The sequence below is a fragment of the Vipera ursinii genome (genome assembly GCF_947247035.1).
Source record: "Vipera ursinii genome assembly, chromosome: 2".
Classification (NCBI taxonomy): Eukaryota; Metazoa; Chordata; class Lepidosauria; order Squamata; family Viperidae; genus Vipera; species Vipera ursinii.
In genome coordinates, this window is record NC_139513.1 from 294,164,458 (window position 1) to 294,235,839 (window position 71,382).

A 71,382-nucleotide genomic window follows, 5' to 3' on the forward strand; every position below is an offset into this window, starting at 1 on the left:
CTGATAAAACTTCACAGTAAAAGATGGAGAAGGTTCGCTTGTTAGCTATAAATTAAATTCTAAGGTAAATAAATCACTTAATAGAATAACCGAGTGGATGCACTAGCAGATGCATTTTCTTGTAGGCCATTTCATGCTGCAATGCTACACTCACTTATCAAGTGTTAAGACGCAATAAAACAAATAAACCTGATGCCTGAAATAATCTTTGGAGACATATCCTTTAGTATCCTTACATTCTGAAGTCTAAAAGTGGGCTGCTAAATGATAGACACATTTGGTGGCATTTGTCAGCCCTGGTGGCAGACATTTTTTTCTATCAATACCTTAAGGCTTTCAAAAAAAATTCTTCACTTTTTAAAAATCTTTGCACAATGAAATTAATTTAATCTTAATATAAGGGGAAGAGGCTGCTAGTGTCTTGTTAGATCTCTGAGATGTTCATTCAGAGCTTTGCAGTAAGGAATCATGAATATTGTGGCAAAAAGTGTAAGACCTCCTATTTTAATTCTTCTAATTTAACCTTTTTTTAGGCTGATTTTCTTTTTTTTTGCATTTTATTTGGACAGCAAGGCTTTGAATTGTGTTTTATCATATTGGTTTCAATATTTCTCTCTGCACTGTGACTGTACCCATACTTTATGGACATCCCTTCCCATCATTCAGACAGATGAGTATTCAGATTTTCTAAATGGCGTGCTTGCCCACTTGACAAAATCAGTTTGAATAGTGCTACACAATTCACAAAGAATCTACAGATATTACGTAAATTCAGAATAAATTAACATTTGCCTTTAACAGGCTCATTTTGTCTTACTGCTTTAGTTCTGCCTATTCTACAGTAGAATCTGATGGAATGTTCAGAGTTCACATCTTTTCCAGATTATTTTCATTACTTGCTGTGATTTCTCTGTTACTCCATAGATAAGAAATCTGTAGGGCAAAGATTTATATTCCTTCAAATGTAATTAACATCCCTTCAAATTTAAGTAACAGGGATTCTGTAGATCCCTGTTACTGAGCAACAGTTCACAATGGAGTTGTTCATGTGACACAATTTGCTCTAAATCTTATTTTGCAAATGCTTGGATTCTCACAGCACGCTAAGCCAGATTTTCCAAGATACACAGTATGACTGAGTGAGTTGTGTAAATGCCGCTCCGGGAAGTAACCATTTATTAGCAATAGATCAGGTTGGATAATTTAAAAATGCCAAATTTAGACTTTAGAAAGCCAAACCCAAACAAGATTTCAAGATGATTTACAGCAGCTCTTCCTTTAGGGTAGTATTTATTTCTAAAAGGTTTAAGCGCTGGAAGACCTTATTTAAGGTATCGTTATTTTAACATTTAAAGAGGGGAAAAAGCGGTGGGGAGAGCTTTTGCCTGGACAAAATAATAATAGTAATACAGTGCTGAAAGGAATAAGGAAGGCCTTCCTTCAAACTCTCCATCTCTGGGCTCAGGCAGGCGGGAAGCCAACACTAGCTCTTATTGCTCAGGACTAGTTGCCTCCTCAAAGGATGAAGACATTTCAACTTCATGTATGGCCTGGAAAGGATATCTGCCAACTTTTGGTGATAGAGCTTTTCCGCTTCCTCTGCCAGGGCATATTCACGGCGCTCCTCCTCTTTTTCCATTTCACGGGTTTCCTTGAGGTGATCCATCTGAGCACGGAGTTCTTCCTGGTATTGTTTGGACTGCTGCAAACGCCTGCAGGGAACACGCAGAGGGCAAATTCACCAGGCGGCACGGCGGATGGCAGAGGAGCAGACAGCCCAGGGCTGGTTTCCCCGATGCCTTGCAGCTTCTGGGACTTTCCCCAGTCTGGTACCGTTCAAAGTATTTGGAGCCCAGCTGCAGCCGGACACTGTACTGCTTTCCAGTTTAGATAGTCCTCGACTTACGATCGCAATTGGGGACCAGAATTTCCACTGCTAAGGGAATTGTGCCTGATTTTAAGAAGTTTTTTTGCCTTGGCTATTGAGCGAATCAGGGCAGTTAAGAGTTAAGTAAATTCAGCCTCCCCCATTGACTTGGCTTGTGGGAAGCCCTTCGGGAAGGCCCCCAAAGGCAGTCGTGTGGCCCTGGGGCCCTGCGGCCGCCCTAAAGGCACGCCGGTTGCCGACCACCTGAGTTTTGATCATGGGACCAGGGGAGGCCGCGGTGCTCGCAAGTGCAAGGACTGGTTTTAGGATACGGTACTTCTTCAATGCTGCTGTGACTTCAAACCATGGCTACACAAATCGGTTTTTAAGTCGAGGGCTACCTGCGCACGTGGGCATTCAGCAGAAACCACAATGACATCACATCCTCTCGTGACATCACTTGCCTCTCCTTCAAGGTGCCCCTGGGAAGGTCTAGGTGGTCCTCGGCTTACAACCACAATTGAGCTCAAAATTTCTGTTGCTAAGCGAGACATCTGTGAGTTTTGCCCTATTTTACGACCATTCTTACCACAATTCTTAAGTGAATCGCTGTACTTGCTTAGTAACACGGTTGTTAAGTGAATCTGGCTCTCCCCTTGACTTTGCTTGTCAGAAGGCCGCAAAGGGCGATCACGTGACCCCGGGAGACAACGCAATTGTGATAAATGTGAGCCGGCTGCCAAGCGTACGAATTCTGATCACACCTAACCATGGTCGTAAGTATGAAAAAGAGTCGTAATTCACTTTTTTCAGGGCCGTTGTAATTCTGAATGGTCGCTAAATCAACTGTTGTAAATCGAGGACCACCTGTCCCAGGAAACGCCCCCTGACCGGGGAGAGCCAGCCGCGTTGACGGGGCCACTAGCAGTTACCTCGTGTAGATCTCTTGCTCCAGCTGCTGCTGCTCCCGGATGGCGGCCTGGAGCAACTCCTTGTCTTGCAGGAGCTCTTCCTGCTCCCTGGCGTTTCTCTGCACTGGGAGGCGGAAGACGGCACAGGTCATTGGCTAATGTCGAAGGAGAACACGGCTCCCATTGGACAGCCACGCTCAGCAGCCCCACCCCCTTTCCCAATGCAGTTTTGCTCGCTACAAGATCTAGCTATACCACCCACAGACAATCCATGAACCATGCAGAGTCCTTCTTTCAAATATACAGATAATCCTCAGCTTACGACCGCAATTGAGCAAGACAGTTATTAAGTGAGTTTCCCCCCCCCACTTTGCAACCTTTCTTACCATAGTTGTTAATTGAATCACTAGTTGTTAATAATACGTTAAGTGAATCTGGCTTCCCTATTGGCTTTGCTTGTCAGGAGGTTGCAAAAGGCGGTCACCCCACCCTGGGATACTGCAACCATCACAAATAGGAGTCAGTTGCCGAGCGTCCAAGTTTTGACCATGTGACCGTGGGGATGCTGCAGTGGTCACAAGTGTGAAAAATGGTCATAGGTCACTTTTTTCAGGGCTGTTGTTAACCTCGAACGGTCACTAAGTGGAAGGTTGTAAGCCAAGTACCGCCAGTAAAGGGGGCCTGCAATTCCTGAAGGAAAAGCGGATGGCCAATTTAATAAATAACATCTGAAATTGTTGGAAGCCCTGATCAGGTCAGAAGACAGAAGGAAACTGGAAGTTGAGCCATAGCAAAGCCGGCTTCTTTTTGGCCTGGAAACATTTTGCTGCTCACGCAAGCAGCTTTTTCAGTAACCTTCAGACAACTCCGGATGACCGAGGATCTTTATCGACAGAGAAGGAAGCTGTTTCCTAACCTTAGCTGAATTTGCAGGGGGCTTCCATCATCCCTCGACTCTGCCCGGCAACTAACTGGAACAGAACGCCCCACGTACAGCGTACAAATGCAGCTAATTTGAAAATCTGCACTGGTTTCTCAGAGAAACCTCTTCTCTTTGGACAGAACATCCACCTTGTTTCCAAAAGCCAGAGTTCTACTACCCAGCAATTCCAAATGATGGCAAGCGGGGGGGGGGGGACTGGACTTGCAGAAAATCAGTCCTCCCCAACAGCTGCTTACATTTCTCCTCAATCTGGAGCTTCCTTGCGTCCATGACCTCCTTGAGTAACCGATCTCTGGCTAGTCTCAGGGCCTGCTCTTTCTCCGCTCTCTTGGCCCACACCCTGGCAGCATCCTCGGCCCGCAGCCGGTCCATCTCCTTCTCCTGCCGTTTCTCCTCCTCCCTCTGCTGAGCCAGGTAGGCCTGGTACATCTGCTGCTCTTTGAAGAGTTCCCTCTGAAAAGTGCAAAGTGTGTGTGGGGGGGGGGAGGTTTTAAAGGGGAGGAAAGAGGGAGGGGGAGGAAAGAAGGGAGGGGGAGGAGGAGGAGGAGGAAGAAAATATTATTATTATTATTATTATTATTATTATTATTATTATTATTATTATTATTATTATTATTAATCATGGCAGAACCTCCAGTTCTATCGATTACATCCCTGCTGAAAAGCTGCAAGTTCTGGAATTCGGACAATTTTTCCATCCCTTCTTTCCTTTTTTCCTCTTGGTCCTCCTCCCTGTCTCATAACTAGCAAACTGAAACGCATCTCCCCACAGCTGCACAACTTCAGGAGCTGAGGAGAACCTTTCACGCTGCCATCTACCCGTTCGGCCCACCTGCCGGTTGACAGGAAAGGCCGCCTGAGGCCAAGGGAAACCCCGGGGACGGCCTCAGGCAAGCACACGGCTCCCAGGAGGCCTGTTTGTATGCCACTGCCCGGCCTCACCAAACCCAAGCCACGCTGCTTCCCCGGGGGCAGCACTGCCACCCTTGCCCAAAAGGAGGCCTGGGCAAAGGGAAGGTGAAAAAACTACACAGTTAAAAAAAGCAACATCCCATTTGGAAGAAGGGATTGTGTATGGGTACAACATACCTTCCACCATTTTCCCCCCAGTATATGCATTTGTGTAAAGCAACAATCTTCAAAGCTTCAAGTACGAACATATCTCCCAACTTAGTGGCACTGTAGCTTCAACAGCACAAATCACTCTTCCAATTGTGGCCTCAGGGTCACGTGGGAATAGGATGGATGGCTAGTAAGTAGATGACAGACAGACAGACAGACAGACAGAAAGAAAGAAAGATAAAGTAGATAATGATTGATAGTAAGTGGATAGAGATTGATTGATGATCACTAGATAGGTAAGTAGATAGAAAAATAGTGTCAAGGATGAAACTTCAGATTCTCGAACTGGATGTTGATAGAATAGAGATAGATGATAAATGATAAATGATTGATAGTAGATATTCATAGATGATCACTAGATAGATAAGTAGATAGAGATAAATAGATAGCAGATAGCGAGACATGATAGAAATGAAGGTAGATGACAGATGACAGATAATAGACAATATAGATGATAGTTAAGAGATAGAATGATAGAATATAGATGATAAATGATTGATAGTAGATACTGATGATCACTAGATAAGTAGAGATATAGTCACTAGATAGCGAGACAGATGATAGAAATGAAGATAGATGACAGAAGATAGATGGGTGGGTGGGTGGATGGATGGATGGATGATAATCTTGCAGAATATACCGTTAAGTTCACAACCAGGTTCCCTCGTGGCTTTACCTTCCTTTGTTTCTGGCTCTCGGTGTCCTCCAGGGATTCTTGCAGGACGTGATCCAGGATCTTCATTTCCAAAGCCAGCTCGTCTTGCTTTTCCTCGCTGAGACGCCTGGCCTTCTTCTTCATGGCATCCAGCAACATGTCTCTGCATTCTCTCAGTTTCTGCCGCCGTGCTATCTCGGCCTGTTCCTTCTCCAGTTTGAGCAGTTGCCGTTCTTCCTCCTGCGCAAGAGTAGCAGCAGTTGGTTACTCCTCACCTTCTGCCTGACAGGTTCTGCAGGAGCAGACATTGCCCACCCATAGCAGGCTAAAAAGAGTTAACTAGGCGTCACAGATGAAGTAGGCCTGAATGGGGAAGGCTGGCTTCACCAGAGGCTCTGATGAACTTCGTAGTCCTCAAAGTTCTCTTGGAACAGAATGCCTGAGAATCAGCAGCACAATTTCCGCTGTTTTGAGAGGGAGAACAAGGAAACGTAGTTCTCACTCCACAAAGGTTTAATATACTTTAAACCAGACATGTCAAACACAAGGCCCGGGGGCCAGATCCGGCCCGAGAAGTGGTTTCATGCGGCCCGCGAAGCCATCCTGGAAACCGTGAGGGAACGGCCCCCACTGCCTTGGCCCTGGCCCAGAGACCCTCCTCCTGCCAGAGACCCCCAGATCTGTCCCACTCCTGCCCAGGCCCCCATAGGCACCCTTGATGCCAACCATGTAGAGCTGGCCACGCCCACCCAGTAGGCCACGCCCACCCTGGCCATACCCAACCCAGCCCCTTGAGGGCAACCGCACTGCTGATGCGGCCCTCCATGAAATTGAGTTTGACACCCCTGCTTTAAACGTTAAAAGTCTTCTGAGCACCCTCAAACTCCCCTCTAAAAATCTAAGGAAAAATGAAAAATCTTGACTCCAACCACCCATGACATATTCCTTTACTTTACTTTGTGTTACTACCTCTGTGTGCACAGCCCTTGTATTTCCCAAAATTATTGTGCTACCCCTGTGCGTAAGAGGCTGCCCATCCATGATCTACAGGTGAAATCCATGTAACCAGTGATATGGCCAACCACCATAAATCATCATCCGATCTAAACCTGAGTGCAAGGACTGCAGAAGGGAAATAATTATGTACAGCAAATTATGGCAAGCCCCAATAACTCAGGTTTAATTATAGGCCGCTGTCAAATTGATGGGCTACCGATTTTTCTGTTGAAGAAAGAAGGGGGGGGGTGGCAGCGGGTTGGACCTTGGATATGAATTGCAGACTTTGTGCTAAGCAGTGCTTGATAAGGAGGTTTTTCAAGGCAGAGAGAAAGGAATAGAAGCACCGTAAGTCAGAGAAGTGCGAATCGGCTAATTTCTCCTTTCTCCTTCCTATCAGCACCGTGTCAAGTATCCAAGTATGGTATTGCAGGGCACAATAAAGATAGCAAGCGCAGATAGTCCTCCTCGCTTAACAACTGGTTGTATTATGACCATTCAGCAATTGGTTGTTTTATGAGCCACAGAATGGGTGTTTTATGGCCCATAAAGCCATTCCAGCTGTCCTAAAGGTTCAACCCCAACATTTATCTTCTTAAGCAAGACATTCTTTAAGCGAGTTTTGCCCCTTTTTACGACCTTTCTTGCCACGGTTAAGTGATTCACTGCAGTTGTTAAGTTAGTAAGGCGGGTGTTGAGTGAATCTGGCTTCTCCATTGACTTTGCTTGTCAAAAGGTCGCAAAAGGGGATCATGGGACCCTAGGACCCTGGGACCGTCATAAATATGAGTCAGTTGCCAAGCATCCAAATCTTGATCACGTGACCATGGGGATGCTGCAATGGTTGTAAGTCACTTTTTACGGTACTGTTACAACTTCGAATGGTCACTAAACAAATGGTTATAAGTCGAGGACTATCTGTATAAGACTGAGTCACTTGAGGGTCTACCTTCTCCCAAAAAAACCTGCCCAGGCTTCACGCTCCCAGCAGGAGGCCTCGCTCCAGATCCCTTCTTTTAAATCTTCTCATCTAATGAGACCAGGAAAGTGTGTCTTTTCTGTGATTGTCACCAATCTACGACAGGCCCCCAACTCTTCCCCTGTTTAGGAAACCCGTCCAAGCCTGCTTTTCCCTGGCTGAGTGGGGGTCTCCTTTGAGGCTGCTTTGCTACCTGCTTGGTCAGCATTTTACATTTATTGTTATTACTTTTTTTCTTTTTTTGATTCATTTTTACTGCTTTTATGCACGAAACCACCCAGGGCTGGACAGCCTTACGGATCCTAAAAATAAACAAATAAATAAACAGCCCCAAAGGTACTGAAGTAGATAAGGTTGCTTCAAGCGTTGACAGCTGCTCCTAGAGCCGCCCTCGGTTATTAAAACCTTCCACGAGAGAGAAATCCCAGACCTCTGGGGCTACAAAGGCACCACAAGACAGGAAGAATTTGTCTTGTAGGGCCTTTGTAACAGGCTGCACACCCACCACCTCCATCCCAGAATTGTCCCCACAAAGGGGGAGAAACACAAAATCCTGGAGCGATGGACAGAGGATGCCAAGGACGCAAAAGGATCCTGACCAGAAGAACGAGAACAGGGAGGTCAGACGCCTGGGGGGGGGGAAACGCTGGCACTACAGAAGCGCCCTGGGAGTAGCTACTCCTCTCTGCAGGCTGCCAAGCAACGCAGAGTAAGATTGTTGTGGTGAGGGTCCTAAGGGAGGTCTGTAGCCAAGCCTGGCATTTCCATCGGAAGAAAGAGCAGCGAGGCAAAAGGACGGGACGCGCTGCCTAGCGGGAGCCTGGGAGAACGGCTGCCAATCGGATCCGCCCGCCCTGGGCTTCACCGCCAGTCCTTGGGGAGGTATCGGAGGCAAGACGAGAGGCTCTTGGGGTCGACTTATAACCATCTGTAACAACAGCACTGAGAAAAGTGACTTGTGACCAGTCTTCGTGCTTACAACCACTGCAGGATCTCATTTAACGAATGTCTCGCTTAGCAACATAAACTTTGGGTCTGTTGTGGTCATAAGTCAAAGACTACCTGTATCATGGAAGGCTTTAACCAAAACCCTGAACCCTACCTGAGGCCTTTTGGAAACCAGCTTGTGGGCCTTAATGAGCTCGCTAGTAAAGAAGGACTGGATGTTCCCGAGACGGATCTGGACCGTCCTCCAGTTCGGGCATTAAAACTTCTTATTCAGCAGCTCCCAACCTTTTCTGCACTCCGCACCCCTAGAACGCTCCTGATATGTTCTCGCACCCCTTACGAAAGTTTTAAATAACGGCAACGGATTATGCATAAATAGTATAATTTTGAAACTTCTAAACCTGAGTTTTGACCCCTGGCCCCGGAATATCGTCTCGCATCCCCGGTTGGGGGCCCCGGTTCTTATGGATGTCTGTGTGGTACAAGGAGTCCCTGGCTTGAGAGTCGTAACCCGAGGCACCTATATAACATGTGACCACAATTTGTGACAATTTTTGCCCCCCCCAATTGGCATTTACTTCGAGTTTCTTGCAAAAAGCACCCATTGCACACAGTGGATTCACTTCACCACCACCACAAAACATGTTACAAAATGAGGCACGGTCACATGGTGACCCACTTAGTGACCATCACGACGTACGGCCACGATTCCAGGCTCAAGTACAGTCAAGTCGAGGACTCCCTATAATCGGCAAGTGAGAAGCTCCCTCACCATCAGCTTGGCCTCCTCTTCCTTCAGCCGCCTGGCCTCTTCCCGCTGCGCGTCCGCTATGGCCTTCTGGGCGTTGAGCGTGTTAATCATGTCCTCCCTCCAGCCGAACCGTTTCTCGGCCTCCTCGGCGGCTCGTCTCTCCTTGGCCAGCCTGTCCTCCTCCCAGAGGGCGGCGTAGGCGGCCTCCTCCCTCTGCCTCTGCCCGTTCAGCTCCTCCCGGAGGGCCAACTGGGCCGCTCGGTCTCTGCACACCTCCTTCATGTGCTGCTGGTTTAACAGCAGCCGCACCTCCTCACACGTCTCTCTGAAACGAAAGTCAGGAGAAGAGAACGGTTTTAATTTTCAGTTGCCAGATCCAATCTGGATCAGTCACCGGGACCAGAGGTTTTTTCTTCCGAGCTTTTGGACGCGTGCCGGAGCCCCCATCCTCGGGGAACGTCTCCCTACTACCGGCATGGGCACTTTGGGCCGTTCTGCGCTTCCTATTTATGGGGTGCCTTCCTACCGGATGACTGGTGGGTTGATGGCCGGCAATTAGTTTTTAGTGCGTATGAAGAGAGAAGGCTTTATGTCCAATTGGGCAAATAAAGATGCTACCGTAGGATAGGTGAGGATGGATGGACATTAGCCCCAAATGTATTTATTCACTGTACCGTAAGCTACCCACGGTAGGTCCGAAAGGTGCCTTTTTCCAAAGGCATCTGGACTTTCTTTGTCGTTCCTTGAAGACGTTTCCCTCCTCATCCAAGAAAGCCCTTCAGTTCATCCACTGTGAGAATCAACGCTCTCCCTGGCAGCGCTTGAGGCCGCTGGGGGGCTCGCCTGGGCCCCCGGGGCCACCTGAGACAGGTGCCATGGGTTGCGGAATCTTATTGGACGGAGAACTATCCAAGGTACGTCCCATATCAAGTCCTCTCTGAGACAACGATGACCCGGAGGACGGAGCATCTCCAAGGGCGTTCCTGGAGGGAAGTTCCTAGATTTGGCCCACTTACCGGAACTGCTGCTCCCGTTTCTCCGCCACTAGTTTCCGCCGAGCCTCTTCCCTCTTCTCCCTCAGCTCCTTGGCTCTCACCCTCATGCTGTTCTGGCGGCCTTCCAGGGTTTCTTCCTGCGACTCCATTTCAGCGAGGAAGCCCTTCTCTTCAGCTTCCAGGAGATCCCGAAGTCTGGAAAGAGAGCGAGGCAATGGGGTTTTCTCCCAGCCAGGCCGCAAACCTTTGGCAAGTGTTTAGGTTTAAGGCGGCTGGACTTCAACTCCCAGAATTCCCCAGCTTTCCCAATTTTCAAATAAAGGACCTTTGTACATCTCAACCCCCTGTTGTTAAAGCAAACCACTAATGCTGTAATGTTTGTTTCTTCCCCTGGGGTTTATGAATCATAATTTATGATTCAACATTTTAGGCGAACGTGGCTTTCTTGACAGGGTCAACAGGCAGTACAGGTGGTCGTCAACTTACGGCCACAACTGAGCCCCAAATTTCTGTTGTTAAGTGAGAAATGTGTGAAGTGAGTTTTGGCCCCTTTTACAACTTTTTTTGGCCACATTTGTTAAGTGAACCATTGCGGTTGTTAAATTAGTAACACGGTTGTGAGGTGAATCTGGCTTCCCCCTTGACTTTGCTTGTCGGAAGGTTGCAAAAGGGGATCACGTGAGCCCGGGACACGGCGACCGTCATAAATAGATAAATAAGTAATTCAGGGCCCGACTCATGGGGAGGGGTCACACTCTTGACCTGGTTTTCTTATCTGGACAATGGTTGGATGATCTGGGAGGGGGCTTGCCAACTATTGTCCCCCTGTCATGGTCCGATCATTATCTCCTACGGCTGGTCTTCCGCTATGCCACCCCCCGCCGCCATCATGGTGGAAGGAGAACAACATTTTGAAGTGAAAGAAATCTTAGATTCCAGAAAACACCATGTAACGATACAATATTTAGTGGCATGGAAACACCTCCCCTCCTCAGAAAATGAGTGGGTTAACAAACTCCATGTTAAAGCACCTAAGTTGCTTAAGAGGTTTCATACAGAATATCCAAACAAACCAGGCTAACATTTATAAGTTTTCTTTCCCCACAGATGGACTCATCTTTTTTCTGAAAGGAGAGCCGAATGTCAGAATCCATTTATATCTCATTTCATAATTGTATAGGTAGAACAACGTGCTATTACTGGGGATTCTGCCATCTCTTCGAGGGGGGGGAGAGGATGGTTACTAAAGCGATTTTCAAACAACAGGGGATGTTTTAACGGGGGAAGGGAGGGGGACAGACAGGTCTGGATTGTATCTTCATTTACAACTGAAAAGGAAAGCAATAAGCATAAAACCAAAGAGAGTTCCCTTTCCCATGGAAGGGCCTGACACCTAGCAACTGACGACAGCCTGACCAAATGGATGAGGGGAGGGGCTGAAATGGGAATGGTTTATATAGGATTGGAAAGTAACCTTTGTCAGATTCCGTCTTGTATTCCCACAATCGATTCCTTCCTAGTAAACATTTTCCTTTTGGACTAAACTTGCATCCAAGAGTTCTTATTTCCTAAGATGTGGATTGAGGTGGGTCCTGACAGTTGAGAGTGTGGTGGCGCATCAGCTTCCTCTGATCCTGGAGGAACCTGATTATCTTGACCCGTAACAATTGGGCTTCAGGCCCGGGTACAGCACAGAGACAGCATTGGTCGTGCTGGTGAATGATCTCTGGCGGGCTCGGGACAGGGGTTGTTCCTCTGTCCTAGTCCTATTAGACCTCTCAGCGGCTTTTGATACCATCGACCATGGTATCCTACTGCGGCGTCTCAGGGGGTTGGGAGTGGGAGGCACCGTTTTACGGTGGTTCTCCTCCTATCTCCTGGGACGCTCGCAGTTGGTGTTGACGGGAGGGCAGAGGTCCGCCCCGAGGTCTCTCATTTGTGGAGTTCCTCAGGGGTCAGTTCTCTCTCTCCTCCTGTTCAACATCTATATGAAGCCGCTGGGCGAGCTCATTCGTGGTTTCGGGGTGGGGTATCATCAGTATGCTGATGATACCCAACTTTTTCTTTCCACCCCGAACCAACCCAGTGATGCCCTCGACGTGATGTCCCGTTGCCTGGAGGCGGTTCAGGTTTGGATGGGGAGAAACAGGCTTCGTCTCAACCCTGCCAAGACTGAGTGGCTGTGCATACCGGCATCTCGGGTTAACCAGTTTGTTCCATCATTAATGTTGGGGGGGTGAGGTATTACCCCCCCCCCCGTTGATAGGGCTCGTAACTTGGGCGTCCTCCTGGATTCACGGCTCAGCTTTGAAAATCATATAGGAGCCGTGACCAGGGGGGCTTTTGCCCAGGTTCGCCTGGTGCACCAGTTGCGGCCCTATCTGGACCGAGATGCCCTACACACAGTCACCCATGCGCTCGTGACCTCCTGTTCTGTTCCAGCCTACTACCGGCCCTGCAGAAAAGGCAGGGACAACCCCTTTACAAAAGGCTGGAAGTAAGCCTGCCAAATTTATTTACACAAAACAGATCCAAAACAGAGCAAACTGAGCAAAACAAAATATGAACCACTAAAACAGCAGCTATTCAAACGGTTGCCTTCAGCAAACCAGCCCTCCCACACATTCCCCTTTTAAACAGTTCAAGGCGTGGCTTCTCTCTGCCTCCTTCCGAGGTGCCCCTTTGCCTTCCTCTGTTTACTCCTGATTGACTGCCTCCTGTGTTGGGCGTCCTTGAACAGGGCCAGCTGTGGGTCATCTTCATCCATGCTGTCAGGCTCACACAGCTGGGTCTGCGTAGTAACCAGATGGGAGGGGCCTGGCTGAGAGCTCTGCGAAGCCTCAGAACTGTCCTCTGCAGGCTCTCCAAACCCCTCCTCCTCCTCCTCTGAATCGTCCAACCCAACTGCCGAACCCACAGGCTTACCCTGAATCACAACACCTCCCGGCCAGACTACTGCAATGCTCTCTACATGGGGCTGCCCTTGAGGACCACTTGGAAGCTTCAACTGGTGCAGAATGCAGCCACGCAAGTTGTGATGGGAGTTTCCCGATACTCCCGTGTAACGCCTCTTCTCCGCGAGCTGCATTGGCTTCCGGTTGCCCTCCGGGTGAGATTCAAGGTGGTGGTGATGACCTATAAAGCCCTAAATGGCTTGGGTCCGGATTATCTGAGGGAACACCTGCTGCCGGCATCAACTTCCCATCGTCCTGTGCGCTCCCACAGGGAGGGCCTTCTTAGGGTACCGCCGGTGAAGGATTGCTGGCGGGTGACTCCCAGAGAGAGGGCCTTCTCTGTGGGTGCGCCTGCCCTTTGGAACCAACTTCCGATGGAACTTAGGGCTGCCTCCGACCTCCGGTCATTCCGCCGGGACCTGAAAACTTGGCTCTTTGAGCTGTCGGGCCTAGACTGAGGGGTTTTAATTGGGTTTTAATGTTTTAACTTTTTAAATTTTGGGCTTTAAATTTAATTAATTGTTTTTTTAAAAAAATTTTTAACTTTTGTATGGTATGATTTTAATTGCCCTGTAAACCGCCCTGAGTCCTACGGGAATAGGGCGGTATATAAGTCAAAATAATAATAAATAAATAAATAAATAAATAAATAAATAAATAAATAAATGTGAGTCAGCTGTCAAGCATCCGAATGCAAATCACATGACCATGGGGATGCTACAACAAACGTAAATGTGCAAAATGGTCATAAGTCACTTTTATCAGTGTGGCTGTAACTTTGAACTGTCATTAAACAAGCTGTTGTCGAGGTCTACCTGCACTGCGCAGATCTCCTGCCGGTTTTTCTCTCCTCAGTCAGCCAAAATGAAAACCCACCCACCCCCTTCGTTAGGAAAGGCCGGGTGCTTCTTCTCTACCTGTCCTTCCTCTCTTCCTCGCCAGCCAGGTAAGCCTGCATTTCCACCCCAATCCTCTTCTGGACCTCCTGGTGCACTCGTTTCCGCTCACTGATATCCTCCATTTTACCCTTAATGATCCCGAGGTGGTGGGATCTGGCGTAGCGGGCAAATTCATGGCGCTTTGCTTCCTGATCCCTCCAGTACAGGAGCTGCTTCTGGCTATCCTCCGCTGTATTGGGCAGCTTGGCTCTCTGCAGGAAGAAATGCGATTTAATCGAAGCCTCTGGTCACCTCCGCAGAAGAGAAGGAAGGGGGCTGCCCCCTTGGCACAAGCTTTTGCCAGCAGTTGCCCGTTCACCAGATTAATTTGCCAGGTTAACCCCACTTTACAAGGCCTTGGTAAGGCCACCCTTGGCATGCTGCATCCAGCTTTGGTCACCACAGTGTAAGAAAGATGTTGAGACTCTAGAACAGGGTTGTCAAACTGCCGGTCCGCAGGCCGGATGCATCGTAGCGAAACCGTGCCCACCCCATTGCCAGCAATGGGAAAAAAGTCGTGATATGTCGCAACATGTCACATGACATTGCGAGCTTGACACCCCTGCTCTAGAAAGAGTGCAGAGAAGAGCAACAAAGATGATCAGAGGACTGGAGGGTAAAACGTATGAAGAACAGTTGATGATATTGGGTATGTCCAGTTTAGTGAAAAGAAGGACGAGGGGGGACAGGATAGCAGTCTTCCAATATCTCAGGGGCTGGCACAAAGAAGAGGGAGTCAAGCTGTTCTCCAAAGCACCTGAAGGCAGGAGAAGAAGCAACGGATGGAAACTAGTCAAGGAGAGAAGCAACCTGGAATTAAGGAGAAATTTCCTGACAGTTAGAACAATTAATCAGTGGAACAGCTGGCCTCCAGAAGCTGTGAATGCTCCAACACTGGAAGTTTTTAAGATGTCTGAAATGGTGTAGGGTTTCCAGCCTGAGCAGGCGGTCGGACTAGAAGACCTCCAAGGTCCCTTCCAACTCTGTTATTTTGCAATCAAGGGGTGGCTGAAATGCCTAGGACTGGTTGAACATCCAGTTTTTCTGCATCAGTGTTTTGCAAAAGTGTCACCTCTAAGAAGTGTGGAATTCCCAGAATTCTCCAGCCAGCTGAGTTTGAAAAACATTGGTCTAATCCTCAGTAGTCCCTCCGTCTTTTATTTTTAAGGAGGTAATGCCACACCAAGCCCTGGGCCGGAGCCCCTGCCCTTATCTTATGCTGATCCTCCATGGTCAGAAGCAATCCGTCCCTTAATCCCAGACTCACTACTATACAGCACCATAAGCGGCAAGCAGCTTCGTTCCTTTGCGTGCCATTTATTGAAGTCGTTATACCAAATTAGGTTCTGACGATTTGCAAAACCCGGAAAATATTGCAAGCCGCCCAGTGTTACCCCGCGGTAAGATGGGCAGCCAATACATTTAATAAATCAATAAATTATTATTGCCGTTATTGTTATTGTTATTGTTTTCTGTGGCGGCTCCACATCCCGCCGGGACCTGCTGCTCTTTGGGCTTCTTAGAGGAAAACGCGTGTCCGGGGCTGCTAGCTCGGTAGGCGGCTTCCCCCAACGCGAGAGCAAGCGGGACGAAGCCTTGTGCCCGGGGAAAGCCGCGCGCGGCGGAACGGCCTTGAGGACTAGCCGCTTCGCTCGCCCCCCCTTCCCCGTCGGCGACTCACCAGGGCCACGACGTAGGGCTTGGGGCCCGGCACCTCCCGGTACACGCGGCCCCGGTCGTCCATCATCCTGCCGGCCGCCTCCCGGACTGGCCGCGGGCTCCGACGCGCCGCAGTTGCCGCGGCAACCAACGCCGGGGACGGTGACGTCACCAGAAAGCGGCGACCCCCGCCGGGGCCTCGCCTGGGCATCCCCCTGCCGGGGGGGGGGGGCAGGGGCGAGGGACGCTTGCAGCCCCCCCCCCCACTTATCCTAAGAGTTTCCTTGTTAAAAACTGCAGTGCAGAAAAAGGTAATTTCAGCCAGTTCACGAATGAGGGAGGGAGATTTGAGCCTCTTTTTTCTGGCTTTGCTTGACCGGAACAGGGGTGACCCTCTCTTTTGCCTCTTGTGGAAAACCCTCGAGAAAGGTTTCATCCGCTTAAGCTTTTAGAACTACCAATCTCAGGTATCAGCCACGGGCTGGATGAAAAGGGAAAGGACGTTGCCTTAGAGAAGGATTTTGCAAAGAATTATGCAGATTCGTTCACACAACCCAGGCTAATAAAACGTCCAGAATTCATACAGTATATTATGCCCAAAGAAGCCACATTAGAATATTATTAGACATGTGGAGATTATATTAGAGAATATTTACACATGCATAGAGAATATTAGATAAATAGAGATAAACTATTCACCTTTCAGAAGAGATTGTAAACAAGCTAAGAAGGAAATGAGAAGACCAGAACACCTCCTGTCTAGCAGTCCCACACCCAGAGAATCAGGGATTAACACCAGACTGACCAGCAAACAGAAAACGATACCCTCGTCCAGGAACTACCAGGAGAAAACAACAGCCCCCAGCCCCCTTGGAAGGACCGGCTACTGTGCGTGAACATCGAACAAACTTAACATTCCCTACCATGTTACTTAGTCAGGCAATGAAACATTTGCAAATACAGTTAGTCCTCGAGTTATAGCTGTAATCGAGGCCCACAATTACAGCTTTAAATCATGACGGTCGTAAAGCAGATCACTATGTGACCCGGCCTCATTTTACAACTTTTGTGGTAGTTGGTAAGCAAAGCACGTCGGTTGTGAAACGAACAGGGAGTTTGTTAAGCGAACTCACTGTTTGCCATGGGGTAGTTTTTGCCAAAAGCCAAAAGTAAATGCCATTGTTGATCATGAGACCGAGGGGGGGGCGCAGGGGGAGGGGCGGATGTCAGAACTTTGAAGCTGGATCATAAGTTCCTTTTTCTGGATCTGTTGTAACCTTGGTCACTAAGCGACTGGTCATAAGTTGAGGATTACCTGTTCTCTGAGTTTGGTTGTTTATAGGTAATCCTCAACTTATGACCAGTCACTTAGTGACCAAGGTTACAACAGATCCAGAAAAAGGAACTTATGATCCGGCTTCAAAGTCCTCACAACGCACAGAGACAATGTCTGGATTGGCAGGGCACACCCAACGGGCCTGCATGCATCACGCATGTCTCTGCATGTATGACACTGTGCATCAGAGACAGCCATGAAGACGCACATCTTTATGATATCCCCTTTGGAGCGTTGGAACGCACTTTGTGTGTGCGCAGATGCTTCAGCTGCTGCACAATGCCACATGAATCCACATCAGGACACAGGTTGGCCGTCTGGAGCAGGGGGGGGGTTGGCTGTTCAGACCACTGTCCTGGCTACCGGTCTATTTCCAGGTCAAATGCAAAGGGCCTTGGTTATGACATAGGAGGGGCCCTCTGTGACTGGGGGCCCAGCCTTGTGACAGGCCCAAGTGGCCCTCCCCTCTTTGCCCCTCCTTGGGAAGAGGCGGCTCGGCTCACCCAGTCCTCTTTCGGGAAGCCTGGCCCTGGAGGTCCATTTGCCTGGCAAGGTGAGGAGAAATACCGGTAGATGCGCCTGGGTTGCTTCTCCCCATGACCTTCTGGTAATGTTTTAAAAGAGAAAGAAGAAAGCATTTTAGGGATACTTTAAATGGTCTTTTTCCTTATAGCATTATAAAGAATACAGTGGTAGGACGAGCAGCAAAGAGCTAATTAAATTTGACTTTTCTATTTATTAAAGGAAAGCAATAATTTCTCTTCATCTATTCTCATTCTTTTAAAAAAAGGACAATTCTGCCCCCTCGTGCCTGTTTACTTTCAGTAGCTTAGTACGCGGTAATTGCTTCTGAAGTAGCTCAAAAATGAAAGGCAGTAACATTTTTTTTTCATCTCCAGAGAAACTGGCGTGTAAACTGAGAATGGTTCAAAGGAAATCAAACAAAGCAATTTTGTCCAGTTTTGGCACTTTTAAAAGTTGTAATCTTACAGAAAATAAGTTTTCACTGAGATTCAAATTAGGATCACTCATTTCATTAAACCTCAATGTGGGTTAGAGTGTTGTACAAATCCAGCAGTGGTTTATGATTTTGCATTTTATATAAATCCAGACAGGGTGGCTTATTTAATAAACCATGGTTAAAATAAGCCATAGCTTAGTGCAAGATGAGAGCCCACAGAAACGTCTACATTCCTAAGAGGTTGGAGTTTTTTGTGTATTCTGGATATTGATAGCCTGAGTTTTGAGGTAAGGCTGTGGGCCAATTCTGGAAGACTGGACTGTGGAAAAGAGTGGATAAAATGGCCCAGAAGTGGCCATTCACAAAACTTTCTTTTACTAGAAGGTGAATTAGCCTTACAGGTGCTCTCTCCAACTTAGCAAAACCTTAGCAGAGGGACTGCTGTTTTGCCTGGGGATGCTACTTTGGGCTCCAAGGGCAGTTTTTTCCATATGGGTTTTATAAATGGCTTCTTATATATTTTATTTTCTTTATTTTGCTAGCCTCCCACAGTTTTAGTGAGCTACTTTGATGTGGTCCTACTTAGGCATGAAAGCCAGTTGGGTGACTTTGGGCCAATCACCAGGAGATGGTGAGTTCTAATCCTGCCTTAGGTCCCAAAGCCTGCCGGTTGACCTTGGGCCAGTCATTCTCAGTCTAACCCACAGGTGTCAACTTGCCACGCCACGTGACGTGTCGCAACGTATCGCGACTTTTTGCATTGCCAACAATGGGAAGGGCGCGGCTTCGGTATGATGAAACCGGCCCAAAGGGCCGGCAGTTTGACACCCCTGATCTAACCCATCTCGCAGGTTTGTTGTTGTGTGGAAAATAGGAAGGCAGAGGTGTATTATGTACGGTTGGTAAGTTGAGTTACTTGTAAAAGTAGGATAAAAATCAAACAATAGTATATACAATGGATGGCCATATAATTTCCTTAATAAATACTATAAAGGCCTTGCTGAAAATGAAAATGTTATAGGTAGTACTGAACGTATGACTACAATTGAACCCAATATGTCCATTGCTAAGCAAGACCATTGTTAAATGAGTTTTGCCCCATTTTGCGACCTTTCTTGCCCCAATTGTTAAATGAATCGTTGCAGTTGCTAAGTTAGTCCCACGTTTGTTAAGTGAATCTGACCCCCCCTTGACTTTGCTTGTCAGAAGGTCTGATAAAGGAGATCAAATGTCCAAAATTCAGGCTCTTGGTCTGGCAGGTCTTTGTGACAGCCGCTGCAGTGTCCTGGAGTCACATAACTGGCATTTCCTACCTTTTCAACAGGCTTCCAACAAGGAAATTCAACATAATTCCATTAAAAACTTCAGTGATTCTCTTAACAATTGTGGCAGAAAAGGTCATAAAATTGAGCACAACTCACTTAACAACTGCCTTGCTTAGCAACAGAAATTCTGCTCCCAACTGTGGTTATAAGTCGAGGACTACCTGAACCAAGCCATGGTTTGCAGACCATGGTGGCCTAAAACAAACAAATTGCTTAGCTGGCTTAATGTGACTCCCTCAACCTCTCTTGTTTTATGGGTGGGACTTATGGTGATGTCACATTGAACCACAAGCTAGCCAGACTTGTTTTAATCTAACGGGGTAGAATCCCAATTTGATTAGCTTATAGACCAGGATTTTGTGTGGTCCCAGAAAGTGGGGGAAAATTGTAGAAATCCTGATCAAAGATGCCGTGCGCCAGCAGCCACAGGGTCAGAACCAAGTTGGTGTCTCGTTGGTACCAACAACAGCCTGCTAGGGTGCCAAGCCTCAAGTACAGTGGCTGTTTGAGAACCAGCTAGGCATAGTGGTTAAGGACACCAGGCTAGAATCCATGGAACTGAGTTCTAGTCCTGCCTTAGACTTTGGGCCCATCCTTTTCAGTCTCAGGAAGACAAAGACAAGAGTAAACCATTTCCGAAAATGTTGCCAAGAAAATTGCAGGGATTTGTCGGTGTATTTGCCAAGAATAAAATATAAAGATTTTTACAAAAGCAAAAACAAAACAAAAGTATATAGACCCATATATTATATAGGCTGCTAGCTTATAATTCAGTCTCAATATTTGTAACTCAGGGTTGAACAGAGATCCTTGGCTGCTCTCTGAATACTGAATGAACTCAGTTGCCAGCAATGGCAATACAGGATAAATTATAAGGGTTGCTTGGTGCTCTTTGAGGTGGGCTGCTTCCTTGCAGACGTTTCATTTCCCAAATTAAGCAACATCATCAGGGCTAGTGTGATCAGGGATCGTTGACTAACTCTGATGATGTTACCTAGTAATGAAACGCCTGCAAGAAAACAACCCAGCTCAGAGAGCACCAAAAGGTAAAGGTGAAGGTTCCCCCACAGATGCGTGCTAGTCGTTTCCGACTCTAGGGGCCGGTGCCCATCTCCGTTTCAAAGCCGAAGAGCCAGTGCTTGTCCGAGGACGTCTCCGTGGTCATGTGGCCGGCCTGACTAGACGCCAAAGGCGCACGGAACGCTGTTACCTTCCCACCGCAGTGGTCCCTATTTTTCTACCTGCATTTTTACGTACTTTTGAACTGCTAGGTGGGCAGAAGCTGGGACGAGTAACAGGCGCTCACTCTGCTACGCGGCACTCGGGATTCGACCCACCAAACTGCCGACCTTCTGACCAGCAAGCTCAGCGTCCTAACCCACTGAGCCACCACGTCCCTGTCCAAGGACCCCTTATAATTCAGCCTGCATCGCGATTGCTGGCAACTGAGTGAATTCAGTAAAGTATAGTGCACTTGAAGTTAAGGTTTCTGTGTCTTGCGAACACAGCCGGTCTTGGGCCGTTGGCACCAGGCTGGCTTAGACAAGAAGATCTTGCTAGCAGAAAAGTCATTTTCCTGGAGGGCCCGCTACTAGGAATGCTTCGGTACCTAACTTTCCTTCTGCAGCTGTCTTAGCAGGTTTGCGGTAGCCTCCTTAGTCAAACTAAGGGCGGAGGGGGGCGAAGTTGCGGGAAAGTGTCGGGTTTCGCCGTCCAGGAAATAATAGCAAGTTGGGAGGATCTCCGGCGGCAAAGTGGCCGCGCTCGGTAAATTCTCCGCCCCAGCCCGAAGAGGGTTACTCTTGGTCCGGACCAAGCGGCGCTTCTGATTCCCCTTCCTCTCTTCCTTTTGGCCAAAGCCTCCCCAGGGCAGCATGGATCTCGGGGTGATGGTTTCCAAGAGCCTGCTGGTCTTTATCAGCTTCCTCTTTTGGGTAAGTCTCCGTCCCGCCGCTCCAGCCGCCCTCGGAAATTAAGACGCCGCCACGGCCGGGGCTTCTAACGACCACCGGCTTCGTTTTCTCAAGAGAGCTGAATAGGATGGCGGCTTGAAAGAAGCGAGGACTTACTCCGAGCTTTGCTCAGAGTTAGAAAGTCTTTCCGCCAAGTTTAACTCGGAGGTCAGCCTCGAAAGATGGGTACGCGCTGTCCTGGCCTGGTTCGTACGATTCCCCACCCTCTCATGTGGCTCAGGATTTTGTTTGAAAATGGCCACTAGGGCTTGCAAACCATTATGCAAACCCAGTTCCGTGGTTAAATTAGAATTATGAAGGTAGTCTTTAGATGCAGTCTGGGGTATAAACTCATTTTTGGCTTTTTTTTCTGTTGCAACTGGAATTTTATATCATTTAGGGGCAAGAGCTAGCCGTTAAGAGCTGAAAGTCCCATGTTTGTGCTACCACCCTTTAGTGAACTCTTCAGGAATAACGCCCGTTTGCTTAAGAAAGCTGCTTCCGAAAAGCCGGGTTACAGGTTCATAAAACTATTCTTCTGCACCTTAGCAGCAGAGTGCAGGTGGAGTAGATTTTTGTCTGAAATGAAGGATTGCTTCTCCATTCAGAAAAGAGGGTTTCAGGCGGAGTGAAGAAGAGAATCACTTTCTCGTTGGGAACCCAAGTTCTACTTTCCAGAATAAGGGCCCCTACGGCAGGGTTTCTCAACCTTGGCAATTTTAAGAGAAGAGGACTCCCAGAATTCCCCAGCCGGCTGCGTAGAGAAACCCGAGTCCCAATTCTTGACCATACTGTAGGTCACATGGGGTGATTCTGGACTTCTGATGCAGGGAGTGTGGCTCTCCCAAGCAAATGTACCCACCGGGACATTGTGGGGATAAAATGCAGTGATACTGTCTGTTGTGTGTGTTTCCTTGAACTCCTGGAGTGGTTGTGATGATGAATCAGTGCCTGTCACAAGGGGTAAACTATATAAGCTTGTACAGCACGATTGTGGAAGAAATGACTTTGGGAATAAGGAAGAAGAATGAGTCAATAGTTGCTCAGAAATTGGACGTCTTCGCCTCTATGATTCTAACAAAGAGCCCAAATCTCCAGATAAGGAATAGCAGATGTTACTGTTATTTATATCAGTTGATAGTATGTTAGTTTCCTTCTGCTTTCAATTCTGTAACTCCTCCGTTAGAAGAGGGTTTTCTAATGTGTGGTCCTCTGTATACACAGAAAGAAAGCTCCACTAGTGCCCTGGCAATGGTGAGTGAGGTTTGTCGGTGCCATTTAGCAGGACCAGTGTTATTCTGTATTAAGACAATGGTCAGGACCCACCCCAATCCACGACTTAGGAAAACAAAAACTCTTGGAGTCAGTTCTAGTCCAAAAGGAATTTTTACTAGGACATGCTTGGTTGTGGAAATACAAGACAGGACTTGGTATTGTTTTACAAATTGAAACTTTATAAAGAGTTCCCGGTTCAACCCCCCTTCCCTCAACCCCATTTGGTCAGCCCCCCATCATTTTACTTCGTGTCATCCCTTTCGTGGGAAAACGGGAACTTCAAATCTTTACGGTTATTGCCTTCTTCCTTTACAGATTCAAATGGAGACACAGGCCAGATGCCTCCTTCCCTAACTCTCCCTTTTGTTCCCCCAGTTCAAAAGGTTTCCCTTGGTCTTTGAAATAACCTAAGGCAGGCTGAATCCACATGCGCTCCTCCTTCCTCGGGAGACGGCAGAATCCATGGGGGGGATAATTTATGAATGTGATATAAATGGATTCTGACAACAACATTATATACAATAATTGCCTTTGGCATAAATGAATGGAAATATTCTGTCATTTCTTCAGCATGTCACCACTCTGACCACTGTGCCAGTCTTGTTTAATCTGGTTGACCCTCTCCAAGTGTCTTGAACAATTGTCCTTGAAATTCTCAGCCAGCAAGTTGAGTAAGAACGGGTTACCTACCTCTAAACGGGCTAGATAACCATCTGGGATAGGTTTCTTCTGCATTGACTGAAGACTTGCAGAAGGAACTTATGTCTCCGTTGATCTCCCTTGCCAAATTAACTTCCACAGATGAGGCAGGAAAACTGCATGAAGAAAGAAAGTTATGGGAGCGAAAAACTCAAAATTTCATTTGAAGAGGAAATCGCAGTTTGGGCACCTTTGTTGGATTGCTGATTCATTTCCCCCAAGGCTGCTCACAAGTTGTTGACTTTGGCTGGGTCCAAGAAAGGTATCCTGGATTGGACCCATTTACTCTCAGGATTGGAGTTGGAAAGTTGTAGGCTGGAAAGTTGAAATAAAAAATCTCGGAAGGCGATGGCAAAGCACTTCCTCACCAAGGAAATTCATCAGAAGTCAAGATGGCTTCACTTTTGAAAGAGAAATAGGATGCATCTTTTGCTGCTCTCACTCAGTGCCATCTTCACAGTGGCTGCCCGCAACATCTGCGTCGTCTTTGACAACCGTGGTGAAGACCACATCTGCTCTACTAGGACTGCAGGCTGTGGGGCTGCTTCTCAGAATCAGAATTCCTGAATAACCTCAGATGCTCAGCCATGGCTTGGTTTTCATTTCTGGCAGAGAAAACCAAATATAGGGTTCTCCACAGTGGGGTAAAAAATATTTGCCGAACCTTATAACCATTAAAAGTGGGCTAGGTGCCTCAGGACTGAATTCTTGTGCCAACGTCCACATCTGGGATGTTCATGGATTCCTTACAGCAGCATTTCTCAACCGTGGCAACTATAAGACATCTGGACTTCAACTACCAGAATTCTCCAGACATACTTTGCCATTCTAACTGCTCTAGATTATCATCGCAGCTTTTAAACCATTATTAGTAGGCTCTCTTTTAAATCTTTGGAACCTGACTCTTGTTTGTCAATTATATTTTTGTGCTTTTATGGTATAACTGACATATAACTGGTCCAATACATATCATTTATCTTCCACTGGTGGCTAAAATAAATCAATAATAATAATAATAATAATAATAATAATAATAATGAGGAGGAGGAGGAAGGGACCTTGGAGGTCATCTAGTCCAACCCCCTGCTCAGGCAGAAAACCTTATATCATTTCAGACAAATGGCTGTCCAGTCTCTTAAAAACCTCCAGTGTTGGAGCATTCACCACCTCTGGAGGCAGGTTGTTCCACTGGTTAGTTCTAACTGTCAGGAAGTTTCTCCTTAGTTCTAGGTTGCCTCTCTCCTTGACTACTTTCCATCCGTTGCTTCTTGTCCTGCTTTCAGGTGCTTTGGAGAATACCTTGACTCCCTCTTCTTTGGGGCAGCCCCTGAGATATTGGAACACTGCTATCATGTCACCCCTCACTCTTCTCTTTGTTAAACTACACATACCCAATTCCAGCAACCGCTCCTCTTCGTGGCAACCCCTCAGATAGTGGAACATTGCCCTAGTCACTCCTAGTCCTTCTTTTCACTAGGCTAGACATACCCAATTCCAGCAACCGTTCTTCATATATTTTAGCTTCCAGCCCCCTAATCATCTTTGTTGCTCTTCTCTGTACCCTTTCTAGAGTCTCGAAATCTTTTTTACATCGTGGTGACCAAAACTGGATGCAGTATTCCAGGTGTGGCCTTACCAAAGCATTGTAAAGTGGTATTAGTACTTCACTTGATCTTGATTCTATCCCTGTTAATGCAGCCTAGCACTGTGTTGGCTTTTTTGGCAGCTGCAGCACACTGCTGGCTCATATTGAAGTGATTGTCTACTAGGACTCCGAGATCCCTCTCACCGTTACTACTATTGAGCAAGGTACCACCTATACTATACCTGTGCATTTGATTTTTCCTGCCTAAATGTAGAACCTTACTTTTTTCACCATTGAATTTCATTTTGTTAGATAGTGCCCAGTGTTCGAGTCTGTCCAGATCCTCCTGTGTCTTAAGCCTATCTTCTGGAGTATTGGCTATTCCTGCCAGCTTGGTGTCGTCTGCAAATTTGATGAGTTCCCCATCTATCCCCTCATCCAAATCGTTGATGAAGATGTTGTAGAGCATTGGGCCCAGAACAGAGCCCTGGGGCACCCCACTACACACTTCCTTCCATGTAATGGATGGGATCTCCGTGAATTCTCTGGAACTGAGTTCGACTGCGCTGGGTTACTAAGGCATGTGTGGACTATTTTTCACATCGGAATGAAAGGAACCTCATATTTGTCATTGTCTATGGCAATGTTTCCCAAGCTTGGCGACTTTAAGATATGTGGACTGAAACTCCCAGAATTCATGCTGGATAGGGAATTTTGGGAGTTGAGGTCCACTCATTTTAAAGTTGCTAAGGTTGAGTAACAAGTGGTCTATGGTGTCAATGAAAGTTTGTGTCCATTAGCTACAGGATCTCTCTTTCAACATGTGGTTGGGGTATATGAATATTCTACCATCCCAAAATTAGGATGGAGTTTTACTCTCACTTGGTCATTTTTTGTTCATTGTGGGAATCCAAATTCAGGGAGACTGCCACCTCCCATAAGGAACTGTATTTTTCTCTTGACATTGATGGGAATTACCTTTTCTGTAACTCGACACTCCTTCAGGGTATTTAGAGCACTACCATATTCCTTCTTTTCTCAAAGCTAAATGTTCTTAGCTTTCCATTTCCAGCCTGTCTTTGTTCATCTCATTCTCTCTTCTATGAGTCTGTTCCAGTTTATCTAAGACCTCCTTAAATTATATAGCTCCAAAGAGGGCACGTGTCAGGGTCAGGGCTGATAAATGCAGAATGCAGTGGGACCACTTTTGTATTTCCATAATTAGGGACACTTTGCTTCTACTCAACTGCCTCTTTGTCGTCTTCTTCTCCTTCCTTCCTTCCTTGCTGAAAATTCCCCAGCCAGGCAGGAATTACAAAGAAGATCTTGTTTTCCAGATGCCTTTGCAGGGCAGGATGGGAGGAGGGTTGCTGAAAGGAGGGAGGTCCAGATCAACTTTTCAGGGACAATGTGCCCGATCCGAAGGCTTGGTCTTGCCACGCGTGTCCCGCCCTGCTTGAATTGGGGAAACTGAGCTAAGAAAAATTTCCCTCTTCTGATCTTCCCTGTGATTCATGAACTCCTGAAGCAAAGCTTGTTTGTGCAAGTGGGGCGCCTCTGAGCTTCTGCCTTTGATATCCCGGGCACGCAAGGCAGGTCTTTACAACCACAGCATTGTTCCTTGTGCGATGGATGGCACAGCAGCCCTTACGGTGCCAGTGCATCACGGGGCGAAGATGCCTACGTTAAAGGAACTAAACCAAGTAGTTCTGCAATTTCCACTTCTCTTTTTCAAGTTAAATCTAAATTACAGCTCCACGGTGAAATTTCCGGAAGAAAGAATCGCATCCATTCTGTTAGTTTTTACATGGGATTTAAAAGATGGAAATTTAACAAGGAAAAAACCATCTTAGCTTGGATTGGAACTGCTCCAGATTTCAAACTGAAATTGCATTTTGAATACATTCTTATCTACATCCCACAAAGGGAAGGGAAGGAGGGGGAGGGAGGGAGGGAGGGAGGGAAGGAAAGAAGAAAAGAAATTTTAGGAAATCAATTATCCTAGGGCCATGGATTAAGGTGGTTTGGCCCTGTCAGATTTTTTTCCAAGGTTTGCATATTGTTATCTGGACTTGCCTTTGCTTCTTGTTTTCTTTTATAATGCTATATTATATTTTTGATTTTATTTGAGTTCACTGTGCACCTCCCAGAGTCACTTTGGAGTCAGGTGGCACCTAAACTGAATGAATTAAATTAAAATTGGATCAAGTCCAGATTTCTTAAACTTGGAAGGTTGTAAGATGTGTTGTAGCTCTTAGAATTCTTGTTTTTCTGTAGGAGATTCATGTTCTTCCTAAAAGCCAGCAGATATTACTCAGCGTTTGAGTGGATGAGAGTTCTCCAAGTGGTACTTCCAAATAATACAAGAGGAGTGGCTAATTTATTTATTAGCTTTTTAAAGCTGTTTGTGGAAGGAGAAATATCAGATGGATGTCACTGTATAATATTGTCAAAATAGGTGAGCCATATGTTACACTCCTGAATTTATATGGCCCAACCACAGATGTTTTAGAAGAAAAGCATAATTATTTTCAATCTCTGTAAATCTACTCGGTGGATCATGTAAGAGTTCAATGTGATTAGTCAAGCATTTTTTTCATCATAACATTCCTGGACGAAATTAAATCCACGGATTCTTAGTAGTTCACATTCAACAGGTTTACATTTAATTTAGTGATTTTTAGTGTGCTATTCACTCATCTCATCTCGAATATGTTTCTACCTTCTATATCCAGAAATTGTCTTTGACTAGATTGACTAGACTTGATAGTTCAGTATTTGGTACTGCAAGTAAAAGCAGGTGACTTACATGCTGTTATTAATTCTGAAAGTGATCCCTAAATGCACCTTTGCTGAAAAACAAGAGGAGTCTTTTTTTACCTAGTGGAAGAATAAACTGGCAAAGTGTCCTTTGTACTGGATTAACAGGAATGTGATTGCACCATTGTTTTGGATTTAGGGCATTGCTAAGGCAATATTTGAAGGGGAAAATAAACACTGTTTAATATTGGAGGAAAATTTTAAATAATTGTTTAGAGTAGAATAGGGCTGAAAGGGACCTTGGGTGCGGGGGGGGGGGTCAGTGTAGGAAGAAGGCAACAACACCCATCTGGTACAGGCACTTCTCTCCTTATGAGCACAATTGGAGCCAGATTTTCTGTTGCTAAGCAAGGCAGTTGTTAAGTGAGCTGCCCTTGATTTTATAACCTTTTTGCCATGGTTGATAAGCGAATCACTACAGTTGTTAAGTGAACTGGTGCCATTGTAACTTCAAATGGCCGCTAAACGAATAGTTAATGTCGATGACTTGTGAACTCTAAAGCTTCCTCCTTCCGCTATATATTCAAGATGGACAGTGATTAATATTTGTTGTTGTTAGCTGTGACGTCGTGTCCGACCCATCGCGACCCTATGGACAACGTTCCTCCAGGCCTTCCTGTCCTCTACCATCTTCTGGAGTCCATTTAAGCTCACGCCTCCTGCTTCAGTGACTCCATCCAGCCACCTCATTCTCTGTCGTCTCCTTCTTCTCTCGCCCTCAATGTTTCCCAGCATGAAGCTCTTCTCCAGTGAGTCCTTCCTTCTCATTAGGTGGACAAAGTATTTGAGTTTTAGCTTAAGGATCTGGCCTTCCAAAGAGCAGTCAGGGTTGATCTCCTCTAGGACTGACCGGTTTCATCACCTTGCAGTCAAAGGGACTCGCAGGAGTCTTCTCCAGCACCAGAGTTCAAAGGCCTCAATTCTTTGGCGCTCGGCCTTTCTTATGGTCCAACTTTCACTGCCGTACATTGCAACTGGGAAGACCATAGCCTTGACTATATGCACTTTTGTTGACAGGGTGATGTCTCTGCTTTTTAGTGTGCTGTCTAGATTTGCCATGACTTTCCTCCGCAGGAGCAAGCGGCTTTTAATTTCTTGGCTACAGTCCCCATCTGCAGTGATCTTGGAGCCCAGGAAAATAAAATCTGTCACTACCTCCATTTCTTCCCCATCTATTTGCCAGGAATTGAGAGGGCCGGATGCCATGATCTTGGTTTTCTTAATGTTAAGTTTCAACCTAAGTTTTGCACTCTCCTTCTTCACCCGCAACAAGAGGCTCTTTAGTTCTTCTTCACTTTCTGCCATTAGAGTGGTATCATCTGCATATCTTAGGTTGTTGATATTTTTTCCGGCAATTTTAATTCCAACTTTTGATTCATCTAGCTCTGCTTTTCTCACTCTGCATATAAGTTAAATAGGCAGGGCGACAGTATACAGCCTTGCCGGACTCCTTTCCCAATTTTGAACCAATCAGTGGTTCCGTGTCCAGTTCTCACTGTTGCTTCTTGACACACATATAGGTTTCTCAAGAGAGAAATAAGATGGTCTGGTACTCCCATCTCTTTAAGAACTTGCCACAGTTTGTTATGATCCACACAATCAAAGGCTTTAGCATAGTCAATGAAGCAGAAGTAGATGTTTTTCTGGAACTCCCTAGCTTTCTCCATGATCCAGCGTATGTTGGCAATTTGATCTCTAGTTCCTCTGCCTCTTCGAAATCCTGCCTGTACTTCTGGTAGTTCTGGATCGAGAATATCCAAATAGTAGCAGATATTTTTCCTGTTCTGACAACTAATTTCAAGATGGGTGGATTTTCAGGCTTCTTCAAATCTAGACACACCATAAAAAGGTTTTATTTATTTTTTTAAAAAGCTACAGGAAAATGCAATACTGTATGATATCAACATTGATAGGAAAATTGCTTGTACTATACAATAAGGGAGACTGTTGACCCCACTGCAAGTAATCCTCCACTAGGTTGCTTGGCAACCATGAAAAGCTATGATAGACCCCAAAATGGGATGACCCAAATTCAGAGTTCCAGCTTGCAAACCACCCCACGGAGGTCACATGACCGCATTTCAGGTGGCCTGCCCTTACCTCCATTTGCAGTGCCCCAGAGTCATGTGACCACCGTTTATATTGTTTTTGCCCGAACAGATCATTACTTCCGGCTTCCTGCAAAAATCACCCTATAGTGAACAGTTTGCTTAACAACCGTGGCGTTTGCTTAAGGGTGGATTTGTTTAACGCCCAGAGCATTCACTTAAGGACTGTGTTGCTGGCTTTAGAACCGCCCTGTTCACTTAACAACCGTTGCAAAAAAGGTCATAAAATTAGGCACAGCCACGTAGTGATCTGTTTTATAACTCTTGTGACTTGTGACCAAAATTGTGGGCTCGGTTATGGTCATAAGCTGAGGATTATCTGTAATGTGAGTTGGCATTAATTATTCTGTGTCTGTAAAGCAGCCTGTGGAAGTTCCTTTCCTGTTTATTTTCTTCTTAAAGAGTATGTTGGGGAGAGGAAGCAACTTGCCACAACGTCCGGTAAAATGATACCTTGGTTAAATCATTGGAATCCTACTTAATTCTTTCTAATTTTTTAACTAGCTTATTAGGTTGTAGCAGAGCTGAGTTAAATTGCATCTTCTAATCCTATAAATAGGTGTCCCATTTCACAGCAAGAAATACTGACTGCATTTAACATAATGAGCTTTTGCAGCAGAAAGGATCACTGCACGGCAGGATTTCCCAATAAAGTTTCCATAATTATGAGAAGAGATAGGAGACGGTGTGAGGAATCGACATTAACGTAAACCACAGGAAGCTGACTCAGCTGAACAATTCTTGATTTATAGAAGGAAGAAGTTCAACGCAGGGGGTGTGACCTAAAGACAACTACACAGGACGTTGTCTTGTGACAGAAATGGGAAGTTGTGAGTGAGCTTCCTCAGACGGATTCCACCCCAACCCACTTGCCTCGTTGCAGGCAGCCAAGATAGGAGAGCCCCATTTCTGGATCCTTTTATGGGGCTGGTAAAGCATCAGCAGTCCTCGACTTACGACCGCAACTGAGCCCAGAAATTTCTGTTGCTGAGTGAGAAATTCGTTAAGTGAGTTTTGCCCCATTATACGACCTTTTTTGCCGCAGGTTTTAAGTGATTCACTGGTAAGTTAGTAAAACGGTCGTTAAGGGAATCTTGCTTCCCCCACTGACTTTCCTCGCCATAAGATTGCAAAAGGGGATCACGTGACCCCCACAGGACATTGCGACCATCATAAATATGAACCAGTTGTCAAGCATCCAAATATAAATCACATGACTATGGGGCTGCTGCAACGGTCATAAGTGTGAAAAACGGTCATAAATCACTTTTTTGGAGTGTAACTTCGCATGGTCACTAAACAAACTGTGGTAAATCGAGGACTGCCTGTATCTCTTGTATTCTAATTTTTAACTCTGCAAGGTAGCCCAGGAAAGAAAGAGAGCCAGGAATGCTAATTCTGTCCTTATTATCAATTCATATTAACAGAATTTTGCAAAACGGAAAGTATTTCTTCCCCCCACTCCTCTTGCTTTACTCTGGAAAACTGGGGGGGGGAGTCCCTTCCGAAACGTCTCCTGTGCTCTCCTTCCTTCCAGGGGTGGGTGGACCATCAGGTGATCCTCCAACATGATTCTGAGCACGACTGAGCCCCAAATTTCTGCTGCTAAGTGAGACAGTTGTTAAGTGAATTTTGCCCCATTTTGTGACCTTTCTAGACACAGCTATTAAGTGAATCACTGCAGTTGTGAAGCTAGTAACACGGTTTTTAAGTGAATCTGGCTTTTCACTTGCTTGTCAGAAGGTCCGAAAAGACAATCACATCATTCCGAGACGCGGCAACTGTCGCGAATATGAGCCAGTCGCCAAGTGTTGTGTGACTAGGGGGATGACGCAACGATGTAACTGTGGAAAAACAGTCATAAGTCACTTTTTTCTGTGCCGTTGTAGCTTCGGACAGCCGCTAAACGCACTGTTATAAGTCGGGGACTACCTATAACTTCTGCAGGCCAGTGGTCCGTCCTCTGTGACTCTCCTGTCTCCCAAGGCCGTTCCCACAGTCCGTCACACCAAGTTGTGCTTTTTAATGCACCTCTTTGGGGCTGTTTGTTAGAGAGGAAAACGGGCTTCCCTATGAACGGGATGGCCAGTGCCGCCATCTCCAGGGTCCACGTTGGCAGGAAACGATAGAAGGCGTAACCTGACGTATCTTGAGGACTGTAGTTGATTTTCTTTCTTAACAAATGCAGAGGACCCGTGGCAAACTCCAGGATGACCATCTCGGCATATTTGGTCTAGTGCAGGGCTGGGCAACCTTGGCTCTTTTATGACTGGTGGACTTCAACTCCCAGAATTCCTGAGCCGGCATGGCTCAGCTTGGAAACCTCTCCCTTCCCCTCAGCATGGCTGGCTCAGGAATGCTGGGAGTTGAAGTCCACGAGTCATAAAAGAGCCCAGGTTGCCTAGCCCTGGCCTAGTGGTTAAGGCACCATACTAGAAAGGAGGAGGCTTTTCAGTCCCAGCCCCACCTTAGCCCTAGAAAGCCATCCCAGCAGCTTTGGGCCAGTCTCCTCTCCCGGCCAAGCCCTCCTCACAGGGTTGTTGTGGGGAAAATAGGAAGAAGCTGTGTTGGATATGTCCGCCGCCTTGAGTCTCTTGTAGAAGCAATAAAGGTGGGATATAAATAAATGAATAACGTACTTCAGCCATTGGGTTTCTTCTGACCTCAACATGCGCTCCAGGATCTCCATAAAGCTGTTCCTAGGCTTCCATTCCTCTGCGAGTTACTCTTGCCTGAGAAGAGTAACTTCTGGATTTTTGCCAGACCAGTTGGCGAAGCGCTGTTAACAAAGAGCCTTTGCTAAAAAGTTAGATTAAGAGTACATCTTTCTCTTGCTTCATCTCTGGGTCCACAAGGGACCCGGATTTCAAAACTTTGGGTCATCAGATCTGCCTTGCCCTACTAAGCCCTTTTGTTCTCATCAAACCCCTTGATACGTAGACCCCGTTTTTAAGATATCAGAAATCCTGAGTGTGCTTGTAAGCAAGAACCACAAAGAAGCTACTTGAGTGCTGGAGATGCCAAGAAATGAACCAAGAATTCAGTGGATCACTTCGCCCGACTTGATGTTGTCCACAGATCTCCCTTTTGCCAGCCATGACGTTGGGAATGTCTGCAGGATCGCAACATGCGTTGGGTAAAGGTTCAGAAGAAAAATGTAGGTAGCTACAACGCAGACGCGTCCTTGAGTTTCAGCAACATACACAGGTGCTGTTTTTGTTTTGTAGCTTGCAACCACCACAAAACGAGATGAGTCATCTGCCGTTTCAGTCAAGAATGCTGGTGCTCCAGTAGCATCAGCACTTGATTTTCTCTGGAACATCCGTGCCAGTAAAGTTCACCACCCCAAAATGAACCCTAAACGTTCGTGGTTCGTGGGAGGAAGAGGATCCAGAGTCGAATGAGCCAAAGTGAGGGAGAATGTGCAAGCCTTCCAGCCCTGTGAGATTCTTCATCGGGGAAGACTTTATGAAAAGGAGGCTGTGGGGAAGAAAGGCAGAGAGTCCTCAACTTACCACCACAGTTGAGCCCCAAATTTCTGTTGTTAAGCAAGGCAGTTGTTAAGTGAGTTTTGCCCCCTTTTATGACCTTTCTTGCCATAGTTGTTAAGTGAATCACTACGGGCGAGTTAGTAACATGGTTGTTAAGTGAATCTGACTTCCCCATGGACTTTGCTCATCGGAACGTGGCAAAAGGGGGATCCACGTGATACTGTGACCGTCATAAATAGGAGCCAGTTGCCAAGCGTCTGAATTTTGATTGCATGACCAGGGGATGCTGAAATGGTCATAAGTGTGAAAAATGGTCATAAGTCACTTTTTTCAGTGCTGCTATAACCTTAAAATGGTCACTAAATGAAAGGCCGTAAGTCGAGAACTACCGGTAAGTGAGGTCAGTCATTAGATTACATCTTTTAGCTGTTGTTAAAGGGGCAGCAGGGGGTTGGACTAGAAGACCTCAAAGGTCCCTTCCACCTCTGTTATTGTTATTGTTACACAGTTACGTGCTCTCAGGTTTGGCTTGTGGTCACTCAAACGGCCCTGAACAGCCACATTCAAATCGCTCTCAACTGAACACCAAGGCACAAACGGTTCACTGGAGTACAAGGAGACCCAGTGAATTTAAAATAACAAACTTTATACTGGCCACAGTGCTCTGTCTCTCTTTTACACACACACACACACCCCTCTATCCATATCCTTGGATAGTTTGGCTGATACCAGCCATGGGACTTGGCAATAGACATGGGTTTGTCATGTGTTTATAATCATTTGGGGGTGGGGGTGGTGTCACGCGATTGCCATCGGGACTTTCCCAGCCAGCTTCCAATGAGCAGAGTCAAGGGGGGGGGAGCTGGATTCACTTAATGACCATCGCATGAATCACTTAACAACTGTAGTGGTTCTCTTAATAATGATAAGTGAGGTTGTAACATTGGGCGCAAGTCAGTTAGCCACCGCCTTCCTTAGCAACAGAAATTCTGATCCCAGCGGTGATCATAATTTAAGGACTCCCCATGATAGCTGAGACAGAAGGACCAGTAGTATAATTTGACCATTAGTAGTATGCCAGGTACACATTGTGTTGGTCTCCTTGGGTTCAGTGAAGCTAATGTGCAAAACAGAATAACCAAGTTGGAAGGGAGCTTAGAGGTCTTCTAGTCCAACCCCCTGCTAGAGTTTTGAAGATAACTAGGCAGAAGAGGAAAATTTTCGTTTTTTAAGGGAGTGACAAATTATGATTTGCATCACATGAGTTTGCCTCACATGGCATAAGGATCTCTTCAGTTTTTATTTTGGATGTGATTAATAGTCAAGGGCTTTATCTGTTGTTCATCCAGGCACCCCTTCGCTCATTAGATGAAATCACGCCTTTCCTCAAAAAAGAATCAGGCATGTGCTGACGTTCTTTTCACCCGTCTGTCTCCTCAACAACCGGCTTGTAATGGTGGTGGGCTCCAAGTCCCCTAGTAAGTTTCCGTAGCTGTGAGTGGACTTGAAAAACGGGCTCTTCCTCGTCCTTTTCCCAGTACCGCTTTTTTTAAATAATATTTTTATTTATATTCCACTTTGCCAGTTTTCAGAACTGGTACCAGGATGTATGTGGTGGACGGGGGGGGGGGGGGGCAATTATGGCCTCTTTATCACCTGTGGACACCAACTCCCAAAATTCCATGCAGGCTCAGCAGTTCTGGGAGTTGGACCCACGGGTCGTAAAGAGGCCATAGTTGCCCATCCCTTGGTACCGAGTACTGCTCTTGAGTTGGTACAAAAGGGGTTGTAGGTTTAACTTCAGTGTATGTGCAGAATTTCAAGTTAGGAGCACCAGTTTGTTATGGTTAAGATATCAGGCTAGAAACTGGGTGACGGAGTTCTAGTCCCACCTTGAGCACAAAACCAGCTGGGTGATCATGGACCAGTAACTTTCTCTTAGCCTAGGAAGAAGCAGGTAAGGGCAAACCACTCCATCACTCAACCTCCTGGCTCAAATCCCGGTTGAGTAAGCCTTTTTCTGCTGCCCCATCATTCTTCATGCACCTGACCACTTTATCAGTCAAAAGATGTGGCTCCATGTGGCTCATTGGCAGGGCTGGCTCTCTCAACAAGAGAAGTAGGGACATCTGTGGCTAATGTCTTGGAACCCAACACCTCTCCTCTCACACTCAGTTCATATCAAGGTGTGGAAATTGAATCATGGCCTCTGGGCTTCAAGAAGTCCACCTGCCATGACTCAACTTCCAGACAACTCTACCCAGATGACTGAGATTTTTTTTTACAACAAGGTAAATAAAATGAATTATGATCCCTGTGTGTGTGTAAAACATAATATTGTGTGTGTGTGTGTGTGTGTTGGGTGGAACACCTGGTCTACCAAATATAAAGCAGTCTGTTCTGCGTTTCATTCCTAGACTGGAGCAAAAGAGTCAAGAGTTAACCAAGATGACTCAATACTGTATTGAGTGGTATAAAGCTGTTATAGAATCTAGTTGTTCTGCTTTGGATACTGTGAAGCCTCCTCCCAGAAGGTAACAACAACAACAAAAAAACTGGCCATGGAGAGGATGTGTAGCGTTCGAGACAATCCTGGTCAAGCAATGCTTATATTCTATGTCCTGGATAGAAGGAAATGAACTACCAATATACTCTTTTCTGCTGTCCTCACCACTCTCGGCACAGCCTTCCTGTCCAAAACAGTAATAGCTCCAAACCACACAGTAATACAATACGAAAGTATAAAAGTATAAATATGAATTAGATTTTGCTTGCAATTTGGGTGGCCGACAGTGACGTGGAATCTAGGGTGAATCTTGTATCAGATACCGTTGGAAGGAGTCCGTTGGGCTTATAGAGGAATGCGGGGGATAGAAGATCTCCTAACTTAAGCTGATTGACTGGATTACACTTTGAAACCATCTCCTTATCTTTTAAAGGGGGCAGCAGCTGGACTTCTCTATGTCAGCGCACACGTCCTCAACGCTTACAAGGAATACGACTCTTTTCTTCAGAACCGAGATGCTCTTTTGCCCCCCATCATTATCATTGCCGTTGCTGTGGTCATGCTGGTCATTGGCATACTTGGCTGCTTTGCCACCCTTCGTGAATCCAAGATTGCCCTAGGAGTGGTAAGAATAAGGCCTGGCGCTGCTGGCCCCGTTTATAATAAAACACCATTGCATGAAGGTGATGCTGGAAGTGGGCAATGAGATTGTCCCTGTCCCAGTCCCTCCGTTCCTGGACTCTTACAGTTGCCTAGTAGGAAAGGATATTTTTTAGTAAATTAGGAGATTCAAATATTCCAGAAATCCCTGAAGTTGGTCAGCTAGGGTTAATTCCATCATGCCAAAATGTCTAAAACCCCATTTTGCCTACAACTTGAAAATGTGTGGACTTCAACTCTCAGAATTCCACACATCTTGAAAGAGGGTAGATCTTTCCACAGAACAGCCGAATCTTCCAAAGGTTGGTTTGTTGGCAACATCTGGAGAAGATCAGATGTGTCTCTGCTTCTTAAGTCTTCTTTTCTTTCTTCAGTTCTTGGTCATCATCCTGCTGATCTTCGCTGCAGAAGTGGCAGCCTTGGTGCTTGGATTTGTTTACAAAGGAAAGGTGAGTGAAAATATCCAGGTAATGAAACAAACACCTTACAACCGTTCACTTAATGATTGTTCAAAGTTATGTGGACCCTGAAAAAAGTGAACTAAGAAATACGAACAGCAAAAAAGCTAGATAAGAATTTAAGAAAGATATAAATGGACTGAAAATGGAGTCCTTGCAGATTTTATTCCCTCCGTTGTTGCCAACTGTAGGGAGCGGTGCTCATCTCCATTTCAAGGCAATGGAGCCGGTGCTATCCGAAGATATTTCTGTGGCCGTGTGGCCAGCACGACCTCACGAAGCACTGTTAGCTTCCCTCTGAAGTGGTGCCAGTTTATCTACTGGCATTTGAATGCTTTCAAACTGCTCGGTTGGCAGGAGCTGGGGGAAAGGATGGGAGCTCACCCCATCACGTGGTGCTCAGGTCCCGAACCTGCGCTGTCGGCTTTCCAGCCAGCAAGCCCAGCGTCTTAACCGCTGAGCCACCGTGCCGCCCATAAGTGGACTAACAGCCTAGAAAAATTTGGAACCTTGAAATTCAGCGTTTAAATAATCACGTGTTGCCTTTTTAAATTGGGTCACCGGTGCTTAAACCTTTTATTTGCACCTGGAGAGAAGGACAGCAAAAGCTTGTCGTTTGGCGGTGCTCTTGTTTGATATACAAATCTTGCCTTTTTATGTCTTAATGCTTTCCGTTGCATTTCAGATGGATGAAAAGATGTGAGGTAATAACAACCTGTGTGCCTTTCTTTTCTTGCCACAGATAACAGCTGAGTTCCACGACTCTCTGTCGGAAGCATTTGCAGCCTACAATGGAAAATCAGAAAACTCTCATAGTGTAGATTACCTGCAGCGGGAGGTAGGAAAACTCGATTCCTGATATGACGATATTGGTGTTGGAAATAGGAATGCATTTTTCTTCTGCCGTATGTTATTCTGATTGTAGTTTCCCTAGTTTGGTGGCGGTTTTGTTTTTAAGAACAGAAAACTAGATTTTGAATTGGAGTTGGGGTAGAAATACACATTTTAAAAAGAACTGTTGAATTGTGGTCAACCAACATAAATAGCAGAGTAGCATAGATCTGTGATCCCTCGACAAAAGAAAAGCAGCAAATCCACCGCAGAGTAAACAGACAGTAACACTGGTGGTCCCTGACTTACAGCAGTTCATTTAGCGACGGTTCAAAGTTACAGCGGCACTGAAAAAAGTGACAGGGTCGTTTTTCACATTTTCATACACTGCAGCATCCCTGCGGTCACGTGATCAAAATGAAGATGCTTGGCATCTTAATTGTGACGGTTGCAGCGTCTTAGTTTTTGAGACCTTCTGACAAGCAAAGTCAGTGGGGAAGCCAGATTCACTTAACAACAGTGTTACTAACTTAACAACCGACTCACTTAATAACCGTTGCAAGAAAGGTTGTAAAACGGGGTGAAACTCACTTAACCACTGTCTCACTCAGCAACATAAATTTTGGGCTCAATTGTGATCATGAGTTGAGGAGTACCTGCGTGCTCCTTGATCCTTTCCATGTATCGAAAGCATTGCTGATAATAGTTCTGTTGCAATTAAGTTAAAATACCAAGTTCTCTCAGGTAGAATAGAATTGGGATTCCTGACCCCGATGTTTTACTACTTTATTTGTAATCTTTTCTAAGGCGGTGATTGGAGAAGTTTTGCTCGTCCCCATCTCCAAAAAATACATAAAGACCCCGTAGTGGCTTGAACAGGATGAGAGGTCGTAGTGCACAAGGAGACCGTCTCCTTTGCCACCAGAAGCCCCCAGAGCAGCAGCATCCACGGGGGTGGGGGGGATAATAAAAAATTCAGGATGATAGCCATGTTGCCCATCAAAACCAGCCGGGCCTTTGATCTCATGGCTGTGGCTGTCATTTTGACTTTTATTGACCCCTTCTCCTGATGACCCTGGCTTAGTACAGTATAAAGGGTGTACTGTAATAGGAAAGAAAGAAAGAGAGAGAGAGAGAGAGAGAGAAAGAAAGAAAGAAAGAAAGAAAGAAAGAAAGAAAGAAAGAAAGAAAGAAAGAAAGAAAGAAAGAAAGAAAAGAAGAAAAGATAGCAAAGTGTTGATAGAAATTGAGACAGAGACAGGCAGATGTAGATAGATAGATAGATAGATAGATAGATAGATAGATAGATAGATAGATAGATAGATAGATAGAGCCACATTGTAGGGGAAATTGGTAGCATAAAAATAAATAAAAGAATAAGTAAAAAGAGACTTTATCTGAGCTCTGGAAAAACACCGTCCCTCCTGCTTGGGAGGCCAAATGCTGATGGCTTCTGGATCGTAGGTGTATTATACAACAATGGGAAAGTCTTGAATAGAGTGAGATGCTGCATTTTCTTATCAGCCCCTCAGAGTTCTCTAAAGCAGCTGGAGATTAATTAAACACAATGGCTAAGCCAGCTTTATCAATCTGTTTGTTTTCCAAGGTGTTGGATCTAGAATTCCTAGCCAAGTTGGAGGTCATCATATTGGAAGGACACCAGTTTGCTAAGACCTGGTTAATCCAAGGCTTATTGACTAAATAGTAGCCAGCTAGATTTCCACAACTCACCAAAACGTAGGCTGGGTTTATAACTTAGAAGGACCGATTCACATTGTATGCTGAACCAAAACTCTTTTGCCCAGTTCACAAATATAAGGCCATCCTTGGGTATAAACTTATCTAATTCTTTCACTTTATTTTTGCAACATTCAGCTGAAGTTAACAGTATAAAATAATGTTTTGGTTCCAATTTTTTTAATGAATATATTCCATTTTAGAATCTTTTTTTCAGCAGATAGGTTGATCATTTTAGTGTCAGGATGAATGGCTCGGTATGAAAGATCTCATCTGTTAGTACTGCAAAGGAGATGTTTTTGCTTCCAAAGTAGTGATTGCATTTAAAGAAGTATTTCCTCCCCATGTGAAAAAACATAACATTCTCACTACATTTTTGTTCCAAAAATTAGTCATACAGTGCTGATATTCTATTTATAGAGTTTATTTCAGAGACTAGTCACAGTATGTATTGAGTTTTCATCAGTGGGATTAATCTTTCACAGAACGTAGTGAAGAATGTGGTTGAATCTTTAACAAAACTGAGAAAACGTAAAAGTCTGTTGGGTCCTTAGTTAGGAGGGCCTGAAAAATAAAGGCTAGAGAAGAAGGAGGGCCTGAAAAACAGCTTTGGTATTATTGCCAAAAAACTACATAGTTGTGCCCACATAAACATCACAAGGGAAGATCAAGTTGAAGCAGGTTTTTTTTTCTTTTCATTGTGAAGCATCAGCATCAATAGTTTGATATTTTTGGAAAGTTCTCCAGCATACTGTATCTGGGCAGGAGCGTCCACAACACACAATCGCCAGTTTCCAAACTCGATTGCAGTGTTTCCCCAAGGACGAAGAGAATCAGTATATTCTTACGGCTCTTATTGAGCATTCTTTACGCGGCCCTGTCCAGATGCAAGGAATTCTGGGACTTGCCATCCTGGCCCATCTGGTGTGTGTCACTTTCTGGAGAAGCTCCAGGGATGAGCCCTCAAAGTCTCAAAGGCAAGCAGACTGAATTTTGGATGTGCCTCTTCCAACCACCATTGCTGCTCTTCCAGCTTCAGTGTTGCGGAGTCCAAAACTACACTGACTGGATTGGTACCCAGTGGTTCAACACCACAGGCAACCACACTGTTCCTCTGAGCTGCTGCAAGCAAGGCCCGGCTGTCACGAATTGCACAGGACGACTAAGTGAGAAGGAGCTTCTCAACACACAAGTAAGAGCATTCGGGGTTTGCTTGAGTAGGACCAAAGTTGTAGATCCAAGAACTTAAATTGTATGAACCAGCTCCCTATTATTATTATTATTATTATTATTATTATTATTATTATTATTATTATTATTATTATTATTATTATTATTATTATTATTGCCTATGCTGGTTGTCTTTACTTATCTTATTCTGGGATATATGTTTCCCGTTTCATGTACAAAATACCTCTAGTTCAGGGGTATCTAACTGCCGGCCCACAGGCCAGATGCGTCATGGCGAAACTGCGCCCACCCCATTGCTGGCAATGGAAAAAAAGTCACGACACGTCACGTGACGTTGCAAGTTTGACACCCCTGCTCTAGTTCAATACACGTATGTGGAGATTCTCAGTCATCCAGGTCATGGTTGTCTCAAAGGGTGTTTTTTCAAAAGGCAACTATACCACGTTTTCAAGAGCCGTGGTGGTGCAGTGGTTAAAATGCAGTATTGCAGGCTGACTCTGCCCACTGCCAGGAGTTTGATCTTGATGGGTCAACCTTCCATCCTTCCGAGGTCAGTAACGTGAGGACCCAGATTGTTGGGGGCAATAGGCTGCCTCTGTAACTGCTTAGAGAGTGCTATAAAGCATTGTGAAGCAGTATTTATTTATTTATTTTATTGGATTTATATACCGCCCTTCTCCCGAAGGACTCGGGGCGGTGTACAGGGCAGTTGAAACACAATATACAGGGTTAAAAATAAATTAAATTAAATTAGCCCCAACAAGTAAATCACATTCTAAAAATTTAAAATCCCAATCCCTCAGTCCAGGCCGGCAAGCTCAAATAACCAAGTTTTCAGGTTGCGGCGAAAGGAGCGAAGGTCGGGAGCCATCCGGAGCTCAACAGGGAGCTGATTCCAGAGGGCAGGCACGCCCACAGAGAATGCTCTCCCCCTGGGGGCCGCCAGTCGGCATTCCCTGGCCGACGGCACCCTGAGGAGGCCCTCTCTGTGAGAGCGCACAGGACGATGGGAAGTTGACGCCGGCAGAAGGTGCTCCCGTAAATATATAAGTATAAATATATAAGTATACTTATAGATTTATAGGTATATAAGTCTAAGTGCTATTGCTGTTTTTTTCTCTTGAGGAAGAAGAAGACGACATTTGCTTCTCATCCAAGAAGCTTCATTAGTTCTGGCTAGATGGCGATGGTGGTGGTAGAAATGGAAGTATTAGTTCCAACAGGATATTGGGTGTGTGTGGAAGGATTATATTTCTTTGCAATCAGATAATATATCTGACTGCAAAGAATATAATACCTCCTGTCATAACTAATCGTTCAATTCCCCCCACCATTCAGCCAGAACTGATGAAGCTTCTTAGATGAGAAGCAAAATGTCTTCCTCCTCCTCCAGGGAAAAAAACAATATGCTTAGAGTTCTTTGAGAGTCCTCTCCCTACATTTAATCTGAAGAAAACTCTTGTCTACCTGTCCTTTCATATTTATGGATTGAGCTGATGAAACCAATGCATATTATCATTAATGGGGGGAATTCACTGCCCCAAGATGGGGCTTCATCCAATTTGTTTGAGAGGAATAGAGTAATCTAAACCCAAGAATAACACCTGGTGATCTTCCAAGCTGAGTTCTTTATTGTTCTCACACTGATAGACAAAATCTTGAAAGACTTAGGACTCTGTTATCTGCATCTACAATATACTCTGGGGATTATTAGGGAGGAGCCATCTTCATCCTCTTTCTATCAAACATACTGGTAATATCTGGGCTGAGTTGCTTCTTATTCCTCTGGAATCCACCCCCTCCCTCCTGAGGATCCACCCCCTCACTAAAGTCCATCATCAAGTCTCTGATTGGCGGCTGTGGGACATAAGAGAATGGACTAGATTGGGATTTATTTATTTATTTATTTATTTATTTATTTATTTATTTATTTATTACTTTTATTACATTTATATCCCGCCCTTCTCCGAAGACTCAGGGCGGCTTTACAAACTTAGCAGTAGCCTTCATTCTATGTATATGCCTGCTTGTTAGGGCTTTCACACACACCCAAGCGGCATTATTACAAAGTCAGCTTAATTGCCCCCAACAATCTGGGTCCTCATTTTACCTCCCTCGGAAGGATGGAAGGCTGAGCCAACCTTGAGCCTGGTGGGATGCGAACCTGCACTAATTGCAGGCAGCTGGGGTTACTTAAGGAGGCATTAGCCCACTGCTCCACCAAGGCTCAACCTTGGCGACTTTAAAATGAGAGTCTGTGGAGATTCTCAGTCATCATGCAGGTCACGGTTGTCCCAAGGGTGCTTTTTCACGAGGCAACTGGACTTTCTTGCTTTCCTTTGAAGACCTTTTGCTTTTCATCCAAGAAGCTTCTCCAGCTCTGGTTTCTTGGATGAGAAGCAAAATGTCTTCAAAGAAAAACAAAGTCCAGTTGCCTCGTGAAAAAAGCATCTTTGGCATTTAAGATGAGTAGACTTCAACTTATGGCTGTCTGGAGAATTCTGGGAATTAAAAGTCCACCCATCTTAAAGTTGTCAAAGATGAAAACTTTGAACTAGATGAACATCTGGGCAGGTCCAGAGGCCTTTATGTCCTTATGTCTACCAAGTTCTTGTTTTGCACAAAACTCTTAAACTTTTTGACAGAACCCTTTGAACTTACATAATCAGTTCTTCCCCATCATCTCCCCTCACTACAGGGCTGTGAAAAGGTAGTGGATCTCCGTGACCTGTTGAACTACGCGATGCTCGTTGTCTTAGCTTTTGCCATTGTGAAGGTATGTGGTTGCCAAGTTTGAACCTGCTTTTCAGTTGGGTTATTGTTGAAAGGACATCTGGGGACTGCAAAGAAAGGGCTGCATGACAGACCCCAAATGGTTCCGATCCACCTTTCATTCTGAATGGCCTCCTCTCCTCGTTCCCATTTTGATTTGTTGGGTTTTTTTAAAAAAACAAGGAAAAACAACAATACCCCAAATTGGCTGTTTCTGTCCAAATGGTGATCTTGGAGGCTTCCTGCAGTCCACGAGTTTCATAGATGATCCCTGGAGAAACATGGTCTGATCCTGCCAGTCTCTGCTAATGTTCTTGTGATTCAAGGTTTTTTTCTTATTCGTTGGCTTTTTGGAAAAGACAAAACTCCACCCTCCAGATTAAGTGGAACATTCCACGGGCTCTTCTCTTCCCTTCGAATGTTTAAGCCTTTTCTAACCTAGTATGTGTCTTTCCAGGGACAGTTAGGAAATGGATTAAATATTTGCTTGGATCTTCCATTATGAGTAATCACACAAAGCCATAATCCACAAATAGCCAGGGGCTTCTTAAAGAAACCCAGAAGTGCAACATTGAGGCAGTGTTTACTTTATAAACCGTGATTTATACTACATGTAGCTATGGCTTGCTTAGAACTCAAGAGTTAGTTTTGCTTTGACAAAACCATGCAGTGTATTCAATAAACAGTAAGATTTTTGGAAATGGAATGAACCTGGAGTTTTATTTGGATTCTCAAGCTGCATGTTGACAGATGGTCATAAAACAGGTCACTCATGTGACCAACCAGATTTTACAACCTTTTATGGAACAATAGTTAAGCGAACGCCATGGTTGTTTAACAAGCCATTGGTTTGCTTTGGGCCAGTTTAGCCCCAAACTGGAATAAATGGTTGTCGAGTACATGCAGTCACGAGACTGCAGGGGAGTATTGGAACTTCAAATCTAGGGAGGTCTGCCCAAACCTGAAATGGTTGCTAAGCAACTGGTCATAAATTGAGGACTAGCTATAATCCAGAATATGTAGAGGACACCCAGAAGGGCAAAACTGAATTTGACAGACACAGGAGTGAAAATTAATAGTGGTGGAGAGACTATTAAGGGTCAGATTTGAGAGAAGAGCAATCCATTTTCAAACTTTAAATTCTGTAAAGGTTGCCAAGAATGGGGTCCTTCGTGGTCTCTGAGCTGGATGGCTTTCTTACAGGCGTTTCATTACCAAACTAGGTAACATCAGTGCTACCTAAAACTAAATCCCAGAATCAAAGAGGCCCCGGAGCCTGAATGGGTGGTCAACATGTCCAGCCATCCACTATCTACTGCAGAACACAATATTTTACGGAGAGGCCTCCACTTCAATACAGGTGATGCTGATCAACGAGAATTCTAGAAGGAACATTTAAAACCAGTAGCACTGATGATGTTGCCCAGTTTGGTAGTGAAATGTCTGCAGGAAAAGCTGCCAAGCTCAGAAAGCATCAGGGACCCCACAGTTCAGCCCTGACCTACAAATATTCTCTTCGATGCTATGTATGCAGACTGAAAGATTAATTACAGCGTTTTGGCTTTTGGGGATGAGACAGCATATAGGGCGGAGGTACAAAAACTATCCATATGGTATAGTAACAACAACTTGCACCTAAACACCGGCAAGACGAAAGAGACGGTGTTAGACTTCCGGAGAAAAAAGGAGGAACCTGCCCCACTTCACATCGGGGAGTACTGTGTAGAGAGAGTTTCCTCCTTTAAATTTCTGGGAGTCTACCTCTATGAAGATCTGACCTGGAAAGTTAACACAACCCAGGTGGCTAGAAAGGCCCAACAGAGGCTTCACTTTCTTAGGGTCTTGAGGAAGAACAGGGTAGAACAACAGCCCAATGACCCTCTTTTACCGGTCTACCATAGAGAGCGTCCTCTCGTATGGTATTGTGGTTTGGTATGCTGGTCTGACAGCCGTGGACAGGAAAGTATTACAGAGGGTAGTGAGCACAGCACAAGACATTGTGAGCTGTTCCCTGACACCACTGGATGACCTCGCCAGGGCCCGCTGCCTTGGAAGAGTGAGGAAGATTCTCAGGGATGACTCACACCCTGGACGGTATCTCTTTACTCTACTACCATCCGGTAGGAGATACAGGAATATAGCTAGCCGTACCAACAGGCTGAAAAATAGCTTTTATCTGAGGGTTGTTAGGCTTTTAAATGGGACATAATCTTATGCAGAATTGACTTGGGAGGCCGGTGTGTGGTGTAGTTGGTTCACATGGTGTGGTGGGATGGAGGGTTTGTTGTCACTGTGTGTTGGGGGGAGAGAGCACGGGGGGAGGCTCAGCTAATCTCAATGTACACATGTTGTACTTTGACAATAAAGGTTTATTATTCATTATTTTTTTCCATTTCAGTTTTTTGGAATGCTTGGGATCTGCGTGTTGGCCTGCAAGAAAGAAAGCAGCGGGTATCAGCCCCTGAGCACCGGGGTGTTTGCCTGACCACGGAATGGAGGAATTTTCCTTTTGGGATTCCCATGAACAAAAATGGAAAGGTGTCTTGAGTAGAAAGCATTAGCCCACTTTTTATGAAATCCCAAAGGAGATTACACTGGTTTTCAGAAGTCCTATTAAAGATGAAATAGTTGGCATTAACATCCTCATAAGCCTGAGATTTGTCTGGTGTAGTTGAAATTAAGGTGCCCTTGTTTTAACAGCAGATGGAGACATTCACCAGAAAAGACAGACCAGCGTCTGCGATTCCAGTGTCTGATACAATTTGTGAGTCTATCCTTGAACAGACTTAAATTATTTTTTACACAAGTCATATTTTCCCCCCAGATTGGTTGGGCCATTAAAGGGCTAGGGGCTTATAGCAAATCTCTAAAATCCAGTGGAAATGGCTAAACATTAGACGTGTTTGAAATCCACTCTGAGGTAAATGTTGAGAACACAGCATGCCTTGGATTGAAGCTGGATCCTTCTCCCAAGAAAAACTGCAGGCACGAATGCCGACAATTGCTTTTACTCTAGACTGACGTTTTCTGGAGTAACTTGGAGATTTAGACATAGGCTGACTTCACCTGGGAGTGATCAGCTTTTCTAACAGATTATCCATTGCATTTCTGATTGTGTGAATACTTCTGCTAAGAAGTTGAGTTAGGTTGGAAATGCATATAGATTCCTAATCTCCCTTTTTTAGCTCCTGATGTCAAATGTTTAATTCTGGTGGTAAATTGACAATTCGTATAAGGGAAGCCCAATAAAGTTGTAAGATAATCCCTAAAATAGGCTTCAGACTTTAAGCCAGGAGTGTCCAACCTTGGTAATTTTAAGACTTGTGGACTTGAACTTCCAGAATTCCCCAACCACCCATGTTTGTGGGGAATTCTGGGAGTTGAAGTCTGCAAGTCTTAAAAGTTGCCAAAGTTGGACACCCCTGTTTTAAGCAAAGAAAGACATACTCTGGTCTAAATATCAATCATAGCCTCATCTCTGGAAAAAATATACTTCTTACCACTGCATCCTTAGTTCTAGTCTGTCAAAACTAAGTACAATTCCTAGCTATAAATTTGTTGAGCTTCAGAACAAAGTCAGAGTTGCTAGAATCCTTTAGAAGTGATGGATTAATTACTTATTCCCAGACAATTATGTACTCCAGAGACATCAGGTTAGATAAGGCTAATCTAAGTGTTTGTGGTTTGATTTTTTTAGTCTTTATTCACTGGATGCTCCGGGTTGAATACAGCCTATTTTTGGTCCAGTAATCCAGTATGCACCACAGTTGGGTAAAATTTCAGGATGTGCCTGGAAATATATTAAAAATGTGGTGCTACTTTCATTCCAACAGCAGCTGAGCTTGACATTAAACTTTTTCTCCAGATGAAGGATGTTGATTCGCTGGGGCACGATCAGATGCATTCTTTATCTTTTGTCTTCCTGTTTTTGTGAGCAGAGAAGCAACTTGAATAGCATATGTATTGCTGTGGGAAAAGCAAGTTTTGTTTTTTTTCAAACCATTTTTCTTTAAATTTTGAGTATTGTATGGCTACTAGATTACATAAAGAGCCTCCTGAAATCCTAAATAAAATACTTCAAAAATAAAAAGTACAGTATTTTATTTCATTTGAAAATAACAGAATTGAAAAAGCCAGAGTATAAAATAGTTACATAAAGATAGTAAGATATTTTGGTTAAGCTACTTAACTTGTGATGACTTCATAGGCAACATTGACAATATAGAAGGATTTTGCTAGTGTCCTGTTCTGGAAATATTATTTTTTCCCCCAATTTCAGTCCATTTTCTGGGTTTCTCTCATACATGGAATGGCAAAATATTCAATGAGTTTTCTACAATTTGCATACGATAAAGTCTCTAGATCAGGGGTCACCAACCCCCAGTCTGGACTGGTACTGGGCTGGTACTGGTCCGCGGCATGCCAGAAAGTGGTCTGCGCAAACCAGTGAAGCCCCAGCCACGGGATGCAGGCAACACACAAAGCCACGCACTCTCCAGTGCATGGAAAAACCTCTCTCCATGGAAGCGGTCCCTGGTGCCCCAAAGGTTGGGGGCCTCTGCTCTAGATGAATTCAGGCCCTCATGAGTTCACTTACGCTTTCACGGAGCTGGCAGCATGGTGGTGCTATGTACAGTAATTGCTGCCTTTTTAAATGTCCCAGTCTAGCCTTGAGCTCTGGAATCTCTTGGTGGTCTCCCATCCAAGTGCCAGTCAGGCTCATCCCTCATAGTTTCAGAATCCAGTCAAGATCTGCCAAGAACAGAACGATGAGTATGAGGAAGGAGAAGCCAGACTATCCCATTACAGCAATTTGTTTGGTATGATTGCATTCATACAACCCATGACTGAACAGGTCCTTATGTATTATGCATAAAACATCAACCCGCAGGATGTCCAATGAATCGCAAAGGCACAAATGACACAGAAGACCTGGTTAAAACAAACAAGTATTTGTGTGAATGCAAGAATAAATTATTTTTTACCTTGCGTGTGTTGGGTAAGTCCACCTAAGAACCATGCTGAATGGTTTTGCTAAGCTTTCCAAAATAACTTGCAAACGATCACCATTGCTAGACTTCAGCATTCCCTTTGCTTGAATATAGGAAGCGTTGCATTCCCAGTTTCACCCCTCACTTCAGGCTTCCATTCGGCTACAAATGCATTGTAAGGCTGAATAAGGACACAGATTTTACTGCCTTAGACTTAGTTGAGTGTTGCTGCCATTATAAACAACACTGGCTCAGGAACTCTGGGAGTTGAGGTCCACGAGTCATAAAAGAGCCAAGGATGCCTACCCGTGGACTAGATGATCTCCAAGGGTCCCTTCCCACTCTGTTACTCTGTTCTTCTTTAAGAGGTATGGACTTCAACTCCCAAATTCTGCTGACTGAGCAATTCTGGGAGTTGAAGCCCATTCATCAAAAATCTTTGCAGCCAAGCAGTCGTATCACTGATTGTCTGAAAGGAAACACTTCATCTGAGCAAAACTTTAGAGCAGGGGGTCTTCAAACCTGGCCCTTTTATGACTGGTGGACTTCAGCTCCCAGAATTCCTCGGCCAGGCATGCGTGCCTGGCCGAGGAATTCTAGGAGTTGAAGTCCACCAGTCATAAAAGGGCCAGGTTTGAAGACCCCTGATGTATGTAGACTCTGCTCCATTGATAAAGTTCCCCTATACCTGTCAATTCAGATGCAACGCCAACCCCCCCCCCCCGCCCCCGTTTAGTTCAAACCAAGGACTGAGTTCTGAGTCCTTTTCTCCCCAGCGGATAAACTCGAGGGGTTTTTTAACTCCCAAGTATGGTAACGCTGCGCCACTCTACAATTTCTATCTCCCGAGATTTGTGTGCCGCTCTATGTTTCTCGTCTATGGCTAAACTCCGAGACCGGGAAGGAGCACCGGCAACGCCTCCGCAGCGGGAGGAGCGAGATCTCGCGCGATTTGGGACGCCCAGCCGCTTGGGCGGGTAGTTTGAATGTGAACGAATGGCCGCCGGAGGAAAGTTCCCGGTTTTGCGTGGACTGGCGACCTCGGAGATGGAGGAGGAGGAGGGGGAGGAGGAGGCGGGGGCGAGCCTGGCCTCGCCCGGTGAGCTTGACGGTGAGACCACGATGCCCTTTGGGGACTTTCCAACACAGTTTAAAGCAGGGGGTCTTCAAACTTGGCCCTTTTATGACTTGTGGACTTCAACTCCCAGAATTCCTCAGCCAGGCATGCTGGCTGAGGAATTCTGGGAGTTGAAGTCCACAAGTCATAAAAGGGCCAAGTTTGAAGACCCCTGGTTTAAAGCAATATTGATATTTATGCGCGCATGCGTGCTTGTTTCTTTGTTTACTCTAGCCACCCATCTCAAACAGTGACTCTGGGAGACTTAAAATTCCAAAATTATAATATTTTAATATTGCATTGATAAAAATATCTAACAGTAAGTAACAATTCTTATATTTTATATTATAAAATAATTGCATTACGTGTTGCATTGCTCTTACATCACATAATTTGGAATGAATTAACTTCTATTTATATTTGTGTGGGTGTGTGTGTACAAACCCTACTTCCCTTTTAGCATTTTTGGAATTGGCCACAATTCTTTTGGAAAACCGATAATAGTTTTAATAAAATACAGCTACTCTATGTGTTGTAAGTAAAGTAAAGAGATCAATTGTTCTTCATTGTCAACTAAAGAATGCTTTCATTTTTTATTTTTGAACTGGTCTTATGATATTTAATATTTCTGCTATATATTTGTAGGCAGATTTGTAAAAATCCTCATATCCTTAGATAAGCGGGAAAATGTTCCGTAAAAGTGTCATTATAATACTTTTATTTTCATTCTAATAATGTTTAATATGTTTGTATAATACTCTTTTCCTATTTCTGTCTGTGTCCCCTCTATGATATTAAATATTTTTGTATCTATTGCAGATAGATAAAAATACTTGCTTTTCTTACAAAGTGAAAATGTGTAAAACAACATTAGCTATTGTAACCTTTAAAACTGAACATTAGTCTATTTTTCCTTCTTTTTCCTTAAAGCAAGAACAGGGGATACAATCTCTTCAAACTTAAATGACTTATGCTTTCATCTCAACTCCAAGATCTCAAATATCAAAAAGTCACTTCAGCTGAGAAAAATAGGTAAGAAAATTTCATTTCTTTAGGGTAGAACTGGTGTGCTTTATGTAATAATGCTTTGTAATTGATCTGGGAGTCTGGGAACATATGCATGGAGAATGCCAATCTGATAAATATACTTGCAGACTATTTCATTCCCTTTATACAAAGCATAAACTATGAAATTTACTGCCATCAGTGGTGGTACAGTAATTCCTGAATCACAGACAGAATATTTTAAAACAAAAACAAATACCGTATTTTCCGGCTTATAAGATGACTGGGCGTATAAGACAACCCACTACATTTCCTGTTAAATTATAGGGTTTGGGCTATACTTGCCGTATAAGACTACCCCTCTTCTAACGCACACCAAATAAAAATTAAAAAACATCAGATTTTATTTTAATATGGTAATTTTAATTCAAATTCTTATGACATGCAGGTACTTAGTAGGAAAACTGTCGCTTATAAACATAAGGCTGTTTCTCATCAAACATGTAAACATAAAACAGTGCAAGTGGATTAAAATTTTCCTAATTCACTCTAAAGCTTTCCCTGCGCAGAGCCTTAAGTAACACCAGCTGCCTGCAATTAGTGCAGGTTCGCATCCCACCAGGCTCAAGGTTGACTCAGCCTTCCATCCTTCCGAGGTAGGTAAAATGAGGACCCAGATTGTTGAGGGCAATAAGCTGACTTTGTAATAATGCTGCTTGGGGGGGGGGGGGAAGCCCTAATAAGCAGGCATATACATAGAATGAAGGCTATTGCTAAGCTCATTGATTTGTGCTTTAAATTGTAAGCCGCCCTGAGTCTTCGGAGAAGGGCGGGATATAAATGGGATTTTTTTAAAAAAAGACCAAATGGGAGATCTGCTCCAGGTTTTCCAGCCAGCCCGCCCAGTTCCTGAGTCAAATGTGTCCTTAGAGCTAAGCAGCTGCTCTGACTGCTGCATTCCCCACCTGCCTTTCAAGTTGGGATATACTACAGCTGCTCTTCAACTTTAGAAGGAAAGACGCCCAGACCCCAGCCTGTAAAAATTCACAGACTGCAGCTTCTTCTCCAATTGGTCCCGCTTTCCCTGCGCAGACAAAATGGGAGATCCGCTCCAGGTTTTCCAGCCAGCCCTGTCCCTAAAGTTTCAGCACCCGGGGTATAAGACGACCCCTGACTTTTGAGAAGATTTTCATGGGTTAAAAAGTCATCTTATACGCCGGAAAATACGGTATGTTATTGCTTTCCTGATCCTGCTGCAAGCTTACTCAATACATCTGCTTAGCCGCTGTTTGATACCACATTATTTATCTGTATCCCACCTTTATTATTTTTACAAATAACTCAGGGCAGCCAATATATCCAACACATCTTCCTCCTCCTATTTTCCCCACAACAACAACAACCCAATTACTCTGTGGTAAGATGGCTGGCCAATACATTTTATAAATATTATGAACCTTGTGCGGTGCTGAGTCATGTGACTAGCCCAAAGTCACCCAGAGGGCTTTCCTGGCTAAGATGGGACTTGAGCTCAGGGTCTCTTGCTTTCCAGCCTGATGCCTTAACCGCTAGGCCAACCTGGCTCTCAAAGGCAGGACGGTGAATACTTAGAAAGGTATATTTGGAAGAGGCCTTAGGAGATATCAAATCTGTTCCTCAGATCAAGATCCACTGCAGCATCCCTGAGAGATGACCCCAGAGCTATTATTGTAAGATCTCTGTTGAAAGAAAACTCACACTTCGTGTGGCGGCCGGTCTCCCTAGATGGCAGCTTATACAGCCATGGACCTACTTTCTCACAGTTTTAATTCACGGTGTTTTGTCCCTTTTGAACTATGGTGCCCAGGGCTGGACATCACACTCCAAACCCTGCCTGAGCAGGGCAGAGTGGAACAACCATTTCCCAGGGTCTGGTTCTGTGCTCCTCTTAAGGCATCCCAGGATAGTTTTTGCCTAGCAGCTGCATCCCTGCTGGCTCATGTTTTGGTCAGTCCTGCAAAGCTCTTCTTGAATGACCGGCATCAAAACCCATGTCGTAGAGGTATTAGCGGAAGTCTGGCCTCGGCTTGGAGGATTGCAGAAAGAACGAAAGATTCCAGATTGCGAAGGAGAAAGCCATTTTCAGGGCTAACGTGAGGAGGAAATGGCTTGTGTTCCACATAAAGCAATTTTGGATTAGGCCTACTTTTGCTTTACTTTTTTCTATGCTATGATTGATCTTCTTTATTTGTAGGCCAGGAACCATCTTTGAAGACAGTGCTCAGTAAGATAGCCCATGAAATGATTCTCTTAAATAGCCTCCTCAATAAATTGGAAGAGGAGTGTCATCATCAGAGGAGACTGCAGAAAAAACTCAAGGTACTAACGACATTTGGTGCCTCAGAATCTCAGTGAAACTTACCTTCTGACCTCTGCGGATGTTAAGCGTCTAAAGCAAATGTTGTGCCTCTTGCCTTCATAACACCAGTGGTTCCCCACCTTTTCTTCGCCACGGACCCCCTTTGAATACCTTTCGTGGCCACCGACCCCCAAGACGTAACTCGAGATTTAAACCGTAACATTTCTTCAAGCCTTTGTGGGCCCCCTTGTGATGACACTGTGGCCCTTTCAGGGGTCCCTGGAGCACCGGTTGAGAACCACTGGATTACACTATTCTAGAAGGTTGTTATAGCGTCTTCTTCAGTGGAGGACCAAGAGTTACAATTCAATCCTAACTATTAATCTCACGTCCTCCCTTACAGGTGGTCCTTGACTTACAACAGTTCATTTAGCGACTGTTCAAAGTTATAGCAGGACTGAAAAAAGTGACTTGACCGTTTCCCACATGACTGTTGCAGCATCTGCAATGTCACGTAATCAAAATTCAGACGCTTGGCAACCGGCTCGTATTTTTGACGGCTGCAGTGTCCCCTGGGGGTCATGTGACCTAACCTTTGGGGACCTTTTGAGAAGCAAAGTCTGGGGGGGAGCTGGATTTCACTAAACGGCCGTGATACTAACTTAACAAATGCAATGATTCACTTAACTGTGGCAAGAAATGTTGCAAAGTGGGGCAAAATTCACTTAACAAATGTTTTCACTTAGCAACACAAATTTTGGACTCAATTGTGATTGTAACTCGAGGACTACCTGTCTTTCACTCTTAGCTACAAAAACCTGGCGTGTTTGGGGAACTGTGTTGTATGTAGTACAACTACTAAAAGCTGCTTCTTGTGGCAACGGAGTGAAGTTCCCTGCATAAGCTACCTTGAGTTCCTAAAAGCTGGGAAATAAATCTAGTAACTACGTGAAGAGTAAATAAAGTGTGCAACTTATTTTAAGTTAACTCAGGGTGACTAAAAATAAGATTTGCACATTACTAGAAATCAACAGAAGCTTCTAAATACATGGATTAATGCAGAATAGGATGGAATTTGTATCAGTAGTATAATTGAAGTGTTTTCATTAGGCATCAAAAGAATTCTACCATGGTTTTTGATGTGAAAATACTAATTACAATATTGAAAACAAACATTGCAGGAGGCCCCTGGATTTTTCCCCCCTATGCTTTAAGCGGTCATTGTGCTTCGATTGTTCCTAAGAGTGTTCTGTATTTCTTTCTGTATGTACTTAGCTGCGTGAGACCTCCAAAAGAGATTTAGCTTGACCATTTCTGGAGATCGCATCTCCCAAATGAGAAACCGGTTGGTCTACTTGATTTTTCTCCATATTCCAAATGGCCGCCAGCACCTAAAACTATTTCTGATTACAGGAGCTGCAGGAGTCGGTCGAGAGGGACTATTTGGAAGCCCAGCATCTTGCAGAAAATGTGCCGATTTACCTTCCCCAAGCCACACAAGGCAGGTCTGTTTCCTGTCAATCACCTTGGCTACCAAGGTGCAAAAGAGGGGTGTGCTGTGAAGAAACAGCCGGTGTTTTGCACATTTAACATGGTTTTATAATCACACTAAACAATTATATGGAGAATTAATTCTACAGTAATTTCCTGAATCGCAGGCAGAGCATTGCTGTCTTCCTGATCCTGCTGCAAGCCTCCTCAGTGCATCTGCTTAGTTGCTGTTTGATGCCACATTTTATTTATTTATAGTCACTGGCATGGTGAGCTTTTGATGGACTCTCTGTTTGCATTACAGTTCGATAGGCACAACTCTGAAGGAGAAGGAACCGTGCAAGGCCGAAGAGAATAAATCCTCAAAGAAGTCGGCCAAAGTCTCCAAGTGCATCAGAGAAGCCCCCTTCGTAACGGCAGAGGAGTTTGAGCACGTTCCCTCGTGAGTAATCTGCAAACGGGAAAGTTGGGCTGCATCTTTCCAGAGCGGTCCCAGTCTGGTGCTTGCTACTGTTGTGCTGGATCTGAACCATCATAACGCCCAGCCAGTACAGAATGAGTCCTTCGGGAAAGGGCGGTATATAAATCCAATAAAATAAATAAATAACTGGGTGACTGGGCCAATTACCAGGAGACTAGGAATTCTAGTCCCAACTTAGGCATGAAAGCTGACTTGGTAACTGGGCCAATCACCAGGAGACAGGGAGTTCTAGTCCTGTCTTAGGCACAAAAGCTGAAGCGCCCCGGGCCCAGAACAGGCTTTCTCCTCTTATTCTTCACAGATCCGTGTCATTCTCCCGGGGCCTCCCGTGTGCTTTTGGAAATCGTCCTTTCTGTTTTCCTGCTTACGTTAAGCTGTTTTCTTCTCCCCTGAAGGTACATGAAAGGCCGACTCACGTTCAGCCAAGTGAACGCGGTCGTTGCCGAGATCAACAAAGCCGTTGCTAGCAAATACAGCATCCTGCGCCAGCCGCTGAAAACCTTGGTGAACGCAACCAGGAATCTCTACTTCCGGTTCCAGGAAGAAGAAAGCAAAGACACAAAAGGTGAGCGGCCACGGGAAGGGGACACCCGGCAACGCGGCTAGTCCTGGACTTGTGAGGACAGCCGGCACCAGGATTTCCGTGGCTGAGCAAGGTGGAGAATAAGTAAGTTGTGGCCTGAGTTTATGACCTTTTTTCTCAGTTGTTAACAACTCAGTGAATCACGGCAGTTGTTAAGTGAACCACGCAGTGAACAGGGCTGTCCCCGTGGACTTCGCTGGAGGCCAGCTGGGAAGGTCGCAAGTGGTGACCACGTGAGCCACGGCAACCATCGCAAATACATGCCCGTCGCCAAGCAGCTGGATTTTGTCTACATGACCCTGGGAAGGCTGCAACTGTTGTAACTACAAGCACCAGTCATAAGTAACTTTTCCCGATGCCGTTGTGGCTTTGAACAAGTGCTAAATGAATGCTTGTACCTTGAGGACTTACCTGTACCCATTCCTAGAAGGCGGTACGTTGAAAAGATGCTAAGGGTGATGCTAATTTTCTCTAGTGAAAGTCAAGGATGGCATCTAGTTCCATACCTTGAAGGTGTCGCCAGCTTTCAAGGTCTGGGTGCTTATTTCAGTCCTTGAAGATGGTCAAATTGGGTTGTAGGAAGCTGCCGGTAGAACTGCGTCATAGCTTGTTTAATCGCAATGAATGCAGCAAAGTTGCTGAATTCACAACATGCCTAGTCCAACCCTGTGACTTAGCACAGTGTGCGAACCGGCCCCAGAATGAGAACTCTGGTCCCACTCGCGCTCTTACCGGTCCGCCTGGGTTGGGTCCCAGGATTGCAGAGAAGGGTTTTTCTCGGACACGCGCAAGGATGTTGGGGTTGAACTGGGTCGTTTTACAAAATCAACCTTTGGGGTGTCTTTCTTTGCTGAAAGAATGGATGGGCTTTCCCAAGAAATATGACTGCAGCCCGAGCCACATTTCCCGTAGGATGAAAATTCATGGCTTGGCAACACGTGCTTTGTGCAAAGAAGTCTCATCTCCAGTTCTGGAGAAAAATAGTTATAAATGGATAATTGGGAGGAAGGCACCGTATTCTCCAAACACCTGGAGATCTTGCGGGTAGATCAGATGGATAGTAGCTGGGTGGACCAGTGGTCTAGCTAGCCTGATATTAGGCAGCATGGTATTCTAGCGTTCTTGGGCACCTTCATCAGAGGGTCTTCCCTTCACCCGTCTGAGGACACAATAGTCGAGATGGAGCCTCCCCTTGATTTGATTTTCCATTGTGTGTTTGGTTAATTGGGAATAAGTTTTGGCTGGAGAGGAGAAAGAGGCAAGTAAGGGCAATAATTTGCTCCTTAGCTCCACATCCTAGGAAGAAAGCACTATTTCATTTTATTTTTTGTCATTCTTGTGCCTGCTGGAGAAGAGTTCTTTTAGGTTTGGGAAACGTCATTGGGTGACCAATGGGTTAGAGGCTGCACCACCATTCCTGGAAGAAGATGAACATGTTGTGTCTCTATCTTTCATTGCAGAAAAATCTACTGTATATATTATTTTCTGAAACCAACTAGGTACTCTTCTTTGTATCTCATCATGGTGCAGAAGAACCTGGGATCGCCAATAATTTTCAACCCCTTCGCAAGCTACAGTATCCTAGCAGTGTAATTGTGGTAGATACCTGTGGCCAGTGCAGGATCTCCAGATGTTTTCAGACTCCGTTTGACCCCCAAATGAAACCTTGTGTCTCCACAGGTGAATATTTTATTGTGGAGGCTGACATTGAAGAGTTCACCCAGCTGAAGGTTGACAAACGTTTTCACAGCATCCTGACTATCTTGCGACATTGCCACCGAGTGCGGGAAATCCGAGGATCCCGGCTTGTCCGCTATGCCATCTGCTGAAAATTATTGGTCACTCTTGTGGACTTTTGGTTTTGACCATGCTGAATCTTTGTTTTGCTTCCTTCCTGCCATTATTGTTAGAAAAGATGGGTTTTGTTGGCATTACTAACTTGTTTGTTATGGGACAAAGATTTTAGGTTTGTGCAGTGATTAAGACAGTGAACCAATATCATAGCTTTTCCTGCCAACTCATTCCATTTTAATCTTGTACTTGGAGAGTTTGAGACATTTGGCATAATAGATGAAGTGTCTGAAGTGATTTGCTCAAAGTCTTTGGAACTTGAGTTTTGGAAGTGGTGTGTTGCTAATAAATCAGAGAATGGAATAAATGTGCAAAAGAACTGCTGGCTCTTATTTGGATGTATGTGTGAATTTGTGGGAATCACTGTCTGTTCATGAAAAAAATATTGGTGAAGATAGGTTTTCAGCGTAAAGGATTCTTCGGAGGGATGTAAGAGTTTGTAAGGTTTTTCAAACTTCTCAAGATGCAGCTACGGGGCATTGTGTGCCAAAACAACCAGATACAGAGATAGTTTCCCCCCTCCCCCACACCTCATGCCATCACTCTGCTAAGCGCCTAATTCCCACGGCACTGTCTTATGTCTGGATATTTGCCCTGTATTGCTATTATCCTTTTCATCTTTTTCTACTACATTTTCTTATTGTTATCATTATAATGATTATTATTACTCTATTCCTTTGCATGCACACTGAGGGTTTATGCACAGGAGACAAATTCCTTGTGTGTCCAATCACACTTGGCCAATAAAGAATTTGATTGATTCAATTTGTTCTACTGTGTTTCCCTGAAAATAAGACCCGGTCTTATTTTTTCCCCCTCCAAGAGAGGCGCCAGGTCTTATTTTCTGGTGGGGGGGTGTGTCTTTTCCACGGTTTCACCTCACAGCGACAGCAGCACCAACAGCCCACCCCAGCCGGCCCACTTCTGCGGCCCAAGGAAATGCCTCGGCAGCTGAGAATGGAGCTCCGGGTTGATGCGTGCTCTGTATTACTAGCACACCACACTAGATCAGCTTACCTCCTTTGTCCTGCCACAAAACCAGTAGCAGGATTGTTCTGGTGGATCATCTGCCCAAATATCCATCGCAGGTGAGTTTCTATCTGCATAGATTAATTAAAATCTTCAAGACAAGCTTGGCTTGAATGCCACAAGGACATTTTGTGGCTGGCATTCACAGAGCAGGTCTGAAACAACTTGACAACAAAGGTCACATCCTTAAGAAAGGATTGTGTTCAAAGCAGCTGGATGTCCATGGCCAATTGTTAAAGATGAAGATGACGGGATAACCTTTCTCTTTGCTTTTGGGAATAAATAATTCTTCACGGCTATCTGGATTTCATTTTTATTTATCGTAGCACAAACCTGGCTTGAGTTGGAACCCCAAATTATTCTTCTAACAATCATCAGGGAGAAAAGCTATGTTGTTGCTAGGAGCTGAAAATAACTTGACACATAATCATCAAGTACTCTGAGCAGCCTAGATCTTGCTGAACTACAATTCCCAGCATCCCTCAGTATTGTTCCTGCAATTGTAACCACTAGAGCAGGGATGTCAAACTGTTGGCCCAGGGGCCAGGTGCGTCATGCTGAAACCGCATCCACCCCATTGCTGGTAATGGGAAAAAAGTCATGATACCTCGTGACACGTCACGTGGCATTGCAAGTCTGACACCCCTGCACCAGAGGATGTAAATAGCAAATCAGTCTATGATCTTTATTGGGTGATAGCAGATTTGTACATTATGGTGAGTTAAAAAGAAATTTCAAGTAGCAGGGTCAGTTGTGGCAGTATAATGGAGCCCAAAATATTTCTTGGTCTGCCTTTTTCTTACATGTAAATCATAAGGCGATTGTCCAAATCTCATTTAAATTGAGAGCTTAGCGCTGAGCTTTTGCTATTAATTTCAGTGGAATTTAAACATGCTTAATGGCCTCTGAGTTGTGCCCTCTGTCAAGTTATTAAAAAACCAAGTTCATTTAGCTTTGCTTTTTGGAGACATTTAAGATTATATGTTAGGGTTAGCTATTTAAATACCAGCTTATCCCTCTTAATACTAGGAGGGATATAGTACATCTCTAGTTAAAGTTTGTTCTGCAACCCTTTGGCAGGGAAAAAGGATAAAGACGTCTATTTTCTTAGCTTTCTGCTTGGGGCAGACTGCCTTCTTTGATCAGGATTTAGCTGGTTGGGACTGTTCATTTTTCTCTCTAATTCTTACTTAAAAGCTTCAGAAAATGCACATGGTTTATTTTAATAGGAGTTACCAATCTCGCCGAGTCTTTTTTTAGTAGCATTTTTATATAAACATTTATCTAAACAAGAAAAAGGGAAAAGTGAGCAACTTAATAGTTTTTCCTCTCCCTTGCCCACTTTTTGCATTTGGGGAGAGGTTTAAAGATGAAATGAGTGACTCGGCGCCCTATCAGGAGTGCTATTCTCAATGTGCTACCAAGTGTGCTACAACCCTCAAACCTACATAGGGGGTTCTATCCTGGCTTAGCACAAATGCAAAACTTTGGCCCAGTCACTCGGCCCAACGCATCTCACAGGGGGTTGGTTGTGGAGAAATAGGAGAAGGAAGGAAGGCCAGGGATGTTCACCACCTTGAGGTACTTATACAGCAATAAAGGTGGGATAAAAATCTGATAAATAAACATGTTTGTTGTTTCTAGCCTTTATCATGATTTGTTTCTGCATTCCTGGTAAATCTTTGACCCACAACCTGTATACAGACAGTTTTTCTGGAGAATTTCTGGCTTCTCCAGGACTATGATTCCAAAATGTGATGGTTCATGCTTCTGCAGATGTTCTTTCCAGAAATAAAGGCCATCACCATACATACATGAAGGTCTGCTGGTTGTATCTAAACAAAAATGGCTCTTCTGCTGAGGGGCTGTCACAGAAAAGATGGGTCAACCTATTGCCCAGAGCACCTGAGGGCAGGACAAGAAGTAACAGATGGAAGTCCATCAGAGGAAGATCCACCTGCAACTAAGGAGAAACTTCCTGAGAGTAAGAACAATTAACTGGTGGAACGGCCTGCCTCCAGAAGTTGTGGGTGCTCCATCACTGGAGGCTTTTAAAGAGAGACTGGACAACCTTTTAGCCGGAATGGTCTCGGCCAGGGTCTCCTGATTGTGCAGGAGGTTGGACTAGAAGACCTCCAAGGTCCCTTCTAACACTGTTATTCACAATCACCATCATACTTTCTGCAGATCTTGAAGGCCATCCAAATGCTTTTTAAAAAGTTCCCCACCTCAGAGAGGTAACTTAGCCTCTAATTTAACCAATATGCAGAATGGCAAAACAAAAACAACTAACAGAAGGTAGTAAACAATCCAGGAATTGGTCAGGATCTCCCACAAACAATGTAAAATACTCTAATTTGCAAATGAATCCTGTTGGTTTTGTATGTTCGGCTACGGCCGTTATTTAAGCCATGGTTTCCTGGGCAGAGCGTAATGATGATTTTGTATATAATATGAGTCAATTTAATCATGGTTTTCAAACCATATTAAGCTGATCTCATACCAGTCACTTATCCCACCCACCCCCAAGCAGATTGTGTTGGTGCTTATCACAATATAGGAATCCTAGCTATAATGTTCAACATATAATGGTTAAAACAAAGAGCTTTTCAGAATATGCTGGTATGATCAGAATTTATAACAAGATATGGAGCCCAGTTTGAAAGGAATTGAAATTAAGAAGTTGGACACACTTGAGATATGAATAGTTTTGAGGTTTGGGGCTATTCTTTGAGATCTTGAGCTATTCATTTCTGAAATATCTGAAACATACCATCAGTCAGCTCATATTACTAAGCTAGATGCCTCATTTGACTTCATAAAAGCCAAATTCATAAGATTATTTTTTTGTTGATTAAGCAAAGTAGACATGTTCCTCACTGTGTCTATTTGCAGCAGGGTTAATCACCGGATCCACATCTGGAACATTGCAAGTAATGGGTGAATTTAGCCTGATATCTTTGCAATGGGGGTATCTAAATGAATTAAATTCCTTACCCCACATCTTGGGCAGATCAAGCAAATATCAACTGGGTCACTGCTTCATAAAGACAGATCGTGGCAATTTAAAAGATGTCTTGCTGAGTACCAAGCTGCGTAGCAGATACACTGTGCTAAATTGTTCATAGTTAAAGCTTAGTTCAGCAGCCCCAGAAGATCAAATTAATCGTTCTTGAAATTCACACCTTTTTCTGGGAGATAAAGCCTTGAGTTTAGGAAGATCCAAAATAGCATCAAAGAGCTGTTAATTGCCAACTATCTGGCGCACTTGATTTGCCTGAGAGATAGGAAGGGGGGAAAAATGCTTCTGCACACAGGAAAAGGCAACCTCTTAAAGATCAGAGGACATAAAAAAGCACGTTGAGCTGCCACTGAAATGCACTCAGTTCATTTTATGAAGGATATCTGGAGCAGTGTGAAGATGTGTGGACTTCAATTTCCAGAATTCCTTGCTGGCTGGGGAATTCTGAGAGTTGAGGTGCAGGCATTTTCAAGCTGCCAAGGCTGAGAAGTTGCTATAGACACCCACTTGAAAAGAACAGCTGATGGTCCTCCCTGTCAGGAAGTTTCTCCATAATTCCAGGTTGCTCCTCTCTCTGGTCAGTTTTCAACCCTTGTTTCTCGTCCTTCCCTCTGGTGCTCTGAAGAATAGTTTGACCCCCTCCTCTTCTTTGTGGCAGCCCCTCAAATACCGGAAGACCGCTATCACGTCTCCCCTATTTCTTCTTTTCTTTAGACCAGTCAGACCCAAGGCCCGCAGCCGTTCTTCATATGTTTTAGTCTCCAGGCCTTGGATCATCTTAGCCACATTTTTTTTCTATTTCCACTGGTTCCAAAACTATATACACTTCATTTTTAAAGCTTCAAAGTTAATTTTCCATTTCCTCAAATACTTATATACACTTGTATTTTTGTATTCATTTTCTTCTCGTCCTAAAGAATAATTAGGGTGAAATTTAATTTTATGCTGTGCTATTTTTCCATACACTGTACAGGGCAAAGCATCCTCAGAGTAGTTCTTAATTTAGTTACATTTTCACCAGATAGTAGAAGACGTTCTTTCTTTTTTCCATTTTCTGAGTCCCCAAATGTTTTTCTTTTCAGATGATCATGTCTGATTTCCTGTAGTATTTCTTGCTCCATCACTTCCTCCCCTTGACTTACAGTCATTTGTTTAGTGACTGTTCAAAGTTACAACGGGACTGAAAAAAGTGACTCATGACCGTTTTTCACACTTACGACCGTTGCAGCATCCCCCATGGTCCCGTGATCAAAATTCGGACGCTTGGCCACTGGCTCATACTTATGACGGTTGCTGTGTCCCAGGGTCATGTGATCACCTTTTGTGACCTTCCGAGGAGCAAAGCCAATGGGGAAGCCAGATTCACTTAACAACCGTGTTACTAGCTTAACGACTGCAGCGATTCACTGAACAACTGTGGCAAGAAAGGTCACAAAAATGGGGCAAACCTCGCTTAACAACTATCTCACTTAGCAACACAAATTTTGGGCTCAGTTGTGGTCGTAATTCGAGGATTACCTGTAGAGGATTTTTAATTCAGTGCTTAAATTATAGATTGCTTTCTATTTTCTCTTCTCTTTAGATGTGTACAAAACTTGGGAAAGAGTCTGGTTTTTCTGGCTATTTTCATTTTAAAATCATCCATTTCTTGTATGGAGTTGATTTTAGGAATATATTTTCTTTCACACACTTGCCTGGCCCCAGATCTCCCTGTCTGTCTGTATGAACTGCCCTGGTTGTGTTTATAAAATACTCATCCGTGATGGTCGCCTTGCTTAGGCTCCAAACTCCGCTCCAATATTTTAATGCTTGAGATTAATGTGCCCCTCCGAAATTACTCACAGACGTGACGTAATGGTCTTAGCAGGGATCTAATTTGCATGAGCCTCTTCCTGTCCGCCACAGCAGTGGATTTTCGGCACCAAGCGCCTGTTTTATCGGTCCCCTGATATTCATCACGAAATAAGTAACTGCTTCATGGCAGCAAAAAGGTGGCTGGTTAAAAGGGTTTATTCACAGCCACTGAGACATTTGTGCCCTGCCTTTCTTTCAGCCTTTGTGCTCCGGGGACAGGAAGGGCAAAATTGATGATTGACTGCACAATCCAGCTGTAATATCAAAAAATATCAAAAAGCAGGACAGCTGAAACATGGGAACACCTCAAACGAGACAGGTCTTACCCAATTGAGACCAAGTTTTTTTAAAAAAGGCCCCAACAAGTGTTTTCCAAATTAGACAGCTTTGATAGATTGGCCACAGTCTATCCTGCAAACCAGACCTGTGAGCTCATTGAACAAATCATAGCTGAATAGCTTGGCCGGATGAAGCCTATTCGTTTCATGGCTATTTCTCTTCTTCGTGCTTCCCTTCCCTTCCCTCTTTGCCTGCACTCTACTCTACTCTTTACTCATCCTCCAACTTACTCCGCATTTCTGTTCCCTTATGGACTATCTCCTCGGTTTTGAACATTTTGCCTCTTTTCAAACTTGCACAACATCTACCAGATTTGACATTAATGGTAGTCCTTGACTTACAACAGTTCGTTTAGTGACCATTCAAGGTTACAAAAGTGACTTATGACCGTTTTCACACTTAGAACCATTGCAGCATTCCCAAGATCAGGTGATCAAAATTCAGATGCTTGGCAACTGACTCACACGAGGGCATTTCGGAAATAAACCTCCGTTTGAGCATCTGCGAGAAATAGGCGGGGATAGTGACGCCCGTCCTATGGCGCCATGCGCAGTAGTTCAGTAGGCAGTGAGGAGTGGAAGGAGAAAGTTTTGTTGCAGTTGACTCATCCGCTAGATCAATTGAAAATGGACCCTGCCATAGAAAATCCCTCCAAATATGGAGTGCATTAATACGATTCCTGTGTGTGAAAAAACGTTTGGCAGCTGTGATTCTTTGTGAATTGTGTAATGTTTATGGACCAAACGTAATAAATGAAGGTGTCTTACGGCAATGGTGTCACATGTTTAAAGATGGATGAGCTGACGTGCACGATGAGGCAAGAAGTGGCTGCAATGAACTCATGCAGGAAATTGACAAAAGGGCCATGAAGTACGTAGGTTCACAATATCTGCACTTTCTTTACACTTTCCCCAAATTTCTCGGACTGCTTTGTACGAGACAGAAAATTTGGGATACCGCAAGTTCTGTGCTCGTTGGGTACCAAACCTCCTTTCTGAGGAGCACAAAACACACCAAATGGCTTCTGCTTTGGACTTTCTCATGTGTTGTGCCGAGGAAGAAGAACAACTTCTTAACAGAATTGTAACCGGCGATGAGACCTGGGTGTTGTACATGAATCCTGAAAACAAACAGCAATCAATAGTGTGGTGTCATATGCACTCGCCAAAGAAACCCAGAAAAGCTCAGCAAACATTGTCTGCCAACAGTATTCTGGGATGCCAAAGGAGTAACTGCTAGTGAAGTTCATGGAGTGTGGTTGGACCATCAATTCAGAAGTCTACTGTGAAACGTTATGAAAACTCAGACAAGCCATCCATAACAAGCCTCGGGGCCTGCTGACTTCTGATGTGGTGTTGGTTCACGATACAATGCTCGCCTGCACACCGTTAGATGCACTCAAGAACTTTTGAAGTGGTTCTGTTGGGATGTTTTTGATCACCCCCCTATAGTCCAGATTTGGTGCCGAGCGACTGCCACTCTTCAGGCGCATGAAACAGTGGCTTGCGTCGCACTGCTTCGACGATGACAATGCGCTTCATGATGCTGTTACAGGGTGGCTTCATTCCTGAGATAATTTTTGCAGAAGGAATTTCAAACCTTGTAAGACATTATGGCAAATGCCTAAATTCGAATGGCGATTATATCGAAAAATAATGTAATGTTGTAGTTTTCTAATGTGTATAATAAATGTTCTCGTATTTATGAGGGTTGCTGTGCCCCGTGGTCATGTGCTCACTTTTTGCAACCTTCTGCAAAGTCAATGGGGAAAGCCAGATTCACTTAACAACCATGCTACTAGCTTAACAACCGCAGTGACTCACTTATCAACTACAGCAAGAAAGATCATACAATGGAGCAAAACTCACTTAACAACTTTCTTGCAATGGAAATTTTGGGCTCAACTCTGGCTGTAAGTGGAGGACTACCTGTAGTGGCTCTTAACCCTGCCAAAGCCTAAATCATACTTTAGGATTCGGAGATTATTTGTAGAGTACCCTAATAATGCTAATGCTATTACTATTCTCATGGTCTTGCTCTTTAAGACAGTAAGGGGTTTGCTGGATGAAAGCAGTTGGTGCAAGCATTAAGCAGCTTAAATCACTTAAATATTTTCCCCTTTGGCAAACTGGTAATCTTAATAGGGTTATTTAAAAAATGATAGCCTGACTCTAATACAGGTTGGAATGTGCCAGATTTAATTTTTTTTTCTCCTTGGATGGGAGAGCAAACTTGATTTCTCTTTCTCTCCCTCTGAAAATAGTGACAGTTGAGAGAACCACAGTTTGAATGTCTACGTGTCCACTCAAAAGCAAGCCCTGCTAGTTTCAGGTAAGCTACAGTATACAGGCAGTCCTCAACTTATGACCCCAATTTTCCTTGCTAAACACAGTGGTTGTTAAGTAAATCCAATTTTATGACTTTTGCCACGGTTGTTAACTGAATTACTGCAGTTGTTCAGTGAATCATGCGGTTGTTAAGCAAATCCTTTCCCCATTGGCCTTGCTTATGGGAAGATGGCTAGGAAGGTCACAGACGGTGATCATGTGACTCCAGGACGCTGCAGCCATCATAAATGTATGCTGGTTGCCAAGCGACCAAATTCTGATCACATCGACAGGGGGATCCTGCGATGGGCAGTGGAAGGAGCAGTTATAAGATTTTTTTCAGTGCCATTGTAACTTTCAACGGTCGTTAAGTGAATGGCTGTAAGTCAAGGACTATCTGTACAAGCACAGATAGGACTCCTACTTCCATCTGTCCACCTTTGTCCACTGAATAAGTGGATCGTTTAAGATGACTTGGATATTAAAATACGGAACAATGAAATTAGCCAGTGAGAATTCCTCAGACTGAGCTGAGTAAACGTTATGACTGTTTTTCAACCTCGGCTGCTTGAAGGTGTGTGGACTTCAATTGCCAAAGTTCCCCAGCCAGCAAGGAATTCTGGGAATTGAAGAAGATTGCCTTCCACGTTCCCCCAAAATGCTACTTAGTGATCCAGAGAGGGCTGCCCCCAACATTTTCAGAACTGGAGGAAAGCAGCATTTTCTCATGTCCAAAGCTGGAACAGTACGATGGTTGGGACATATTCAGACCAGTGGTGCCCAAACTAGATCTATGAGGGACTTTAAAGGTCAGAGGAAGGAGAGAGTCCAGGACGACCTGTGGAAAAACACCCCACTTTTGCAGAGTCAGGAAACCTGATGTTGGTTCAAGTATCTATTTGCATCTTCTCCTTCACCTCTGGTAAGTTGCACAAAACACCTGCAACCCATTCAGTCATTTTCTAAGGAGTCAGAAACACACATATTAACATATTTAAATCAAGACTTCCGGTGGTGACGCGGCGCCGAAGACAGCCGTCTCCGGGCTGTCCGCTCCGCAGCTGTGTTTATCCATTGTAAACAGCGCCGATCAGCTGTTTAGATGGATTTGAAGCCCCCTCCTCGGGAGAAGAGGAGGGGGTGAAGCCCCAGGTAGGGGTTGAGCTCTCCGGGGCCGCCTGAGCTGAGAGTTTGGGCGGCTGAAGGATTGAGCCCCCCCGAAGCCTGGGTTGCTCCGAGCTGCGCAGCGTCTCTGCTCCGTGATTTTTGGAGCAGAGCCAGGCGTTAGCAACCACCCCTGCCAGAAGGAAATACCCTGGAGTATCAAGATGCAGGCAGAGCGGTACAGGAGGTCATGGTGATGTGGACTTTTATTTTTACTCTCTAGCTCAACGGATTTTATAGCTTCAAAGTGAAAGTGCGCAACAAGTGAAAATGGGGAAAGATGGCGGCCAAAACTTCTAAAGCTCTTCGGAGTGCGGGGTCTTCCCCGGCGCAGCAGACCTCGTTGCAAGCTTTGCTTCCTCCTGCATCTCCTCCGGCATTGACGCTTAAGGATTTACAAGATGCTTTTGAAAAGCATTCACAATTAATGTCTGATATGATGGATGAAAAGTTGAAAAAGCTGGAGGAGAAATTGGAGAAGAAGATGGAAGAGAAGTTTAGAGCAATGAGGGTAGACATGTTGTCTATAATTGAAAGTGTAGCTGAATGTGTGCAAAAGCTGGAGGAAAAAGTGGAGGATCTCAGTCAAAAGAACTCTATATTAGAAGTAAAGGTATTAGAGAATGAAAATATAAGGGACAAAATGGACGGAGAATTGAGCCTTGTTCAGTACCATCAGATGCAGTATGCTATTAGAATTAGGAGCTTAAAAGAGAATCCTAAAGAAGATTTAAAGCAGCTGATCTCTGAGGCTTTGGAAGTGGTATTGGGCCAGCCAGCATCTGAAATTGAGGGAAGTATGGATAAAATCTTTCACGTAAATTCATGGATTGCAAGACAGAGGAAGTTACCCAGAGATGTGGTGGTCTATTTTACAAAGAGAGTAATTAGAGATGATGAATAGAGCTGGAAGGGACCTCGGTGGTCTTCTAGTCCAACCCCCTGCTCAGGCAGGAAACCCTATACCATTTCAGACAAAGGGCTGTAAAATTTGGGTTAAGGGTACACAGCAGCAAAGTCTTGATCGATGGGTGGAAGGATACAAATGGCATACTGCAAATGAACAAATCATCCAATGTGCAACAGAGGAACACAAATTTTGCTCTTACCTTTGCTTTGTTGTAGAAAAATCCCTTTGCCAGCCCTTAAAGTTACCCACCACCACCACCTTTTAGCTTGTAATAATACTAGAAGAAATTGTGTCAATGGAAAGGAAAATGTTGTTCCCAAAGCTGAAACATGTCATTTTTGCAAATTCAGGATGGCTTGAGAGGTGTTCCTCCAACTTCCTCCAGCACCTGTGTAACACACAGTTAGTATGATTTCAACCCCAGCACATACCAGCCTTTATGTCAGCCTTCCCCGATAGGGCAGACAAGATGAGATAATTCTACTTTATTGTAGAATTTATCTCATATGATGATATGCTAGATAGGCATACCTAGAGAAGCGAAGGCTCAGGGGAGACGTGACGGCAGTCTTCTAGTACTTGAAGGGCTGTCACAGAGAAGAGGGGGCTGACTTACTCTCCACAGCACTTGAGGGTAGGACTCCTCAGAGGGAAATGCAGCCCGGAAATAAGGAGGAGTTTCCTGACAGTGAGAACGATTAATCAGTGGAACTGCTGGCCTTCTGGACTTGTGGGTGCTCCATCACTGGAGGCTTTCAAGAAGAGGTTAGGCAATCATTCGTCCAGGATGGTGTAAGGACTCCTGCCTTGGTCCGAGGGTTGGACTAGAAGACCTCCAAGGTCCCTTCTTCCAGCCCTAGGATTCAATATATTAACATAGTCTTGCAAGTCTCAAAGTCTCTACGTACCTCTTGTCTCTTTTTATTGCCTGATGAGCTCCTTTCCGAGTTTCTTTCTCTTCCTGTTATGCAGCTATGGGCTCCCCCACCCCTTATCTGTCTTTTCCCAAGACAGAATTTCTTTCCCTTATTTCGCAAGGCCATTCCCACATATCATTACAGAGACTCAGTTGGAGGAGCTTTTACAAAATGATTTAGGGAGAGGTTTGCCATTTCCAGAAAGAATTTCATAAGGGACACCAATATCATGCTGCTCTCTCTAATCTGTCCTTCCAGCCTTTTTCGCTTTCTGCTGTTTTCCCTTGTTACTTGATAGGCTACTTTGAAGCAAAGGGGCACCCATCTTTTTGACTTCCGGTGGTGCCCTTTTGGACCTGGAGACATTCTTGGAGATCAAGATGCTAAAGGCCATCTTGCTTTGTTGTGTGATGAGACACGACGTTGAAGGTAGAGCAAAGAACCACAGGGCTGGAAGTGGTCTTCTAGTCCAACCCCCTGCTCAAGGCAGGAGACCTTAGCCCCCCCCCCTCAAATAGCTCTCCAGCCTGTGGTTGAAATCCTCCATGCTTGGAACACTCACAACTGCGGAGGCCAGAAGTTCCACTGATCAGTTCTTCTCACTGCACTTTGTCTGTACTTCTGCCCTAGGCTGGCTCTCCCGTCAATAACCTTCCACCCATTTCTTCTTGTCCTGCCCGTTGGGGCCTCAAAGCAGGAGTCCCCAAGCCCTGGGCTGCAGACCGGCAGGCTTCCACGCTCACCACGAAGCAGACCGTGCAAGTGAGTGAAGACCCGTCTGCACGTGGGCAGGATCCAGGCAATGCGCAAAACCGCACGCACACCCGGTCCTCAGAGAAACCGCCCTCCATGCAACCAGTCCCCGGTGCCCAAGGTTGGGGGCCGCTGCCTTAGAGAAGAGGTCAGCCCACTGTTCTCTCTGGCAGCGCTTGGAGTACTGGAAGACAGTTATCACGTCCCCCCACAGTCCTTCTCTTCAATAGGCAGGAAATGCCCAGCTCCCTCTACCACTCATGCCCACCACTGGGCAGAGCCTGAGGAGTTTTGCAGTAAACAATCCGTGAAGTTTTCCCTGACATAATTTAACCAAGCTTCCAGCCCTATAATAAAGGAGCTATTGCTTATTAAAATGGTTATCGTCCCATCTCTGTTCCTTGTCTTCTCTGTTTGTTGCAGCGGTAAACTCACCAGGAATATCCCAATTATTCCTGCATAAATAAGAATGAAACCAATTTAGCTACTGAATGTTTACATCAATTAGCAGGATGTAGCCTAGTGCAGGGAGGGAATAATTAAACTTCCAGACAGGAGCTGCCATGGAGGGGAGGTTATAGGAAGACGGCATCAGCAGGAATCATTCATTTTCACGAGGTGATTTCTTAAATGGAAGCACACAATTTACGTGGGATCCTTGAACGGAGGCCCTGGCACGCAAGTCTTTAACTTCCCCGGAGCAGATGGTCTCCAATGGCCAGGAAACAGCTTATCATTGGAGGCAAAGAAACTCTGGGGATTGGATTCTTAAATTGCCAGTATTTTTCATCTCCCTAAGGGTTCTGTTTCACCAGGCAATTAGCGGCAGATTATAATTAATACTTTACCCTGAAAGCTTTACTTGGTAATTACAGGAGATACCGGCTTGTAGCTTGAGTCTAAAGCAGTGTTTCTCAGCCGTGACAGCTTTGAGATGGGTGGACTTCAACTGCCAGGATTCTCCAGCCACACAAGATTTGAGAGGCCTGGTGGTGTTGCAACGGTTGCCCTCCTTCTTCTAGGTCTAGGATCAGCCCCTGCGATTGGGGGAAGGAGCTCTGCCAACAGAAGGGACTCTGTGTAACTCAGAGCTGAACTGCGGAGTCCTTGGTGCTGAGCTGGGTTGTTTTCTGGCAGATGTTTCATTCAAACAACCCAGCTCAGAGCGGACCAAGGACCCCTCAAGTCCTTCCAGAAGCCCTGTAAAACATGCGTGTGGCAGCCTCATTAAATTAAACTGTGAGAGCCACTTTGGTCAAGTGGTTAAGGCACCAAGCAAGAAAGCAGGAGACTGGGAGTTCGAGTTCCGCCTTGGCCATGAAAGCCAGCCGGGTGACTTTGGCCAACTCTCTCAGCCCAACCCACCTCACAGGGTTGTTGTTATGGGGAAAATAGGAGGAGGAAGGTGCATTGAATATGTTCACTGCCTTGAATTATTTCTAAAAATAGTAAAGATGGGATATACATAAATTAACACAAACATCTGTTCTCGCTATCCTTTTCAGTTTTTTTAAACTATTTGTTTTAATTTTTTGTAATTATTTTTTATGATTTTATTGTATGCCATCAGGTTTCTATAAGGTAGGCAACATACAGTATAAATAAGATAAATTATGGCTTCTAGAAATCCTTGAGTGGCACACAAAGATAAATAATAAAAATAAAATTAATATCCTTTAGTTGCAAGTCAGGGGTACATTTGGTTGTCATTTAATAAATCCCAGTCAGTTGTCAATGAAGCTCACCTCTTTGGATATCCTTCTTCTTGGGCGTTTTCTTGACTTC

General features: G+C 44.8%; 3 protein-coding genes across 3 annotated transcripts; 2 read left to right on the plus strand and 1 right to left on the minus strand.

Moving 5' to 3' along the window:
• Window positions 1–1,483: 1,483 nt before the first annotated feature.
• Window positions 1,484–15,806, minus strand: CFAP53 (cilia and flagella associated protein 53; the record flags this gene model as incomplete). The annotated part of the gene is made up of 8 exons (XM_083352903.1): window positions 1,484–1,712; window positions 2,800–2,902; window positions 3,958–4,174; window positions 5,520–5,738; window positions 9,194–9,497; window positions 10,189–10,362; window positions 14,039–14,271; window positions 15,741–15,806. The coding sequence occupies 8 exons, from the start codon at window positions 15,804–15,806 to the stop codon at window positions 1,484–1,486; spliced, it is 1,545 nt and encodes a 514-aa protein (XP_083209029.1).
• Window positions 15,807–21,037: 5,231 nt separating this feature from the next.
• On the plus strand, window positions 21,038–47,509 carry LOC310635683 (tetraspanin-36-like). Its single transcript, XM_083354903.1, has 7 exons — window positions 21,038–21,274; window positions 36,210–36,401; window positions 36,811–36,885; window positions 37,637–37,732; window positions 40,496–40,654; window positions 43,352–43,429; window positions 45,824–47,509. The coding sequence occupies exons 1-7, from the start codon at window positions 21,215–21,217 to the stop codon at window positions 45,908–45,910; spliced, it is 747 nt and encodes a 248-aa protein (XP_083211029.1). The 5' UTR covers window positions 21,038–21,214; the 3' UTR covers window positions 45,911–47,509.
• Window positions 47,510–49,412: 1,903 nt separating this feature from the next.
• Window positions 49,413–58,025, plus strand: SKA1 (spindle and kinetochore associated complex subunit 1; the record flags this gene model as incomplete). Its single annotated transcript, XM_083353221.1, has 7 exons — window positions 49,413–49,527; window positions 52,385–52,579; window positions 52,772–52,896; window positions 54,290–54,381; window positions 54,672–54,809; window positions 55,244–55,413; window positions 57,112–58,025. The coding sequence occupies 7 exons, from the start codon at window positions 49,413–49,415 to the stop codon at window positions 57,258–57,260; spliced, it is 984 nt and encodes a 327-aa protein (XP_083209347.1). The 3' UTR covers window positions 57,261–58,025.
• Window positions 58,026–71,382: the final 13,357 nt, after the last annotated feature.

Bases quoted from the DNA above. Each gene is read 5' to 3' on its own strand.
- LOC310635683 (XM_083354903.1), top strand. From the start codon at position 21,215: ATGGATCTCGGGGTGATGGTTTCCAAGAGCCTGCTGGTCTTTATCAGC. The intron at 37,733-40,495 runs GTAGGAAAACTC...CTGCTCTTCCAG, and splicing joins TAGATTACCTGCAGCGGGAG to CTTCAGTGTTGCGGAGTCCA. The intron at 43,430-45,823 runs GTATGTGGTTGC...TTTCCATTTCAG, and splicing joins TAGCTTTTGCCATTGTGAAG to TTTTTTGGAATGCTTGGGAT.